Here is a 72089-nt window from a genome sequence, read left to right as displayed (position 1 = left end):
AACACATTCTTAATTGCGGAAGCCAGCGGACAGCTTGGGTCAACGCGCAGGTAAATAGGACTAGATGCACAGAGGAAGGTCGCTGAAAATGTTACACAATGTAAATAACATTGGAAAAAAAGAAGACGGCAGCGACCAAAAACGAGGCTGCCACCGAAATTTCGCAATCCATCAAAAAGGATGAGTACTTTTGAAAGCAGTTCCGGGCTCTGACCTGACCTGCGCGCCCTTTCACAAGCGCACTGGTCCACAAGCTCATCCCCGCCAACCGCCGGCAGCAGGCTGACGCCTCTACCTCCCTGATCCATTTCTGCCGAGTGTCATAGACGCAAGGCCAGGGATCAGGTTATGTTCACTAGGTCGTTGGGCGTATATGTGTTTATCGAGAACAGCCACGGATGACACGTCGCCACACTGACAATTGCGGCACGGCGGGCAACGTAAACTGTGGAACAAACGAAGAAGCGTCAAAAAGATAAGCGGCACAGAAGGCCGGCGATGGAACACGGCGTGGCACGCGGTCGTACAAATGACCTGAGCCATAAACTATTTCCGATTGGGCTTGTGCCATTGAGTACATTGGTCAGAATTGGCAAGTTGGCAATTGTGAGGCGCCCAACTTTTTCTGTCTTCGCATGGAATCAGCATCGTTCGATCGTCTCGTCAGCGCGTCACCATCCCCCGCGTTTCACGCCGTTGACGTCAGCGTGTGGTGGCTCCATGGTATGCATTGCGTCGTCAGCATGGCGCTGGTATTCAACAGTCTTCAGTACAACCTTTACATTAACCTATGCCAAAAGGTAAGCAAGAAGAATGCGCCGTGGATCCATTGAAATCGGCGAGGTAAACCTTCATTGTATGTGTGTTCACATTAATTTTTGGTTTGTCCTTTAAAATGTTTCCCCAGATGTCTCACAAGCCACATTGTCAGAGAACCCTATCGTCTGCAGAGCAAGATAGCAGCCAACACACTCTTAGTTCCAGAAGCCAGCGGAGAACTTGGGTTAACGCGCATGTCAATAGGACTAGATACACAGAGGAAGGTGGCTGAAAATGTCACACAATGCCAATAACATTGGAAAAAAATGAAGACGGCAGCGACCAAAAAAGAGGCTGACACCAAAATTTCGCAATCCGTCGAAAAGGATGAGTACCTTTCAAAGCAGTTCCGGACTCTGACCTGATCTGCGCGCCCTTTCACAAGCGCACCGGTACACAAGCTGGTCACCGCCAACTGCCTGCAGCAGGCTGACGCCTCTACCTCCCTGATCCATTCCTGCCGAGTGTCCTAGACACAAGGCCACGGATCAGGTGATGTTCACTAGGTCGTTGGGCGTATATGTGTTTATCGCGAACATCCACGCGTTACACGTCGCCACACTGACAATTGCGGCACGGCGGGCAACGTAAACTGTGGAACAAACGAAGAAACGTCAAAAAGATGAGCGGCACAGAAGGCCGGCAATCGAACACGGCGTGGCACGCGGTCGTACAAATGGGCTGAGCTATACAGCATTTCCGATTGGCCTTGTGCCATTGGGTACATTGGTCAGAATTGGCAAGTTGGCAATTGTGACGCGCCCAACTTTTTCGGTCTTCGCATGGAATCAGCATCGTTCGATCGTCTCGTCACAGCGTCACCATCACCCGCGTTTCACGCCGTTGACGTCAGCGTGTGGTGGCTCCCTGGTATTCATTGCGTCGTCAGCATGACGCTGGTATTTAACAATCTTCAGTACAACCTATGCATTAACCTAGGCCAAGCAAGAGCAATGCGCCGCGGATCCATTGAAATCGGCGAGGTAAACCTTCATTTATGTGTGTTCACATTAATTTTTGGTTTGTCCCTTAAAATGTTTCCCCAGATGTCTCACATGCCACATTCTCAGAGAACGCTATCGTCTGCAGAGCAAGATAGCAGCCAACACACTCTTAGTTCAAGAAGCCATCGGAAAACATGGGTCAACGCGCACGTGAAAGGGACTAGATGCAAAGAGTAAGGTGGCTGAAAATGTCACCCAATGCCAATAACATTGAAAAAAAAAGAAGACGGCAGCGACGAAAACGAGGCTGCCACCTAAATTTCGCAATCCGTCAAAAAGGGTGAGTACTTTTCAAAGCAGTTCCGGGCTCTGACGCAACCTGCGCGCCCTTTCACAAGCTCACCGGTACACAAGCTGGTTCCCGCCAACTGCCGGCAGCAGGCTCACGCCTCTACTTCCCTGATCCATTCCTGCCGAGTGTCCTAGACACAAGGCCACGGATCAGGTGAGGTTCACTAGGTCGTTGGGCGTATATGTGTTTATCGCGAAGAGCCACGCATGACACGTCGCCACACTGACAATTGCGGAACGGCGGGCAACGTAAACTGTGGAACAAACGAAGAAACGTCAAAAAGATAAGCGGCACAGAAGGCCGGCAATCGAACACATCGTGGCACGCGGTCGTACAAATGGCCTGAGCCATTAACCATTTCCGATTGGGCTTGTGCCATTGGGTACATTGGTCAGAATTGGTAAGTTGGCAATTGTGACGCGCCCAACTGTTTCGCTCTTCGCATTGAATCAGCATCGTTCCATCGTCTCGTCACAGCGTCACCATCACCCGCGTTTCACGCCGTTGACGTCAGCGTGTGGTGGCTCCATGGTATTCATTGCGTCGTCAGCATGACGCTCGTATTCAACAATCTTCAGTACAACCTATATACATTAACCTAGGCCAAAAGGTAAGCAAGAAGAATGCGCCGCGGATACATTGAAATCGGCGAGGTAAACCTTCATTGTATGTGTGTTCACAATAATTTTTGGTTTGTCCTTTAAAATGTTTCCCCAGATGTCTCACAAGCCACATTGTCAGAGAACCCTATCGTCTGCAGAGCAAGATAGCAGCCAACACACTCTTAGTTCCAGAAGCCAGCGGACAACTTGGGTTAACGCGCATGTCAATAGGACTAGATACACAGAGGAAGGTGGCTGAAAATGTCACACAATGCCAATAACATTGGAAAAAAAGAAGACGGCAGCGACCAAAAAAGAGGCTGACACCAAAATTTCGCAATCCGTCGAAAAGGATGAGTACCTTTCAAAGCAGTTCCGGACTCTGACCTGATCTGCGCGCCCTTTCACAAGCGCACCGGTACACATGCTGGTCCCCGCCAACTGCCTGCAGCAGGCTGACGCCTCTACCTCACTGATCCATTCCTGCCGAGTGTCCTAGACACAAGGCCACGGATCAGGTGATGTTCACTAGGTCGTTGGGCGTATATGTGTTTATCGCGAACATCCACGCGTTACACGTCGCCACACTGACAATTGCGGCAAGACGGGCAAGGTAAACTGTGGAACAAACGAAGAAACGTCAAAAAGATAAGCGGCACACGAGGCCGCCAATCGAACACGGCGTGGGACGCGGTCATACAAATGGCCTGAGCCATAAACCATTTCCGATTGGCCTTGTGCCATTGGGTACATTGGTCAGAATTGGCAAGGTGAATTGTGACGCGCCCAACTTCTTCGGTCTTCGCATGGAATCAGCATCGTTCGATCGTCTCGTCACAGCGTCACCATCACCCGCGTTTCACGCCGTTGACGTCAGCGTGTGGTGGCTCCATGGTATTCATTGCGTCGTCAGCATGACGCTGGTATTCAACAATCTTCAGTACAACCTATACATTAACCTAGGCCAAAGGGTAAGCAAGAGCAATGCGCCGCGGATCCATTGAAATCGGCGAGGTAAACCTTCATTTATGTGTGTTCACATTAATTTTTGGTTTGTCCCTTAAGATGTTTCCGCAGATGTCTAACATGCCACACTCTCAGAGAACGCTATCGTCTGCAGACCAAGATAGCAGCCAACACACTCTTAGTTCAAGAAGCCAGCGGAAAACATGGGTCAACGCGCACGTGAAAGGGATTAGATGCCAAGAGTAAGGTGTCTCAAAATGTCACACAATGCCACTAACATTGAAAAAAAAGGAGACGGCAGCGACGAAAACGAGACTGTCACCAAAATTTCGCAATCCGTCAAAAAGGGTGAGTACTTTTCAAAGCAGTTCCAAGCTCTGACGCAACCTGCGCGCCCTTTCACAAGCGCACCGGTACACACGCTGGTCCCCGCCAACTGCCGGCAGCAGGCTGACGCCTCTACTTCCCTGATCCATTCCTGCCGAGTGTCCTAGACACAAGGCCACGGATAAGGTGATGTTCACTAGGTCGTTGGGCGTATATGTGTTTATCGAGAACAGCAACGCATGACACGTCGCCACACTGACAATTGCGGCAAGACGGGCAAGGTAAACTGTGGAACAAACGAAGAAACGTCAAAAAGATAAGCGGCACACGAGGCCGCCAATCGAACACGGCGTGGGACGCGGTCATACAAATGGCCTGAGCCATAAACCATTTCCGATTGGCCTTGTGCCATTGGGTACATTGGTCAGAATTGGCAAGGTGAATTGTGACGCGCCCAACTTCTTCGGTCTTCGCATGGAATCAGCATCGTTCGATCGTCTCGTCACAGCGTCACCATCACCCGCGTTTAACGCCGTTGACGTCAGCGTGTGGTGGCTCCATGGTATTCATTGCGTCGTCAGCATTACGCTGGTATTCAACAGTCTTCAGTACAACCTATACATTAACCTAGGCCAAAACGTAAACAAGAAGAATGCGCCGTGGATCCATTGAAATCGGCGAGGTAAACGTTCATTGTAGGTGTGTTCACATTAATTGTGAGCTTGTCCCTTAGAATATTTCCCAAGATGTCTCACAAGCCACATTGTCAGAGAACCCTATCATCTAGAAGAGCAAGATAACAGCCAACACACACTTAGTTCCAGAAACCAGCGGACAACTTGGGTCAACGCGCACGTGAAAGGGACTAGATGCAACGAGTAAGGTGGCTGAAAATGTCACATAATGCCAATAACTTTGAAAGAAAAAGAAGATGGCAGCGACGAAAACGAGGCTGTCACCAAAATTTCGCAATCCGTCAAAAAGGATGAGTACTTTCAAAGCAGTTCCGGGCTCTGACCTGACCTGCGCGCCCTTTCACAAGCGCACCGGTACACAAGCTGGTCCCCGCCAACTGGCGGCAGCAGGCTGACGCCTCTACCTCCCTGATCCATTCCTGCCGAGTGTCCTAGACACGAGGGCACGGATCAGGTGATGTTCACTAGGTCGTTGGGCGTATATGTGTTTATCGCGAACAGCCACGCATGACACGTCGCCACACTGAAAATTGCGGCACGGCGGGCAACGTAAACTGTGGAACAAAGGAAGAAACGTCAAAAAGATAAGCGGCACAGAAGGCCGGCAATCGAACACGGCGTGGCACGCGGTCGTACAAATAGCCTGAGCCATAAAGCATTACCGATTGGCCTTGTGCCACTGGGTACATTGGTGAGAATTGGCAACTTGGGAATTGTGACGCGCCCAACTTCTTCGGTCTTCGCATGGAATCCGCATCGTTCGATCGTCTCGTCACAGCGTCACCATCACCCGCGCTTCACCCCGTTGACGTCAGCGTGTGGTGGCTCCATGGTATTCAATGCGTCGTCACCATGACGCTGGTATTCAACAGTCTTCAGTACAACCTATACATTAACCTAGGCCAAAACCTAAGCAAGAAGAATGCATCGCGGATCCATTGAAATCGGCGAGGTAAACCTTCATTGTAGGTGTGTCCACATTAATTGTGGCTTTGTCCCTTAAAGTGATTCCCAAGATGTCTCACAAGCCACATTCTCAGAGAACCCTATCGTCTGCAGAGCAAGATAGCAGCCAACACACACTTAGTTCCAGAAGACAGCGGACATCTTGGGTGAACGCGCATGCCAATGGGACTAGATACACAGAGGAAGGTGGTTGAAAATGTCACACAATGCCAATAACACTGAAAAAAAAGAAGACGGCAGCGACGAAAACGAGGCTGCCAGCAAAATTTCACAATCCGCCAAAAAGGGTGAGTACTTTTTAAAGCAGTTCTGGGCTCTGACCCGACCTGCGCGCCCTTTCACTAGCGCACCAGTACACAAGCTGGTCCCCGCCAACTGCCTGCAGCAGGCTGACGCCTCTACCTCCCTGATCCATTCCTGCCGAGTGTCCTAGACACAAGGCCACGGATCAGGTGATGTTCACTAGGTCGTTGGGCGTATATGTGTTTATCGCGAACATCCACGCGTTACACGCCGCCACACTGACAATTGCGGCACGGCGGGCAACGTAAACTGTGGAACAAACGAAGAAACGTCAAAAAGATAAGCGGCGCAGAAGGCCGGCAATCAAACACGGCGTGGCACGCGGTCGTACAAATGGCCTGAGCTATACACCATTTCCGATTGGCCTTGTGCCATTGGGTACATTGGTCAGAATTGGCAAGTTGGCAATTGTGACGCGCCCAACCTTTTCGGTCTTCGCATGGAATCAGCATCGTTCGATCGTCTCGTCACAGCGTCACCATCACCCGCGTTTCACGCCGTTGACGTCAGCGTGTGGTGGCTCCATGGTATTCATTGCGTCGTCAGCATGACGCTGGTATTCAACAATCTTCAGTACAACCTATACATTAACCTAGGCCAAAAGGTAAGCAAGAGCAATGCGCCGCGGATCCATTGAAATCGGCGAGGTAAACCTTCATTTATGTGTGTTCACATTAATTTTTGGTTTGTCCCTTAAAATGTTTCCCCAAATGTCTCACATGCCACATTCTCAGAGAACGCTATCGTCTGCAGAGCAAGATAGCAGCCAACACACTCTTAGTTCCAGAAGCCAGCGGAAAACATTGGTCAACGCGCACGTGAAAGGGACAAGATGCAAATAGTGAGGTGGCTGAAAATGTCACACAATGCCAATAACATTGAAAAAAAAAAAGAAAACGGCAGCGACGAAAACGAGGCTGCCACCTAAATTTCGCTATCCATCAAAAATGGTGAGTACTTTTGAAAGCAGTTCCGGGCTCTGACCTGACCTGCGCGCATTTTCACAAGCGCACTGGTCCACAAGCTGGTCTCCACCAACCGCGTCAGCAGGCTGACGCCTCTACCTCCCTCATCCGTTCCAGCCGAGTGTCCTGGACGGAAGGCCACGGATCAGGTGATGTTATCTAGGTCGTTGGGCGTATATGTGTTTATCGAGAACAGCCACGCATGACACGTCGTCACACTGACAATTGTGGCACGGCGGGTAACGTAAACTGTGGAACAAACGAAGAAACGTCAAAAAGATTAGCGGCACAGAAGGCCGGCAATCGAACACGGCGTGGCAAGCGGTCGTACAAATAGCCTGAGCCATAAACCATTTCTGATTGGCCTTGTGCCATAGGGTACATTGGTCAGAATGTGCAACTTGGAAATTGTGACGCGCCAAACTTCTTCGGTCTTCGCATGGAATTAGCATCGTTCGATCGTCTCGTCGCAGCGTCGCAGCGTCACCATCACCCGCGTTTCACGCCGTTGAGGTCAGCGTGTGGTGGCTCCATGGTATTCATTGCGTCGTCACCATGACGCCGGTATTCAGCAGTCTTCAGTGCAACCTATACATGAACCTAGGCCAAATTGTATGTAAGGAGAATGCGCCGTGGATCCATTGAAATCGGCGACGTAAGCCTTCATTGTAGGTGTGTTCACATTAATTGTGGGTTTGTCCCTTAAAATGTTTCCCAAGATGTCTCACAAGCCACATTCTCAGAGAACCCTATCGTCTGCAGAGCAAGATAGCAGCCAACACACACTTAGTTACAGAAGCAAGCGGACAACTTGGGTCAACGCGCAGGTGAATAGGACTAGATGCACAGAGGAAGGTCGCTGAAAATGTTACACAATGTAAATAACATTGGAAAAAAAGAAGACGGCAGCGACCAAAAACGAGGCTGCCACCGAAATTTCGCAATCCATCAAAAAGGATGAGTACTTTTGAAAGCAGTTCCGGGCTCTGACCTGACCTGCGCGCCCTTTCACAAGCGCACTGGTCCACAAGCTGGTCCCCGCCAACCGTCGGCAGCAGGCTGACGCCTCTACCTCCCTGATCCATTTCTGCCGAGTGTCTTAGACACAAGGCCAGGGATCAGGTGATGTTCACTAGGTCGTTGGGCGTATATGTGTTTATCGAGAACAGCCACGCATGACACGTCGCCACACGGACAATTGCGGCACGGCGGGCAACGTAAACTGTGGAACAAACGAAGAAACGTCAAAAAGATAAGCGGCACAGAAGGCCGGCAATGGAACACGGCGTGGCACGTGGTCGTACAAATGGCCTGAGCCATAAACCATTTCCGATTGGGCTTGTGCCATTGGGTACATTGGTCAGAATTGGCAAGTTGGGAATTGTGACGCGCCCAACTTTTTCTGTCTTCGCATGGAATCAGCATCGTTCGATCGTCTCGTCAGCGCGTCAGCATCAACCGCGTTTCACGCCGTTGAAGTCAGCGCGTGGTGGCTCCATGGTATGCATTGCGTCGTCAGCATGGCGCTGGTATTCAACAGTCTTCAGTACAACCTTTACATTAACCTATGCCAAAAGGTAAGCAAGAAGAATGCGCCGTGGATCCATTGAAATGGGCGAGGTAAACCTTCATTGTATGTGTGCTCACATTAATTTTTGGTTTGTCCCTTAAAATGTTTCCCCAGATGTCTCACATGCCAGATTCTCAGAGAACCCTCTCGTCTGCAGAGCAAGATAGCAGCCAACACACTCTTAGTTCCATAAGCCAACGGAAAAGATGGGTGAACGCGCACGTGAAAGGGACTAGATGCAAAGAGTAAGGTGGCTGAAAATGTCACCCAATACCAATACCATTGAAAAAAAAAGAAGACGGCAGCGACGAAAACGAGGCTGCCACCTAAATTTCGCAATCCGTCAAAAAGAGTGAGTACTTTTCAAAGCAGTTCCGGGCTCTGACGCAACCTGCGCGCCCTTTCACAAGCGCACCGGTACACAAGCTGGTTCCCGCCAACTGCCGGCAGCAGGCTCACGCCTCTACTTCCCTGATCCATTCCTGCCGAGTGTCCTAGACACAAGGCCACGGATCAGGTGATGTTCACTAGGTCGTTGGGCGTATATGTGTTTATCGCGAAGAGCCACGCATGACACGTCGCCACACTGACAATTGCGGAACGGCGGGCAACGTAAACTGTGGAACAAACGAAGAAACGTCAAAAAGATAAGCGGCACAGAAGGCCGGCAATCGAACACATCGTGGCACGCGGTCGTGCAAATGGCCTGAGCCATTAACCATTTCCGATTGGGCTTGTGCCATTGGGTACATTGGTCAGAATTGGCAAGTTGGCAATTGTGACGCGCCCAACTGTTTCGGTCTTCGCATGGAATCAGCATCGTTCGATCGTCTCGTCACAGCGTCACCATCACCCGCGTTTCACGCCGTTGACGTCAGCGTGTGGTGGCTCCATGGTATTCATTGCGTCGTCAGCATGACGCTGGTATTCAAAAATCTTCAGTACAACCTATAGATTAACCTAGGCCAAAAGGTAAGCAAGAATAATGCGCCGCGGATCCATTGAAATCGGCGAGGTAAACCTTCATTTATGTGTGTTCACATTAATTTTTGGTTTGTCCCTTAAAATGTTTCCCCAGATGTCTCACATGCCACATTCTCAGAGAACGCTATCATCTGCAGAGCAAGATAGCAGCCAACACACTCTTAGTTCCAGAAGCCAGCGGAAAACATTGGTCAACGCGCACGTGAAAGGGACTAGATGCAAATAGTGAGGTGGCTGAAAATGTCACACAATGCCAATAACATTGAAAAAAAAAGAAAACGGCAGCGACGAAAACGAGGCTTCCACCTAAATTTCGCTATCCATCAAAAATGGTGAGTACTTTTGAAAGCAGTTCCGGGCTCTGACCTGACCTGCGCGCATTTTCACAAGCGCACTGGTCCACAAGCTGGTCTCCGCCAACCGCGTCAGCAGGCTGACGCCTCTACCTCCCTCATCCGTTCCAGCCGAGTGTCCTAGACGGAAGGCCATGGATCAGGTGATGTTATCTAGGTCGTTGGGCGTATATGTGTTTATCGAGAACAGCCACGCATGTCACGTCGTCACACTGACAATTGTGGCACAGCGGGTAACGTAAACTGTGGAACAAACGAAGAAACGTCAAAAAGATGAGCGGCACAGAAGGCCGGCAATCGAACACGGCGTGGCAAGCGGTCGTACAAATAGCCTGAGCCATAAACCATTTCTGATTGGCCTTGTGCCATTGGGTACATTGGTCAGAATAGGCAACTAGGGAATTGTGACGCGCCCAACATTCTCGGTCTTCGCATGGAATTAGAATCGTTCGATCGTCTCGTCGCAGCGTCACCATCACCCGCGTTTCACGCCGTTGACGTCAGCGTGTGGTGGCTCCATGGTATTCATTGCGTCGTCACCATGACGCTGGTATTCAGCAGTCTTCAGCGCAAACTATACATGAACCTAGGCCAAATTGTATGTAAGAAGAATGCGCCGTGGATCCATTGAAATCGGCGACATAAGCCTTCATTGTAGGTGTGTTCACATTAATTGTGGGTTTGTCCCTTAAAATGTTTCCCAAGATGTCTCACAAGCCACATTCTCAGAGAACCCTATCGTCTGCAGAGCAAGATAGCAGCCAACACACTCTTAGTTCCATAAGCCAACGGAAAAGATGGGTGAACGCGCACGTGAAAGGGACTAGATGCAAAGAGTAAGGTGGCTGAAAATGTCACCCAATACCAATAACATTGAAAAAAAAAAGAAGACGGCAGCGACGAAAACGAGGCTGCCACCTAAATTTCGCAATCCGTCAAAAAGGGTGAGTACTTTTCAAAGCAGTTCCGGACTCTGACCTGATCTGCGCGCCCTTTCACAAGCTCACCGGTACACAAGCTGGTCCCCGCCAACTGGCGGCAGCAGGCTGACGCCTCTACCTCCCTGATCCATTCCTACCGAGTGTCCTAAACACGAGGGCACGGATCAGGTGATGCTCACTAGGTCGTTGGGCGTGTAAGTGTTTATCGCGAACAGCCACGCATGACACGTCGCCACACTGACAATTGCGGCACGGCGGGCAACGTAAACTGTGGAACAAAGGAAGAAACGTCAAAAAGATAAGCGGCACAGAAGGCCGGCAATCGAACACGGCGTGGCAAGCGGTCGTACAAATAGCCTGAGCAATAAAGCATTACCGATTGGCCTTGTGCCACTGGGTACATTGGTGAGAATTGGCAAATTGGGAATTGTGACGCGCCCAACTTCTTCGGTCTTCGCATGGAATCCGCATCGTTCGATCGTCTCGTCACAGCGTCACCATCACCCGCGTTTCACGCCGTTGACATCAACGTGTGGTGGCTCCATGGTATTCATTGCGTCGTCAGCATGACGCTGGTATTCAACAGTCTTCAGTACAGCCTATACATTAACTTAGGCCAAAACGTAAGCAAGAAGAATGCGCCGTGGATCCATTGAAATCGGCGACGTAAGCCTTCATTGTAGGTGTGTTCACATTAATTGTGGGTTTGTCCCTTAAAATGTTTCCCCAGATGTCTAACATGCCACACTCTCAGAGAACGCTATCGTCTGCAGAGCAAGATAGCCGCCAACACACTCTTAGTTCAAGAAGCCAGCGGAAAACATGGGTCAACGCGCACGTGAAAGGGATTAGATGCAAAGAGTAAGGTGTCTCAAGATGTCACACAATGCCACTAACATTGAACAAAAAGAAGACGGCAGCGACGAAAACGAGGCTGCCACCTAAATTTCGCAATCCGTCAAAAAGGGTGAGTACTTTTCAAAGCAGTTCCAAGCTCTGACGCAACCTGCGCGCCCTTTCACAAGCGCACCAATACACAAGCTGGTCCCCGCCAACTGCCGGCGCCAGGTTGACGCCTCTACTTCCCTGATCCATTCCTGCCGAGTGTCCTAGACACAAGGCCACGGATCAGGTGATGTTCACTAGGTCGTTGGGCGTATATGTGTTTATCGCGAAGAGCCACGCATGACACGTCGCCACACTGACAATTGCGGCACGGCGGGCAACGTAAACTGTGGAACAAACGAAGAAACGTCAAAAAGATAAGCGGCACAGAAGGCCAGCAATCGAACACGGCGTGGCACGCGGTCGTACAAATGGCCTGAGCCATAAACCATTTCCGATTGGGCTTGTGCCATTGGGTACATTGGTCAGAAATGGCAAGTTGGCAATTGTGACGCGCCCAACTTTTTCTGTCTTCGCATGGAATCAGCATCGTTCGATCGTCTCTTCACAGCGTCACCATCACCCGCGTTTCACGCCGTTGACATCAACGTGTGGTGGCTCCATGGTATTCATTGCGTCGTCAGCATGACGCTGGTATTCAACAGTCTTCAGTACAACCTATACATTAACTTAGGCCAAAACGTAAGCAAGAAGAATGCGCCGCGGATCCATTGAAATCGGCGAGGTAAGCCTTCCTTGTAGGTGTGTTCACATTAATTGTGAGCTTGTCCCTTAGAATGTTTCCCAAGATGTCTCACAAGCCACATTCTCAGAGAACCCTATCGTCTGCAGAGCAAGATAGCAGCCAACACACACTTAGTTCCAGAAGCAAGCGGACAACTTCGGTCAACGCGCATGTGAATAGGACTAGATGCACAGAGTAATGTGGCTGAAAATGCCACACAATGCCAATAAAATTGAAAAAAAGAAGACGGCAGCGACGAAAACGAGACTGTCACCAAAATTTCGCAATCCGTCAAAAAGGATGTGTACTTTTCAAAGCAGTTCAGGGGTCAGACCCGACCTGCGCGCCCTTTCACAAGCGCACCGGTACACGAGCTGGTCCCCGCCAACTGGCGGCAGCAGGCTGACGCCTCTACCTCCCTATCTATTCCTGCCGAGTGTCCTAGACACAAGGCCAGGGATCAGGTGATGTTCACTAGGTCGTTGGACGTATATGTGTTTATCGAGAACAGCCACGCATGACACGTCGCCACACTGACAATTGCGGCACGGCGGGCAACGTAAACTGTGGAACAAACGAAGAAACGTCAAAAAGATAAGCGGCACAGAAGGCAGGCAATGGAACACGGCGTGGCACGCGGTCGTACAAATGGCCTGAGCCATAAACCATTTCCGATTGGGCTTGTGCCATTGGGTACATTGGTCAGAAATGGCAAGTTGGCAATTGTGACGCGCCCAACTTTTTCTGTCTTCGCATGGAATCAGCATCGTTCGATCGTCTCGTCACAGCGTCACCATCACCCGCGTTTCACGCCGTTGACGTCAGCGTGTGGTGGATAAATGGTATTTCATTGCGTCGTCAGCATTACGCTGGTATTCAACAGTCTTCAGTACAACCTATACATTAACCTAGGCCAAAACGTAAACAAGAAGAATGCGCCGCGGATCCATTGAAATCGGCGAGGTAACCGTTCATTGTAGGTGTGTTCACATTATTGTGGGTTTGTCCCTTAAAATGTTTCCCCAGATGTCTAACAAGCCACATTGTCAGAGAACCCTATCATGTAGAAGAGCAAGATGACAGCCAACACACACTTAGTTCCAGAAACCAGCGGACAACTTGGGTCAACGCGCACGTGAAAGGGACTAGATGCAACGAGAAAGGTGGCTGAAAATGTGACACAATGCCAATAACATTGGAAAAAAAGAATACGGCAGCGAACAAAAACGAGGCTGCCACCAAAATTTCGCTATCCGTCAAAAAGAATGAGTACTTTTTAAAGCAGTCCAGGGCTCTGACCTGACCTGCGCGCCCTTTCACAAGCGCACCGGTACACAAGCTGGTCCCCGCCAACTGCCGGCAGCAGGCTGACGCCTCCACCTCCCTGATTCATTCCTGCCGAGTGTCCTAGACACAAGGCCACGGATCAGGTGATGTTCACTAGGTCGTTGGGCGTATATGTGTTTATCGAGAACAGCCACGCATGACACGTCGTCACACTGACAATTGCGGCACGGCGGGCAACGTAAACTGTGGAACAAACGAAGAAACGTCAAAAAGATGAGCGGACCAGAACGCCGGCAGTCGAACACGCGCGGTCGTACAAGTGGCCTGAGCCATAAACCATTTCCGATTGGGCTTGTGTCATTGGGTACATTGGTCAAAAGTGGCAATTGTGACGCGCTCAACTTTTTCGGTCTTCGCATGGAATCAGCATCGTTCGATCGTCTCGTCACAGCGTCACCATCACCCGCGTTTCACGCCGTTGACGTCAGCGTGTGGTGGCTCCATGGTATTCACTGCGTCGTCAGCATGACGCTGGTATAAATCAGTCTTCAGTAGAACCTATACATTAACCTAGGCCAAAACGTAAGCAAGAAGAATGCCCTGCGGATCCATTGAAATCGGCGACGTAAGCCTTCATTGTAGGTGTGTTCACATTGTTTGTGGGTTTGTCCCTTAAAATGTTTCCCAAGATGTCTCACAAGCCACATTCTCATAGAACCCTATCGTCTGCAGAGCAAGATAGCAGCCAACACACACTTAGTTACAGATGCAAGCGGACAACTTGGGTCAACGCGCAGGTGAATAGGACTAGATGCACAGAGGAAGGTCGCTGAAAATGTTACACAATGTAAATAACATTGGAAAAAAAGAAGACGGCAGCGACCAAAAACGAGGCTGCCACCGAAATTTCGCAATCCATCAAAAAGGATGAGTACTTTTGAAAGCAGTTCCGGGCTCTGACCTGACCTGCGCGCCCTTTCACAAGCGCACTGGTCCACAAGCTGGTCCCCGCCAACCGCCGGCAGCAGGCTGACGCCTCTACCTCCCTGATCCATTTCTGCCGAGTGTCATAGACACAAGGCCAGGGATCAGGTGATGTTCACTAGGTCGTTGGGCGTATATGTGTTTATCGAGAACAGCCACGCATGACACGTCGCCACACTGACAATTGCGGCACGGCGGGCAACGTAAACTGTGGAACAAACGAAGAAACGTCAAAAAGATGAGCGGCACAGAAGGCCGGCAATCGAACACGGCCTGGCAAGCGGTCGTACAAATAGCCTGAGCCATAAACCATTTCTTATTGGCCTTGTGCCATTGGGTACTTTGGTCAGAATAGGCAACTTGGAAATTGTGACGCGCCAAACTTCCTCGGTCTTCGCATGGAATCAGCATCGTTCGATCGTCTCGTCGCAGCGTCACCATCACCCGCGTTTCACGCCGTTGACGTCAGCGTGTGGTGGCTCCATGGTATTCATTGCGTCGTCACCATGACGCTGGTATTCAGCAGTCTTCAGTGCAACCTATACATGAACCTAGGCCAAATTGTATGTAAGAAGAATGCGCCGTGGATCCATTGAAATCGGCGACGTAAGCCTTCATTGTAGGTGTGTTCACATTAATTGTGGGTTTGTCCCTTAAAATGTTTCCCAAGATGTCTCACAAGCCACATTCTCAGAGAACCCTATCGTCTGCAGAGCAAGATAGCAGCAACACACACTTAGTTACAGAAGCAAGCGGACAACTTGGGTCAACGCGCAGGTGAATAGGACTAGATGCACAGAGGAAGGTCGCTGAAAATGTTACACAATGTAAATAGCATTGGAAAAAAAGAAGACGGCAGCGACCAAAAACGAGGCTGCCACCGAAATTTCGCAATCCATCAAAAAGGATGAGTACTTTTGAAAGCAGTTCCGGGCTCTGACCTGACCTGCGCGCACTTTCACAAGCGCACTGGTCCACAAGCTGGTCCCCGCCAACCGCCGGCAGCAGGCTGACGCCTCTACCTCCCTGATTCATTCCTGCCGAGTGTCCTAGACACAAGGCCACGGATCAGGTGATGTTCACTAGGTCGTTGGGCGTATATGTGTTTATCGCGAACAGCCACGCATGACACGTCGCCACACTGATAATTGCGGCACGGCGGGCAACGTAAACTGTGGAACAAACGAAGAAACGTCAAAAAGATAAGCGGCACAGAAAGCCGGCAATGGAACACGGCGTGGCACGCGGTCGTGCAAATGGCCTGAGCCATAAACCATTTCCGATTGGCCTTGCGCTATTGGGTACATTGGTCAGAATTGGCAAGTTGGCAATTGTGACGCGCCCAACTTTTTCTGTCTTCGCATGGAATCAGCATCGTTCGACCGTCTCGTCAGCGCGTCAGCATCCCCCGCGTTTCACGCCGTTGAAGTCAGCGCGTGGTGGCTCCATGGTATGCATTGCGTCGTCAGCATGGCGCTGGTATTCAACAGTCTTCAGTACAACCTTTACATTAACCTATGCCAAAAGGTAAGCAAGAAGAATGCGCCGTGGATCCATTGAAATGGGCGAGGTAAACCTTCATTGTATGTGTGCTCACATTAATTTTTGGTTTGTCCCTTAAAATGTTTCCCCAGATGTCTCACATGCCACATTCTCAGAGAACCCTCTCGTCTGCAGAGCAAGATAGCAGCCAACACACTCTTAGTTCCATAAGCCAACGGAAAAGATGGGTGAACGCGCACGTGAAAGGGACTAGATGCAAAGAGTAAGGTGGCTGAAAATGTCACCCAATACCAATAACATTGAAAAAAAAAAGAAGACGGCAGCGACGAAAACGAGGCTGCCACCTAAATTTCGCAATCCGTCAAAAAGGGTGAGTACTTTTCAAAGCAGTTCCGGGCTCTGACGCAACCTGCGCGCCCTTTCACAAGTTCACCGGTACACAAGCTGGTTCCCGCCAACTGCCGGCAGCAGGCTCACGCCTCTACTTCCCTGATCCATTCCTGCCGAGTGTCCTAGACACAAGGCCACGGATCAGGTGATGTTCACTAGGTCGTTGGGCGTATATGTGTTTATCGCGAAGAGCCACGCATGACACGTCGCCACACTGACAATTGCGGAACGGCGGGCAACGTAAACTGTGGAACAAACGAAGAAACGTCGAAAAAGATAAGCGGCACAGAAGGCCGGCAATCGAACACATCGTGGCACGCGGTCGTGCAAATGGCCTGAGCCATTAACCATTTCCGATTGGGCTTGTGCCATTGGGTACATTGGTCAGAACTGGCAAGTTGGCAATTGTGACGCGCCCAACTGTTTCCGTCTTCGCATGGAATCAGCATCGTTCGATCGTCTCGTCACAGCGTCACCATCACCCGCGTTTCACGCCGTTGACGTCAGCGTGTGGTGGCTCCATGGTATTCATTGCGTCGTCAGCATGACGCTGGTATTCAACAATCTTCCGTACAACCTATGCATTAACCTAGGCCAAAAGGTAAGCAAGAAGAATGCGCCGCGGATACATTGAAATCGGCGAGGTAAACCTTCATTGTATGTGTGTTCACATTAATTTTTGGTTTGTCCTTTAAAATGTTTCCCCAGATGTCTCACAAGCCACATTGTCAGAGAACCTTATCGTCTGCAGAGCAAGATAGCAGCCAACACACTCTTAGTTCCAGAAGCCAGCGGAAAACATTGGTCAACGCGCACGTGAAAGGGACTAGATGCAAATAGTGAGGTGGCTGAAAATGTCACACAATGCCAATAACATTGAAAAAAAAAAGAAAACGGCAGCGACGAAAACGAGGCTGCCACCTAAATTTCGCTATCCATCAAAAATGGTGAGTACTTTTGAAAGCAGTTCCGGGCTCTGACCTGACCTGCGCGCATTTTCACAAGAGCACTGGTCCACAAGCTGGTCTCCACCAACCGCGTCAGCAGGCTGACGCCTCTACCTCCCTCATCCGTTCCAGCCGAGTGTCCTAGACGGAAGGCCACGGATCAGGTGATGTTAGCTAGGTCCTTGGGCGTATATGTGTTTATCGAGAACAGCCACGCATGACACGTCGTTACACTGACAATTGTGGCACGGCGGGTAACGTAAACTGTGGAACAAACGAAGAAACGTCAAAAAGATGAGCGGCACAGAAGGCCGGCAATCGAACACGGCGTGGCAAGCGGTCGTACAAATAGCCTGAGCCATAAACCATTTCTGATTGGCCTTGTGCCATTGGGTACATTGGTCAGAATAGGCAACTTAGAAATTGTGACGCGCCAAACTTCTTCGGTCTTCGCATGGAATGAGCATCGTTCGATGGTCTCGTCGCAGCGTCACCATCACCCGCGTTTCACGCCGTTGACGTCAGCGTGTGGTGGCTCCATGGTATTAATTGCGTCGTCACCATGACGCTGGTATTCAGCAGTCTTCAGTGCAACCTATACATGAACCTAGGCCAAATTGTATCTAAGAAGAATGCGCCGTGGATCCATTGAAATCGGCGACGTAAGCCTTCATTGTAGGTGTGTTCACATTAATTGTGGGTTTGTCCCTTAAAATGTTTCCCAAGATGTCTCACAAGCCACATTCTCAGAGAACCCTATCGTCTGCAGAGCAAGATAGCAGCCAACACACACTTAGTTACAGAAGCAAGCGGACAACTTGGGTCAACGCGCAGGTGAATAGGACTAGATGCACAGAGGAAGGTCGCTGAAGATGTTACACAATGTAAATAACATTGGAAAAAAAGAAGACGGCAGCGACCAAAAACGAGGCTACCACCGAAATTTCGCAATCCATCAAAAAGGATGAGTACTTTTGAAAGCAGTTCCGGGCTCTGACCTGACCTGCGCGCCCTTTTACAAGCGCACTGGTCCACAAGCTGGTCCCCGCCAACCGCCGGCAGCAGGCTGACGCCTCTACCTCCCTGATCCATTTCTGCCGAGTGTCATAGACACAAGGCCAGGGATCAGGTGATGTTCACTAGGTCGTTGGGCGTATATGTGTTTATCGAGAACAGCCACGCATGACACGTCACCACACTGACAATTGCGGCACGGCGGGCAACGTAAACTGTGGAACAAACGAAGAAACGTCAAAAAGATAAGCGGCACAGAAGGCCGGCAATGGAACACGGCGTGGCACGTGGTAGTACAAATGGCCTGAGCCATAAACCATTTCCGATTGGGCTTGTGCCATTGGGTACATTGGTCAGAATTGGCAAGTTGGCAATTGTGACGCGCCCAACTTTTTCGGTCTTCGCATGGAATCAGCATCGTTCGATCGTCTCGTCACAGCGTCACCATCACCCGCGTTTCACGCCGTTGACGTCAGCGTGTGGTGGCTCCATGGTATTCATTGCGTCGTCAGCATGACGCTGGTATTCAACAATCTTCAGTACAACCTATACATTAACCTAGGCCAAAAGGTAAGCAAGAGCAATGCGCCGCGGATCCATTGAAATCGGCGAGGTAAACCTTCATTTATGTGTGTTCACATTAATTTTTGGTTTGTCCCTTAAGATGTTTCCGCAGATGTCTAACATGCCACACTCTCAGAGAACGCTATCGTCTGCAGAGCAAGATAGCAGCCAACACACTCTTAGTTCAAGAAGCCAGCGGCAAACATGGGTCAACGCGCACGTGAAAGGGATTAGATGCAAAGAGTAAGGTGTCTCAAAATGTCACACAATGCCACTAACATTGAAAAAAAAGAAGACGGCAGCGACGAAAACGAGGCTGCCACCTAAATTTCGCAATCCGTCAAAAAGGGTGAGTACTTTTCAAAGCAGTTCCAAGCTCTGACGCAACCTGCGCGCCCTTTCACAAGCGCACCGGTACACAAGCTGGTCCCCGCCAACTGCCGGCAGCAGGCTGACGCCTCTACTTCCCTGATCCATTCCTGCCGAGTGTCCTAGACACAAGGCCACGGATCAGGTGATGTTCACTAGGTCGTTGGGCGTATATGTGTTTATCGCGAAGAGCCACGAATGACACGTCGCCACACTGACAATTGCTGAACGGCGGGCAACGTAAACTGTGGAACAAACGAAGAAACGTCAAAAAGATAAGCGGCACACGAGGCCGCCAATCGAACACGGCGTGGGACGCGGTCGTACAAACGGCCTGAGCCATAAACCATTTCCGATTGGGCTTGTGCCATTGGGTACATTGGTCAGAATTGGCAACATGGCAATTGTGACGCGCCCAACTTTTTCGGTCTTCGCATGGAATCAGCATCGTTCGGTCATCTCGTCACAGCGTCACCATCACCCGCGCTTCACCCCGTTGACGTCAGCGTGTGGTGGCTCCATGGTATTCATTGCGTCGTCACCATGACGCTGGTATTCAACAGTCTTCAGTACAACCTATACATTAACTTAGGCCAAAACGTAAGCAAGAAGAATGCGCCGCGGATCCATTGAAATCGGCGAGGTAAGCCTTCATTGTAGGTGTGTTCACATTAATTGTGAGCTTGTCCCTTAGAATATTTCCCAAGATGTCTCACAAGCCACATTCTCAGAGAACCCTATCGTCTGCAGAGCAAGATAGCAGCCAACACACACTTAGTTCCAGAAGCAAGCGGACAACTTCGGTCAACGCGCATGTGAATAGGACTAGATGCACAGAGTAATGTGGCTGAAAATGCCACACAATGCCAATAAAATTGAAAAAAAGAAGACGGCAGCGACGAAAACGAGACTGTCACCAAAATTTCGCAATCCGTCAAAAAGGATGTGTACTTTTCAAAGCAGTTCAGGGCTCAGACCCGACCTGCGCGCCCTTTCACAAGCGCACCGGTACACGAGCTGGTCCCCGCCAACTAGCGGCAGCAGGCTGACGCCTCTACCTCCCTGATCTATTCCTGCCGAGTGTCCTAGACACAAGGCCACGGATCAGGTGATGTTCACTTGGTCGTTGGGCGTATATGTGTTTATCGAGAACAGCAACGCATGACACGTCGCCACACTGACAATTGCGGCAAGACGGGCAAGGTAAACTGTGGAACAAACGAAGAAACGTCAAAAAGATAAGCGGCACACGAGGCCGCCAATCGAACACGGCGTGGGACGCGGTCATACAAATGGCCTGAGCCATAAACCATTTCCGATTGGCCTTGTGCCATTGGGTACATTGGTCAGAATTGGCAACTTGTGAATTGTGACGCGCCCAACTTCTTCGGTCTTCGCATGGAATCAGCATCGTTCGATTGTCTCGTCACAGCGTCACCATCGCCCGCGTTTAACGCCGTTGACGTCAGCGTGTGGTGGATAAATGGTATTCATTGCGTCGTCAGCATTACGCTGGTATTCAACAGTCTTCAGTACAACCTAAACATTAACCTAGGCCAAAACGTAAACAAGAAGAATGCGCCGAGGATCCATTGAAATCGGCGAGGTAAACGTTCATTGTAGGTGTGTTCACATTATTGTGGGTTTGTCCCTTAAAATGTTTCCCCAGATGTCTCACAAGCCACATTGTCAGAGAACCCTATCATCTAGAAGAGCAAGATAACAGCCAACACACACTTAGTTCCAGAAACCAGCGGACAACTTGGGTCAACGCGCACGTGAAAGGGACTAGATGCAACGAGTAAGGTGGCTGAAAATGTCACATAATGCCAATAGCTTTGAAAGAAAAAGAAGATGGCAGCGACGAAAACGAGGCTGTCACCAAAATTTCGCAATCCGTCAAAAAGGATGAGTACTTTCAAAGCAGTTCCGGGCTCTGACCTGACCTGCGCGCCCTTTCACAAGCGCACCAGTACACAAGCTGCTTCCCGCCAACCGCCGGCAGCAGGCTGCCGCCTCTACCTGCCTGATCCATTCCTGCCGAGTGTCCTAGACGCAAGACCACGGATCAGGTGGTGTTCACTAGGTCGTTGGGCGCATGTGTGTTTATCGAGAACAGCCACGCATGACACGTCGTCACACTGCCAATTGCGGCACGGCGGGCGACGTAAACTGTGGAACAAACGAAGAAACGTCAAAAAGATGCGCGGCACAGAAGGCCGGCAATCGAACACGGCGTGTAACGCGGTCGTACAAATAGCCTGAGCAAAAACCATTTCCCATTCGCCTTGTGCCAGCAGGTACATTGGTCAGAATAGGCAACTTGGGAATTGTGACGCGCCCAACTTCTTCGGTCTTCGCATTTAATCAGCATCGTTCGATCGTCTCGTCACAGCGTCACCATCACCCGCGCTTCACCCCGTTGACGTCAGCGTGTGGTGGCTCCATGGTATTCATTGCGTCGTCACCATGACGCTGGTATTCAACAGTCTTCAGTACAACCTATACATTAACATAGGCCAAAACCTAAGCAACGAGGATGCGCCGCGGATCCATTGAAATCGACGAGGTAAGCCTTCATTGTAGGTGTGTTCACAATAATTGTCAGCTTGTCCCTTAGAATGTTTCCCAAGATGTCTCACAAGCCACATTCTCAGAGAACCCTATCGTCTGCAGAGCAAGATAGCAGCCAACACACTCTTAGTTCCAGAAGCCAGCGGACAATTTGGGTCAGCGCGCATGTCAATGGGACTAGATGCACAAAGGAAGGTGGCTGAAAATGTGACACAATGCCAATAACATTGAAAAAAAAAAAGAATACGGCAGCGACGAAAAACGAGGCTGCCACCAAAATTTCGCAATCCGTCAAAAAGGATGAGTACTCTTCAAAGCAGTTCCCGGCTCTGACCCGTCCTGCGCGCCCTTTCGCAAGCGCACCGGTACACGAGCTGGTCCCCGCCAACTGGCGGCAGCAGGCTGACGCCTCTACCTCCCTGATCTATTCCTGCCGAGTGTCCTAGACACAAGGCCACGGATCAGGTGATGTTCACTAGGTCGTTGGGCGTATATGTGTTTATCGCGAAGAGCCACGCACGACACGTCGCCACACTGACAATTGCGGAACGGCGGGCAACGTAAACTGTGGAACAAACGAAGAAACGTCAAAAAGATAAGCGGCACAGAAGGCCGGCAATCGAACACATCGTGGCACGCGGTCGTACAAATGGCCTGAGCCATTAACCATTTCCGATTGGGCTTGTGCCATTGGGTACAATGGTCAGAATTGGCAAGTTGGCAATTGTGACGCGCCCAACTGTTTCGGTCTTCGCATGGAATCAGCATCGTTCTATCGTCTCGTCACAGCGTCACCATCACCCGCGTTTCACGCCGTTGACGTCAGCGTGTGGTGGCTCCATGGTATTCATTGCGTCGTCAGCATGACGCTCGTATTCAACAATCTTCCGTACAACCTATACATTAACCTAGGCCAAAGGGTAAGCAAGAAGAATGCGCCGCGGATACATTGAAATCGGCGAGGTAAACCTTCATTGTATGTGTGTTCACATTAATTTTTGGTTTGTCCTTTAAAATGTTTCCCCAGATGTCTCACAAGCCAGATTGTCAGAGAACCCTATCGTCTGCAGAGCAAGATAGCAGCCAACACACTCTTAGTTCCAGAAGCCAGCGGACAACTTGGATTAACGCGCATGTCAATGGGACTAGATACACAGAGGAAGGTGGCTGAAAATGTCACACAATGCCAATAACATTGGAAAAAAAGAAGACGGCAGCGACCAAAAAAGAGGCTGACACCAAAATTTCGCAATCCGTCGAAAAGGATGAGTACCTTTCAAAGCAGTTCCGGACTCTGACCTGATCTGCGCGCCCTTTCACAAGCGCACCGGTACACAAGCTGGTCCCCGCCAACTGCCTGCAGCAGGCTGACGCCTCTACCTCCCTGATCCATTCCTGCCGAGTGTCCTAGACACAAGGCGACGGATCAGGTGATGTTCACTAGGTCGTTGGGCGTATATGTGTTTATCGCGAACATCCACGCGTTACACGTCGCCACACTGACAATTGCGGCACGGCGGGCAACGTAAACAGTGGAACAAACGAAGAAACGTCAAAAAGATAAGCGGCGCAGAAGGCCGGCAATCAAACACGGCGTGGCACGCGGTCGTACAAATGGCCTGAGGTATACACCATTTCCGATTGGCCTTGTGCCATTGGGTACATTGGTCAGAATGGGCAAGTTGGCATTTGTGACGCGCCCAACTTTTTCGGTCTTCGCATGGAATCAGCATCGTTCGATCGTCTCTTTACAGCGTCACCATCACCCGCGTTTCACGCCGCTGACGTCAGCGTGTGGTGGCTCCATGGTATTCATTGCGTCGTCAGCAGGACGCTGGTATTCAACAATCTTCAGTACAACCTATACATTAACCTAGGCCAAAAGGTAAGCAAGAAGAATGCGCCGCGGATCCATTGAAATCGGCGAGGTAAACCTTCATTGTATGTGTGTTCACATTAATTTTTGGTTTGTCCCTTAAAATGTTTCCCCAGATGTCTCACATGCCACATTCTCAGAGAACGCTATCGTCTGCAGAGCAAGATAGCAGCGAACACACTCCTAGTTCCAGAAGCCAGCGGAAACATGGGTCAACGCGCACATGAAAGGGACTAGATGCAAATAGTGAGGTGGCTGAAAATGTCACACAATGCCAATAACATTGAAAAAAAAGAAGACGGCAGCGACGAAAACGAGGCTGCCACCTAAATTTCGCAATCCGTCAAAAATGGTGAGTACTTTTCAAAGCAGTTCCGGGCTCTGACGCAACCTGCGCGCCCTTTCACAAGCGCACCGGTACACAAGCTGGTTACCGCCAACTGCCGGCAGCAGGCTGACGCCTCTACTTCCCTGAACCATTCCTGCCGAGTGTCCTAGACACAAGGCCACGGATCAGGTGATGTTCACTAGGTCGTTGGGCGTATATGTGTTTATCGCGAACATCCACGCGTTACACGTCGCCACACTGACAATTGCGGCACGGCGGGCAACGTAAACAGTGGAACAAACGAAGAAACGTCAAAAAGATAAGCGGCGCAGAAGGCCGGCAATCAAACACGGCGTGGCACGCAGTCGTACAAATGGCCTGAGCTATACACCATTTCCGATTGGCCTTGTGCCATTGGGTACATTGGTCAGAATGGGCAAGTTGGCAATTGTGACGCACCCAACTTTTTCGGTCTTCGCATGGAATCAGCATCGTTCGATCGTCTCGTCACAGCGTCACCATCACCCGAGTTTCACGCCGTTGACGTCAGCGTGTGGTGGCTCCATGGTATTCATTGCGTCGTCAGCATGACGCTGGTATTCAACAATCTTCAGTACAACCTATGCATTAACCTAGGCCAAAAGGTAAGCAAGAGCAATGCGCCGCGGATCCATTGAAATCGGCGAGGTAAACCTTCATTTATGTGTGTTCACATTAATTTTTGGTTTGTCCCTTAAAATGTTTCCCCAGATGTCTAACATGCCACACTCTCAGAGAACGCTATCGTCTGCAGAGCAAAATAGCAGCCAACACACTCTTAGTTCAAGAAGCCAGCGGAAAACGTGGGTCAACGCGCACGTGAAAGGGATTAGATGCAAAGAGTAAGGTGTCTCAAAATGTCACACAATGCCACTAACATTGAAAAAAAAGAAGACGGCAGCGACGAAAACGAGGCTGCCACCTAAATTTCGCAATCCGTCAAAAAGGGTGAGTACTTTTCAAAGCAGTTCCAAGCTCTGACGCAACCTGCGCGCACTTTCACAAGCGCACCGGTACACAAGCTGGTCCCCGCCAACTGCCGGCAGCAGGCTGACGCCTCTACTTCCCTGATCCATTCCTGCCGAGTGTCCTAGACACAAGGCCACGGATCAGGTGATGTTCACTAGGTCGTTGGGCGTATATGTGTTTATCGCGAAGAGCCACGCATGACACGTCGCCACACTGACAATTGCGGCACGGCGGGCAACGTAAACTGTGGAACAAACGAAGAAACGTCAAAAAGATAAGCGGCACAGAAGGCCAGCAATCGAACACGGCGTGGCACGCGGTCGTACAAATGGCCTGAACCTTTAACCATTTCCGATTGGGCTTGTGCCATTGGGTACATTGGTCAGAATTGGCAACTTGGCAATTGTGACGCGCCCAACTTTTTCGGTCTTCGCATGGAATCAGCATCGTTCGATCGTCTCTTTACAGCGTCACCATCACCCGCGTTTCACGCCGCTGACGTCAGCGTGTGGTGGCTCCATGGTATTCATTGCGTCGTCAGCAGGACGCTGGTATTCAACAATCTTCAGTACAACCTATACATTAACCTAGGCCAAAAGGTAAGCAAGAAGAATGCGCCGCGGATCTATTGAAATCGGCGAGGTAAACCTTCATTGTATGTGTGTTCACATTAATTTTTGGTTTGTCCCTTAAAATGTTTCCCCAGATGTCTCACATGCCACATTCTCAGAGAACGCTATCGTCTGCAGAGCAAGATAGCAGCCAACACACTCCTAGTTCCAGAAGCCAGCGGAAAACATGGGTCAACGCGCACGTGAAAGGGACTAGATGCAAATAGTGAGGTGGCTGAAAATGTCACACAATGCCAATAACATTGAAAAAAAAAGAAGACGGCAGCGACGAAAACGAGGCTGCCACCTAAATTTCGCAATCCGTCAAAAATGGTGAGTACTTTTCAAAGCAGTTCCGGGCTCTGACGCAACCTGCGCGCCCTTTCACAAGCGCACCGGTACTCAAGCTGGTTACCGCCAACTGCCGGCAGCAGGCTGACGCCTCTACTTCCCTGAACCATTCCTGCCGAGTGTCCTAGACACAAGGCCACGGATCAGGTGATGTTCACTAGGTCGTTGGGCGTATATGTGTTTATCGCGAAGAGCCACGAATGACACGTCGCCACACTGACAATTGCGGAACGGCGGGCAACGTAAACTGTGGAACAAACGAAGAAACGTCAAAAAGATAAGCGCCACACGAGGCCGCCAATCGAACACGGCGTGGGACGCGGTCGTACAAACGGCCTGAGCCATAAACCATTTCCGATTGGGCTTGTGCCATTGGGTACATTGGTCAGAATTGGCAACTTGGCAATTGTGACGCGCCCAACTTTTTCGGTCTTCGCATGGAATCAGCATCGTTCGATCGTCTCGTCACAGCGTCACCATCACCCGCGTTTCACGCCGTTGACATCAACGTGTGGTGGCTCCATGGTATTCATTGCGTCGTCAGCATGACGCTGGTATTCAATAGTCTTCAGTACAACCTATACATTAACTTAGGCCAAAACGTAAGCAAGAAGAATGCGCCGCGGATCCATTGAAATCGGCGAGGTGAGCCTTCATTGTAGGTGTGTTCAAATTAATTGTGAGCTTGTCCCTTAGAATGTTTCCCAAGATGTCTCACAAGCCACATTCTCAGAGAACCCTATCGTCTGCAGAGCAAGATAGCAGCCAACACACACTTAGTTCCAGAAGCAAGCGGACAACTTCGGTCAACGCCCATGTGAATGGGACTAGATGCACAGAGGAAGGTCGCTGAAAATGTCACAGAATGCCAATAACATTGAAAAAAGGAAGACGGCAGCGACGAAAACGAGGCTGCCACCAAAGTTTCGCAATCCGTCGAAAAGGCTGAGTACTTTTCAAAGCATTTCTGGGCTCTGACCCGACCTGCGCGCCCTTTCACAAACGCACCGGTACACAGGCTAGTCCCCGCCAACCGCCGGCAGCGGGCTGACGCCTCTACCCCCCTGATCCATTCCTGCCGAGTGTCCTAGACGCAAGGTCACGGATCAGGTGATGTTTACTAGGTCGTTGGGCGTATATGTGTTTATCGAGAACAGCCACGCATGACACGTCGTCACACTGACAATTGCGGCACGGCGGGCAACGTAAACTGTGGAACAAAGGAAGAAACGTCAAAAAGATAAGCGACACAGAAGGCCGGCAATCGAACACGGCGTGGCACGCGGTCGTACAAATAGCCTGAGCCATAAAGCATTACCGATTGGCCTTGTGCCACTGGGTACATTGGTGAGAATTGGCAACTTGGGAATTGTGACGCGCCCAACTTCTTCGGTGTTCACATGGAATCAGCATCGTTCGATCCTCTCGTCACAGCGTCACCATCTCCCGCGTTTCACGCCGTTGACGTCAGCGTGTGGTGGCTCCATGGTATTCATTGCGTCGTCACCATGACGCTGGAATTCAACAGTCTTCAGTAGAACCTACACAATAACATAAGCTAAAACGTAAGCAAGAAGAATGCCCTGCGGATCCATCGAAATCGGCGACGTAAGCCTTCATTGTAGGTGTGTTCACATTAATTGTGGATTTGTCCCTTAAAATGATTCCCAAGATGTCTCACATGCCACATTCTCAATGAACCCTATCGACTGCAGAGCAAGATAGCAGCCAACACACACTTAGTTCCAGAAGCACGCTGACCTCTTGGGTCAACGCGCATGTGAATGGGACTAGATGCACAGAGGAAGGTCGCTGAAAATGTCACAGAATGCCAATAACATTGAAAAAAGGAAGACGGCAGCGACGAAAACGAGGCTGCCACCAAAGTTTCGCAATCCGTCGAAAAGGCTGAGTACTTTTCAAAGCATTTCTGGGCTCTGACCCGACCTGCGCGCCCTTTCACAAACGCACCGGTACACAGGCTAGTCCCCGCCAACCGCCGGCAGCGGGCTGACGCCTCTACCCCCCTGATCCATTCCTGCCGAGTGTCCTAGACGCAAGGTCACGGATCAGGTGATGTTTACTAGGTCGTTGGGCGTAAATGTGTTTGTCGAAAACAGCCACGCATGACTAGTCGTCACACTGACAACTGCGGCACGGCGGGCAACGTAAACTGTGGAACAAACGAAGAAACGTCAAAAAGATGAGCGGCACAGAAGGCCGGCAATCGAACACGGCGTGGCACGCGGTCGTACAAATAGCCTGAGCTAGAAACCACTTCCGATAGACCTTGTGCCATTGGGTACATTGGCGAGAATTGGCAACTTGGGAATTGTGACGCGCCCAACTTCTTTGGTCTTCGCATGGAATCAGCATCGTTCGATCGTCTCGTCACAGCGTCCCCAGTACGCGCGTTTCACGCCGTTGACGTCAGCGTGTGGTGGCTCCATGGTATTCATCGCGTCGTCACCATGACGCTGGTATTCAACAGTCTTCAGTACAACCTATACATTAACATAAGCCAAAACCTAAGCAACGAGGATGCGCCGCGGATCCATTGAAATCGGCGAGGTAAGCCTTCATTGTAGGTGTGTTCACTGTAATTGTGGGTTTGTCCCTTAAAATGTCTCCCCAGATGTCTCACAAGCCACATTGTCAGAGAACCCTATCGTCTGCAGAGCAAGATAGCAGCCAACACACACTTAGTTCCAGAAGCACGCGGACAACTTGGGTCAACGCGCAGGTCAATGAGACTAGATACACAGAGGAAGGTCGCTGAAAATGTCGCACAATGCCAATAACATTGAAAAAAGGAAGACGGCAGCTACGAAAACGAGGCTGCCACCAAAGTTTCGCAATCCGTCAAAAAGGGTAATTTTTAAAGCAGTTCCGGGCTCTGACCCGACCTGCGCGCCCTTTCACAAGCGCACCGGTACACAAGCTGGTCCCCGCCATCCGCCGGCAGCAGGCTGACGCCTCTACCTCCCTGATCCATTCCTGCCGAATGTCCTAGACGCAAGGCCACGGATCAGGTGATGTTCACTAGGTCGTTGGGCGTATATGTGTTTATAGAGAACAGCCACGCATGACACGTCGTCACACTGACAATTGCGGCACGGCGGGCAACGTAAACTGTGGAACAAACGAAGAAACCTCAAAAAGATGAGCTGCACAGAAGGCCGGCAATCGAACACGGCGTGGCACGCGGTCGTACAAATAGCCTGAGCCATAAACCACTTCCGATTGGCCTTGTGTCATTGGGTACATTGGTCAGAATAGGCAACTTGGAAATTGTGACGCGCCCAACTTCTTCGGTGTTCGCATGGAATCAGCATCGTTCAAACCTCTCGTCACAGCGTCACCATCACCCGCGTTTCACGCCGTTGACGTCAGCGTGTGGTGGCTCCATGGTATTCATCGCGTCGTCACCATGACGTTGGTATTCAACAGTCTTCAGTACAACCGATACATTAACCTAGGCCAAAACGTAAGCAAAAAGAATGCCCTGCGGATATATTGAAATCGGCGAGGTAAGCCTTCATTGTAGGTGTGTTCACATTAATTGTGGGTTCGTCCCTTAAAATGTTTCCCCAGATGTCTCACATGCCACATTCTCAGAGAACGCTATCGTCTGCAGAGCAATATAGCAGACAACACACACTTAGTTACAGATGCAAGCGGACAACTTGGGTCAACGCGCAGGTGAATAGGACTAGATGCACAGAGGAAGGTCGCTGAAAATGTTACACAATGTAAATAACATTGGAAAAAAAGAAGACGGCAGCGACCAAAAACGAGGCTGCCACCGAAATTTCGCAATCCATCAAAAAGGATGAGTACTTTTGAAAGCAGTTCCGGGCTCTGACCTGACCTGCGCGCCCTTTCACAAGCGCACTGGTCCACACGCTGGTCCCCGCCAACCGCCGGCAGCAGGCTGACGCCTCTACCTCCCTGATCCATTTCTGCCGAGTGTCATAGACACAAGGCCAGGGATCAGGTGATGTTCACTAGGTCGTTGGGCGTATATGTGTTTATCGAGAACACCCACGCATGACACGTCGTCACACTGACAATTGCGGCACGGCGGGCAACGTAAACTGTGGAACAAACGCAGAAACGTCAAAAAGATGAGCGGACCAGAACGCCGGCAGTCGAACACGCGCGGTCGTACAAGTGGCCTGAGCCATAAACCATTTCCGATTGGGCTTGTGTCATTGGGTACATTGGTCAAAGTGGCAATTGTGACGCGCTCAACTTTTTCGGTCTTCGCATGGAATCAGCATCGTTCGATCGTCTCGTCACAGCGTCACCATCACCCGCGTTTCACGCCGTTGACGTCAGCGTGTGGTGGCTCCATGGTATTCATTGCGTCGTCAGCATGGCGCTGGTATTCAAGAATCTTCAGTACAATCTATGCATTAACCTAGGCCAAAAGGTAAGCAAGAAGAATGCGCTGCGGATCCATTGAAATCGGCGAGGTAAACCTTCATTGTATGTGTGTTCACATTAATTTTGGGTTTGTCCCTTAAGATGTTTCCCCAGATGTCTCACAAGCCACATTGTCAGAGAACCCTATCGTCTGCAGAGCAAGATAGCAGCCAACGCATTCTTAATTGCAGAAGCCAGCGGACAGCTTGGGTCAACGCGCATGTCAATGGGACTAGATGCAAAGAGTAAGGTGGCTGGAAATGTTACACAATGTAAATAACATTGGAAAAAAAGAAGACGGCAGCGACCAAAAACGAGGCTGCCACCGAAATTTCGCTATCCATCAAAAAGGATGAGTACTTTTGAAAGCAGTTCCGGGCTCTGACCTGACCTGCGCGCATTTTCACAAGCGCACTGGTCCACAAGCTGGTCTCCGCCAACCGCGTCAGCAGGCTGACGCCTCTACCTCCCTCATCCGTTCCAGCCGAGTGTCCTAGACGGAAGGCCACGGATCAGGTGATGTTATCTAGGTCGTTGGGCGTATATGTGTTTATCGAGAACAGCGACGCATGACACGTCATCACACTGACAATTGCGGCACGGCGGGTAACGTAAACTGTGGAACAAACGAAGAAACGTCAAAAAGATGAGCGGCACAGAAGGCCGGCAATCGAACACGGCGTGGCAAGCGGTCGTACAAATAGCCTGAGCCATAAACCATTTCTGATTGGCCTTGTGCCATTGGGTACATTGGTCAGAATAGGCAACTTGGAAATTGTGACGCGCCAAACTTCTTCGGTCTTCGCATGGAATCAGCATCGTTCGATCGTCTCGTCGCATCGTCACCATCACCCGCGTTTCACGCCTTTGACGTCAGCGTGTGGTGGCTCCATGGTATTCATTGCGTCGTCACCATGACGCTGGTATTCAGCAGTCTTCAGTGCAACCTATACATGAACCTAGGCCAAATTGTATGTAAGAAGAATGCGCCGTGGATCCATTGAAATCGGCGACGTGAGCCTTCATTGTAGGTGCGTTCACATTAATTGTGGGTTTGTCCCTTAAAATGTTTCCCAAGACGTCTCACAAGCCACATTCTCATAGAACCCTATCGTCTGCAGAGCAAGATAGCAGCCAACACACACTTAGTTACAGATGCAAGCGGACAACTTGGGTCAACGCGCAGGTGAATAGGACTAGATGCACAGAGGAAGGTCGCTGAAAATGTTACACAATGTAAATAACATTGGAAAAAAAGAAGACGGCAGCGACCAAAAACGAGGCTGCCACCGAAATTTCGCAATCCATCAAAAAGGATGAGTACTTTTGAAAGCAGTTCCGGGCTCTGACCTGACCTGCGCGCCCTTTCACAAGCGCACTGGTCCACAAGCTGGTCCCCGCCAACCGCCGGCAGCAGGCTGACGCCTCTACCTCCCTGATCCATTTCTGCCGAGTGTCATAGACACAAGGCCAGGGATCAGGTGATGTTCACTAGGTCGTTGGGCGTATATGTGTTTATCGAGAACAGCCACGCATGACACGTCGTCACACTGACAATTGCGGCACGGCGGGCAACGTAAACTGTGGAACAAACGAAGAAACGTCAAAAAGATGAGCGGACCAGAACGCCGGCAGTCGAACACGCGCGGTCGTACAAGTGGCCTGAGCCATAAACCATTTCCGATTGGGCTTGTGCCATTGGGTACATTGGTCAAAAGTGGCAATTGTGACGCGCTCAACTTTTTCGGTCTTCGCATGGAATCAGCATCGTTCGATCGTCTCGTCACAGCGTCACCATCACCCGCGTTTCACGCCGTTGACGTCAGCGTGTGGTGGCTCCATGGTATTCATTGCGTCGTCAGCATGGCGCTGGTATTCAAGAATCTTCAGTACAATCTATGCATTAACCTAGGCCAAAAGGTAAGCAAGAAGAATGCGCTGCGGATCCATTGAAATCGGCGAGGTAAACCTTCATTGTATTTGTGTTCACATTAATTTTGGGTTTGTCCCTTAAAATGTTTCCCCAGATGTCTCACAAGCCACATTGTCAGAGAACCCTATCGTCTGCAGAGCAAGATAGCAGCCAACACATTCTTAATTGCAGAAGCCAGCGGACAGCTTGGGTCAACGCGCATGTCAATGGGACTAGATGCAAAGAGTAAGGTGGCTGGAAATGTTACACAATGTAAATAACATTGGAAAAAAAGAAGGCGGCAGCGACCAAAAACGAGGCTGCCACCGAAATTTCGCTATCCATCAAAAAGGATGAGTACTTTTGAAAGCAGTTCCGGGCTCTGACCTGACCTGCGCGCATTTTCAGAAGCGCACTGGTCCACAAGCTGGTCTCCGCCAACCGCGTCAGCAGGCTGACGCCTCTACCTCCCTCATCCGTTCCAGCCGAGTGTCCTAGACGGAAGGCCACGGATCAGGTGATGTTATCTAGGTCGTTGGGCGTATATGTGTTTATCGAGAACAGCGACGCATGACACGTCATCACACTGACAATTGCGGCACGGCGGGTAACGTAAACTGTGGAACAAACGAAGAAACGTCAAAAAGATGAGCGGCACAGAAGGCCGGCAATCGAACACGGCGTGGCAAGCGGTCGTACAAATAGCCTGAGCCATAAACCATTTCTGATTGGCCTTGTGCCATTGGGTACATTGGTCACAATAGGCAACTTGGAAATTGTGACGCGCCAAACTTCTTCCGTCTTCGCATGGAATCAGCATCGTTCGATCGTCTCGTCGCATCGTCACCATCACCCGCGTTTCACGCCGTTGACGTCAGCGTGTGGTGGCTCCATGGTATTCATTGCGTCGTCACCATGACGCTGGTATTCAGCAGTCTTCAGTGCAACCTATACATGAACCTAGGCCAAATTGTATGTAAGAAGAATGCGCCGTGGATCCATTGAAATCGACGACGTGAGCCTTCATTGTAGGTGTGTTCACATTAATTGTGGGTTTGTCCCTTAAAATGTTTCCCAAGATGTCTCACAAGCCACATTCTCAGAGAACCCTATCGTCTGCAGAGCAAGATAGCAGCCAACACACACTTAGTTACAGAAGCAAGCGGACAACTTGGGTCAACGCGCAGGTGAATAGGACTAGATGCACAGAGGAAGGTCGCTGAAAATGTTACACAATGTAAATAACATTGGAAAAAAAGAAGACGGCAGCGACCAAAAACGAGGCTGCCACCGAAATTTCGCAATCCATCAAAAAGGATGAGTACTTTTGAAAGCATTTCCGGGCTCTGACCTGACCTGCGCGCCCTTTCACAAGCGCACTGGTCCACAAGCTGGTCCCCGCCAACCGCCGGCAGCAGGCTGACGCCTCTACCTCCCTGATCCATTTCTGCCGAGTGTCATAGACACAAGGCCAGGGATCAGGTGATGTTCACTAGGTCGTTGTGCGTATATGTGTTTATCGAGAACAGCCACGCATGACACGTCGCCACACTGACAATTGCGGCACGGCGGGCAACGTAAACTGTGGAACAAACGAAGAAACGTCAAAAAGATAAGCGGCACAGAAGGCCGGCAATGGAACACGGCGTGGCACGTGGTCGTACAAATGGCCTGAGCCATAAACCATTTCCGATTGGGCTTGTGCCATTGGGTACATTGGTCAGAATTGGCAAGTTGGCAATTGTGACGCGCCCAAATTTTCTGTCTTCGCATGGAATCAGCATCGTTCGATCGTCTCGTCAGCGCGTCACCATCCCCCGCGTTTCACGCCGTTGACGTCAGCGCGTGGTGGCTCCATGGTATGCATTGCGTCGTAAGCATGGCGCTGGTATTCAACAGTCTTCAGTACAACCTTTACATTAACCTATGCCAAAAGGTAAGCAAGAAGAATGCGCCGTGGATCCATTGAAATCGGCGAGGTAAACCTTCATTGTATGTGTGCTCACATTAATTTTTGGTTTGTCCCATAAAATGTTTCCCCAGATGTCTCACATGCCACATTCTCAGAGAACCCTCTCGTCTGCAGAGCAAGATAGCAGCCAACACACTCTTAGTTCCATAAGCCAACGGAAAACATGGGTGAACGCGCACGTGAAAGGGACTAGATGCAAAGAGTAAGGTGGCTGAAAATGTCACCCAATACCAATAACATCGAAAAAAAAAGAAGACGGCAGCGACGAAAACGAGGCTGCCACCTAAATTTCGCAATCCGTCAAAAAGGGAGAGTACTTTTCAAAGCAGTTCCGGGCTCTGACGCAACCTGCGCGCCCTTTCACACGCGCACCGGTACACAAGCTGGTTCCCGCCAACTGCCGGCACCAGGCTCACGCCTCTACTTCCCTGATCCATTCCTGCCGAGTGTCCTAGACACAAGGCCATGGATCAGGTGATGTTCACTAGGTCGTTGGGCGTATATGTGTTTATCGCGAACAGCCACGCATGACACGTCGCCACACTGACAATTGCGGCACGGCGGGCAACGTAAACTGTGGAACAAAGGAAGAAACGTCAAAAAGATAAGCGGCACAGAAGGCCGGCAATCGAACACGGCGTGGCACGCGGTCGTACAAATAGCCTGAGCCATAAAGCATTACCGATTGGCTTTGTGCCACTGGGTACATTGGTGAGAATTGGCAACTTGGGAATTGTGACGCGCCCAACTTCTTCGGTCTTCGCATGGAATCCGCATCGTTCGATCGTCTCGTCACAGCGTCACCATCACCCGCGCTTCACCCCGTTGACGTCAGCGTGTGGTGGCTCCATGGTATTCATTGCGTCGTCACAATGACGCTGGTATTCAACAGTCTTCAGTACAACCTATACATTAACCTAGGCCAAAAGCTAAGCAAGAAGAATTCATCGCGGATCCATTGAAATCGGCGAGGTAAACCTTCATTGTAGGTGTGTTCACATTAATTGTGGCTTTGTCCCTTAAAATGATTCCCAAGATGTCTCACAAGCCACATTCTCAGAGAACCCTATCGTCTGCAGAGCAAGATAGCAGCCAACACACACTTAGTTCCAGAAGACAGCGGACATCTTGGGTGAACGCGCATGCCAATGGGACTACATACACAGAGGAAGGTGGTTGAAAATGTCACACAATGCCAATAACACTGAAAAAAAAGACGGCAGCGACGAAAACGAGGCTGCCACCAAAATTTCACAATCCGTCGAAAAGGGTGAGTACTTTTTCAAGCAGTTCTCGGCTCTGACCCGACCTGCGCGCCCTTTCACAAGCGCACCAGTACACAAGCTGCTTCCCGCCAACCGCCGGCAGCAGGCTGACGCCTCTACCTGCCTCATTCATTCCTGCAGGGTGTCCTAGACGCAAGACCACGGATCAGGTGGTGTTCACTAGGTCGTTGGGCGCATGTGTGTTTATCGAGAACAGCCACGCATGACACGTCGTCACACTGCCAATTGCGGCACGGCGGGCGACGTAAACTGTGGAACAAACGAAGAAACGTCAAAAAGATGTGAAGAGAATGTGAAGACTGCTGAATACCAGCGTCATGCTGACGACGCAATGAATACCATGGAGCCACCACACGCTGACGTCAACGGCGTGAAACGCGGGTAATGGTGACGCTGTGACGAGACGATCGAACGATGCTGATTCGATGCGAAGACCGAAAGAGTTGGGCGCGTCACAATTGCCAACTTGCCAATTCTGACCAATGTACCCAATGGCACAAGCCCAATCGGAAATGGTTAATGGCTCAGGCCATTTGTACGACCGCGTGCCACGATGTGTTCGATTGCCGGCCTTCTGTGCCGCTTATCTTTTTGACGTTTCTTCGTTTGTTCCACAGTTTACGTTGCCCGCCGTCCCGCAATTGTCAGTGTGGCGACGTGTCACGCGTAGCTCTTCGCGATAAACACATATACGCCCAACGACCTAGTGAACATCACCTGATCCGTGGCCTTGTGTCTAGGACACTCGGCAGGAATGGATCAGGGAAGTAGAGGCGTGAGCCTGCTGCCGGCAGTTGGCGGGAACCAGCTTGTGTACCGGTGCGCTTGTGAAAGGGCGCGCAGATCAGGTCAGAGTCCGGAACTGCTTTGAAAGGTACTCATCCTTTTCGACGGATTGCGAAATTTTGGTGTCAGCCTGTTTTTGGTCACTGCCGTCTTCTTTTTTTCCAATGTTATTGGCATTGTGTGACATTTTCAGCCACCTTCCTCTGTGTATCTAGTCCCATTGACATGCGCGTTAACCCAAGTTGTCCGCTGGCTTCTGGAACTAAGAGTGTGTTGGCTGCTATCTTGCTCTGCAGACGATAGGGTTCTCTGACAATATGGCTTGTGAGACATCTGGGGAGACATTTTAAGGGACAAACCCACAATTAATCTGAACACACCTACAATGAAGGCTTTCCTCGCCGATTTCAATGGATCCGCGGCGCATCCTCGTTGCTTAGGTTTTGGCATATGTTAATGTATAGCTTGTACTGAAGACTGTTGAATACCAGCGTCATGGTGACGACGCAATGAATACCATGGAGCCACCACACGCTGACGTCAACGGCGTGAAACGCGGGTGATGGTGACGCTGCGACGAGACGATCGAACGATGCTGATTCCATGCGAAGACCGAGAAAGTTGGGCGCGTCACAATTCCCTAGTTGCCAATTCTGACCAATGTACCCAATAGCGCAAGGCCAATCGGAAATGGTTTATGGCTCAGGCCATTTGCACGACCGCGTGCCACGCCGTGTTCGATTGCCGGCCTTCTGTGCCGCTTATCTTTTTGACGTTTCTTCGCTTGTTCCACAGTTTACGTTGCCCGCCGTGCCGCAATTATCAGTGTGGCGACGTGTCATGCGTGGCTGTTCGCGATAAACACATATACGCCCAACGACCTAGTGAACATCACCTGATCCGTGGCCTTGTGTCTAGGACACTCGGCAGGAATGAATCAGGGAGGTAGAGGCGTCAGCCTGCTGCCGGCGGTTGGCGGGGACCAGCTTGCGTACCGGTGCGCTTGTGAAAGGGCGTGCAGGTCAGGTCAGAGCCCGGAACCGCTTTGAAAAGTACTCATCCTTTTTGACGGATTGCTAAATTTTGGTGGCAGCTTCGTTTTTGGCCGCTGCCGTCTCGCTTTTTTCAATGTTATTGCCATTGTGTGACATTTTCAGCCACCTTCCTCTGTGTATCTAGTCCCATTGACATGCGCGTTGACCCAGGTTGTCCGCTGGCTTCTGGAACTCATAGTGTGTTGGCTGCTATCTTGCTCTGCAGACGATAGGGTTCTCTGAGAATGTGGCATGTGAGACATCTTGGGAAAAATTTATGGGACAAACCCACAAACACTGTGAACACACCTACGATGAAGGCTTACGTCGTTCATTTCAATGGATCCGCGGCGCTTCCTTCTTGCTTATGTTTTGGCCTAGGTTAATGTATAGGTTGTACTGAAGACTGTTAAATACCAGCGTCATGCTGACGACGCAATGAATACCATGGAACCACCACACGCTGACGCCAACAGCGTAAAACGCGGGTGATGGTCACGCTGTGACGAGACGATCGAACGATGCTGATTCCATGCGAAGACCAAAAAAGTTGGGCGCGTCACAATTGCCAAGTTGCCAATTCTGACCAATGTACCCAATGGCACAAGCCCATCGGAAATGGTTAATGGTTCAGGCCATTTGTGCGACCGCGTGCCACGATGTGTTCGATTGCCGGACTTCTGTGCCGCTTATCTTTTTGACGTTTCTTCGTTTGTTCCACAGTTTACGTTGCCCGCCGTTCCGCAATTGTCAGTGTGGCGACGTGTCATGCGTGGCTCTTCGCGATAAACACATATACGCCCAACGACCTAGTGAACATCACCTGATCCGTGGCCTTGTGTCTAGGAAACTCGGCAGGAATGGATCAGGGTGGTAGAGGCGTCAGCCTGCTGCCGGCAGTTGGCGGGAACCAGCTTGCGTACCGGTGCGCTTGTGAAAGGGCGCGCAGGTTGCGTCAGAGCCCGGAACTGCTTTGAAAAGTACTCACCCTTTTTGACGGATTGCTAAATTTAGGTGGCAGCCTTGTTTTTGTCGCTGCCGTCTTCTTTTTTTTCAATGTTATTGGCATTGGGTGATATTTTCAGCCACCTTACTCTTTGCATCTAGTCCCTTTCACGTGCGCGTTGACCCATGTTTTCCGTTGGCTTATGGAACTAAGAGTGCGTTGGCTGCTATCTTGCTCTGCAGACGAGATGGTTCTCTGATAATGTGGCATGTGAGACATCTGGGGAAACATTTTAAGGGACAAACCAAAAATTAATGTGAGCACACATACAATGAAGGTTTACCTCGCCGATTTCAATGGATCCACGGCGCATTCTTCTTGCTTACCTTTTGGCATAGGTTAATGTAAAGGTTGTACTGAAGACTGTTGAATACCAGCGCCATGCTGACGACGCAATGCATACCATGGAGCCACCACACGCTGACGTCAACGGCGTGAAACGCGGGGGATGGTGACGCGCTGACGAGACGATCGAACGATGCTGATTCCATGCGAAGACAGAAAAAGTTGGGCGCGTCACAATTGCCAACTTGCCAATTCTGACCAATGTACCCGATGGCACAAGCCCAATCGGAAATGGTTTATGGCTCAGGCCATTTGTACGACCGCGTGCCACGCCGTGTTCCATTGCCGGCCTTCTGTGCCGCTTATCTTTTTCACGTTTCTTCGTTTGTTCCACAGTTTACGTTGCCCGCCGTGCCGCAATTGTCAGTGTGGCGACGTGTCATGCGTGGCTGTTCTCGATAAACACATATACGCCCAACGACCTAGTGAACATCACCTGATCCCTGGCCTTGTGTCTATGACACTCGGCAGAAATGGATCAGGGAGGTAGACGCGTCAGCCTGCTGCCGGCGGTTGGCGGGGACCAGCTTGTGGACCAGTGCGCTTGTGAAAGGGCGCGCAGGTCAGGTCAGAGCCCGGAACTGCTTTCAAAAGTACTCATCCTTTTTGATGGATTGCGAAATTTCGGTGGTAGCCTCGTTTTTGGTCGCTGCCGTTCTTCTTTTTTTCCAATGTTATTTACCTTGTGTAACATTTTCAGCGACCTTCCTCTGTGCATCTAGTCCTATTCACCAGCGCGTTGACCCAAGTTGTCCGCTTGCTTCTGTAACTAAGTGTGTGTTGGCTGCTATCTTGCTCTGCAGACGATAGGGTTGTCTGAGAATGTGGCTTGTGAGACAACTTGGGAAACATTTTAAGGGACAAACCCACAATTAATGTGAACACACCTACAATGAAGGCTTACGTCGCCGATTTCAATGGATCCACGGCGCCTTCTTCTTACATACAATTTGGCCTAGGTTCATGTATACGTTGCACTGAAGACTGCTGAATACCAGCGTCATGGTGACGACGCAATGAATACCATGGAGCCACCACACGCTGACGTCAACGGCGTGAAACGCGGGTGATGGTGACGCTGCGACGAGACGATCGAACGATGCTGATTCCATGCGAAGACCGAGAAAGTTGGGCGCGTCACAATTCCCTAGTTGCCAATTCTGACCAATGTACCCAATAGCGCAAGGCCAATCGGAAATGGTTTATGGCTCAGGCCATTTGCACGACCGCGTGCCACGCCGTGTTCGATTGCCGGCCTTCTGTGCCGCTTATCTTTTTGACGTTTCTTCGCTTGTTCCACAGTTTACGTTGCCCGCCGTGCCGCAATTATCAGTGTGGCGACGTGTCATGCGTGGCTGTTCGCGATAAACACATATACGCCCAACGACCTAGTGAACATCACCTGATCCGTGGCCTTGTGTCTAGGACACTCGGCAGGAATGAATCAGGGAGGTAGAGGCGTCAGCCTGCTGCCGGCGGTTGGCCGGGACCAGCTTGCGTACCGGTGCGCTTGTGAAAGGGCGTGCAGGTCAGGTCAGAGCCCGGAACCGCTTTGAAAAGTACTCATCCTTTTTGACGGATTGCTAAATTTTGGTGGCAGCTTCGTTTTTGGCCGCTGCCGTCTCGCTTTTTTCAATGTTATTGCCATTGTGTGACATTTTCAGCCACCTTCCTCTGTGTATCTAGTCCCATTGACATGCGCGTTGACCCAGGTTGTCCGCTGGCTTCTGGAACTCATAGTGTGTTGGCTGCTATCTTGCTCTGCAGACGATAGGGTTCTCTGAGAATGTGGCATGTGAGACATCTTGGGAAAAATTTATGGGACAAACCCACAAACACTGTGAACACACCTACGATGAAGGCTTACGTCGCTCATTTCAATGGATCCGCGGCGCTTCCTTCTTGCTTATGTTTTGGCCTAGGTTAATGTATAGGTTGTACTGAAGACTGTTAAATACCAGCGTCATGCTGACGACGCAATGAATACCATGGAACCACCACACGCTGACGCCAACAGCGTAAAACGCGGGTGATGGTCACGCTGTGACGAGACGATCGAACGATGCTGATTCCATGCGAAGACCGAAAAAGTTGGGCGCGTCACAATTGCCAAGTTGCCTAATCTGACCAATGTACCCCATGGCACAAGGCCAATCAGAAATGGTTTATGGCTGAGGCTATTTGTACGACCGCGTGCCACGCCGTGTTCGATTGCCGGCCTTCTGTGCCGCTCATCTTTTGACGTTTCTTCGTTTGTTCCACAGTTTACGTTGCCCGCCGTGCCGCAATGGTCAGTGCGGCGACGTGTCATGCGTGGCTGTTCTCGATAAACACATATACGCCCAACGACCTAGTGAACATCACCTGATCCGTGGCCTTGTTTCTAGGACACTCGGCAGGAATGGATCAGGGAGGTACAGGCGTCAGCCTACAGCCGGCGGTTGCCGGGGACCAGCCTGTGTACCGGTGCGCTTGTGAAAGGGCGCGCAGGTCGGGTCAGAGCCCGCAGCTGCTTTGACAAGTACTCATCCTTTTTGACGGATTGCGAAATTTTGGTGGCAGCCTCGTTCTTCGTCGCTGCCGTATTCTTTTTTTTTCAATGTTATTGGCATTGTGTCACATTTTCAGCCACCTTCCTTTGTGCATCTAGTCCCATTGACATGCGCGCTGACCCAAATTGTCCGCTGGCTTCCGGAACTAAGAATGTGTTGGCTGCTATCTTGCTCTGCAGTCGATAGGTTTCATTGAGAATGTGGCATGTGAGACATCTTGGGAATCATTTTAAGGGACAAATCCACAATTAATGTGAACACACCTACAATGAAGGCTTACGTCGCCGATTTCGATGGATCCGCAGGGCATTCTTCTTGCTTACGTTTTGGCCTAGGTTAATGTATAGGTTGTACTGAAGACTGTTGAATACCAGCGTCATGGTGACGACGCGATGAATACCATGGAGCCACCACACGCTGACGTCAACGGCGTGAAACGCGGGTGATGGTGACGCTGTGACGAGAGGATCGAACGATGCTGATTCCATGCGAACACCGAAGTTGGGCGCGTCACAATTCCCAAGTTGCCAATTCTGACCAATGTACCCAATGGCACAAGGCCAATCGGAAGTGGTTTATGGCTCAGGCTATTTGTACGACCGCGTGCCACGCCGTGTTCGATTGCCGGCCTTCTGTGCAGCTCATCTTTTTGAGGTTTCTTCGTTTGTTCCACAGTTTACGTTGCCCGCCGTGCCGCAATTGTCAGTGTGACGACGTGTCATGCGTGGCTGTTCTCTATAAACACATATACGCCCAACGACCTAGTGAACATCACCTGATCCGTGGCCTTGCGTCTAGGACATTCGGCAGGAGTGGATCAGGGAGATAGAGGCGTCAGCCTGCTGCCGGCGGTTGGCGGGGACCAGCTTGTGTACCGGTGCGCTTGTGAAAGGGCGCGCAGGTCGGGTCAGAGCCCGGAACTGCTTTAAAAATTACCCTTTTTGACGGATTGCGAAACTTTGGTGGCAGCCTCGTTTTCGTAGCTGCCGTCTTCCTTTTTTCAATGTTATTGGCATTGTGCGACATTTTCAGCGACCTTCCTCTGTGCATCTAGTCTCATTGACCTGCGCGTTGACCCAAGTTGTCCGCGTGCTTCTGGAACTAAGTGTGTGTTGGCTGCTATCTTGCTCTGCAGACGATAGGGTTCTCTGACAATGTGGCTTGTGAGACATCTGGGGAGACATTTTAAGGGACAAAGCCACAATTACAGTGAACACACCTACAATGAAGGCTTACCTCGCCGATTTCAATGGATCCGCGGCGCATCCTCGTTGCTTAGGTTTTGGCTTATGTTAATGTATAGGTTGTACTGAAGACTGTTGAATACGAGCGTCATGGTGACGACGCGATGAATACCATGGGGCCACCACACGCTGACGTCAACGGCGTGAAACGCGCGTGATGGGGACGCTGTGACGAGACGATCGAACGATGCTGATTCCATGCGAAGACCAAAGAAGTTGGGCGCGTCACAATTCCCAAGTTGCCAATTCTCGCCAATGTACCCAATGGCACAAGGTCTATCGGAAGTGGTTTCTAGCTCAGGTTATTTGTACGACCGCGTGCCACGCCGTGTTCGATTGCCGGCCTTCTGTGCCGCGCATCTTTTTGACGTTTCTTCGTTTGTTCCACAGTTTACGTCGCCCGCCGTGCCGCAATTGGCAGTGTGACGACGTGTCATGCGTGACTGTTCTCGATAAACACACATGCGCCCAACGACCTAGTGAACACCACCTGATCCGCGGTCTTGCGTCTAGGACACCCTGCAGGAATGGATGAGGCAGGTAGAGGCGTCAGCCTGCTGCCGGCGGTTGGCGGGAAGCAGCTTGTGTACTGGTGCGCTTGTGAAAGGGCGCGCAGGTCGGGTCAGAGCCGAGAACTGCTTTAAAAAGTACTCACCCTTTTCGACGGATTGTGAAATTTTGGTGGCAGCCTCGTTTTCGTCGCTGCCGTCTTCTTTTTTTTCAGTGTTATTGGCATTGTGTGACATTTTCAACCACCTTCCTCTGTGTATCTAGTCCCATTGGCATGCGCGTTCACCCAAGATGTCCGCTGTCTTCTGGAACTAAGTGTGTGTTGGCTGCTATCTTGCTCTGCAGACGATAGGGTTCTCTGAGAATGTGGCTTGAGAGACATCTTGGGAATCATTTTAAGGGACAAAGCCACAATTAATGTGAACACACCTACAATGAAGGTTTACCTCGCCGATTTCAATGGATCCGCGATGCATTCTTCTTGCTTAGGTTTTGGCCTAGGTTAATGTATAGGTTGTACTGAAGACTGTTGAATACCAGCGTCATTGTGACGACGCAATGAATAGCATGGAGCCACCACACGCTGACGTCAACGGGGTGAAGCGCGGGTGATGGTGACGCTGTGACGAGACGATCGAACGATGCGGATTCCATGCGAAGACCGAAGAAGTTGGGCGCGTCACAATTCCCAAGTTGCCAATTCTCACCAATGTACCCAGTGGCACAAAGCCAATCGGTAATGCTTTATGGCTCAGGCTATTTGTACGACCGCGTGCCACGCCGCGTTCGATTGCCGGCCTTCTGTGCCGCTTATCTTTTTGACGTTTCTTCCTTTGTTCCACAGTTTACGTTGCGCGCCGTGCCGCAATTGTCAGTGTAACGACGTGTCATGCGTGGCTGTTCTCTATAAACACATATACGCCCAACGACCTAGTGAACATCACCTGATCCGTGGCCTTGCGTCTAGGACATTCGGCAGGAATGGATCAGGGAGGTAGAGGCGTCAGCCTGCTGCCGGCGGTTGGCGGGGACCAGCTTGTGTACCGGTGCGCTTGTGAAAGGGCGCACAGGTCGGGTCAGAGCCCAGAAATGCTTTGAAAAGTACTCAGCCTTTTCGACGGATTGCGAAACTTTGGTGGCAGCCTCGTTTTCGTCGCTGCCGTCTTCCTTTTTTCAATGTTATTGGCATTGTGTGACATTTTCAGCGACCTTCCTCTGTGCATCTAGTCCCATTCACATGCGCGTTGACCCAAGTTGTCAGCGTGCTTCTGGAACTAAGTGTGTGTTGGCTGCTATCTTGCTCTGCAGTCGATAGGGTTCTCTGACAATATAGCTTGTGAGACATCTGGGGAGACATTTTAAGGGACGAACCCACAATTAATGTGAACACACCTACAATGAAGGCTTACGTCGCCGATTTCGATGGATCCGCAGGGCATTCTTCTTGCTTACGTTTTGGCCTAGGTTAATGTATAGGTTGTACTGAAGACTGTTGAATACCAGCGTCATGGTGACGACGCGATGAATACCATGGAGCCACCACACGCTGACGTCAACGGCGTGAAACGCGGGTGATGGTGACGCTGTGACGAGAGGATCGAACGATGCTGATTCCATGCGAACACCGAAGAAGTTGGGCGCGTCACAATTCCCAAGTTGCCAATTCTGACCAATGTACCCAATGGCACAAGGCCAATCGGAAGTGGTTTATGGCTCAGGCTATTTGTACGACCGCGTGCCACGCCGTGTTCGATTGCCGGCCTTCTGTGCAGCTCATCTTTTTGAGGTTTCTTCGTTTGTTCCACAGTTTACGTTGCCCGCCGTGCCGCAATTGTCAGTGTGACGACGTGTCATGCGTGGCTGTTCTCTATAAACACATATACGCCCAACGACCTAGTGAACATCACCTGATCCGTGGCCTTGCGTCTAGGACATTCGGCAGGATCAGGGAGATAGAGGCGTCAGCCTGCTGCCGGCGGTTGGCGGGGACCAGCTTGTGTACCGGTGCGCTTGTGAAAGGGCGCGCAGGTCGGGTCAGAGCCCGGAACTGCTTTAAAAATTACCCTTTTTGACGGATTGCGAAACTTTGGTGGCAGCCTCGTTTTCGTAGCTGCCGTCTTCCTTTTTTCAATGTTATTGGCATTGTGCGACATTTTCAGCGACCTTCCTCTGTGCATCTAGTCTCATTGACCTGCGCGTTGACCCAAGTTGTCCGCGTGCTTCTGGAACTAAGTGTGTGTTGGCTGCTATCTTGCTCTGCAGACGATAGGGTTCTCTGACAATGTGGCTTGTGAGACATCTGGGGAGACATTTTAAGGGACAAAGCCACAATTACAGTGAACACACCTACAATGAAGGCTTACCTCGCCGATTTCAATGGATCCGCGGCGCATCCTCGTTGCTTAGGTTTTGGCTTATGTTAATGTATAGGTTGTACTGAAGACTGTTGAATACCAGCGTCATGGTGACGACGCGATGAATACCATGGGGCCACCACACGCTGACGTCAACGGCGTGAAACGCGCGTGATGGGGACGCTGTGACGAGACGATCGAACGATGCTGATTCCATGCGAAGACCAAAGAAGTTGGGCGCGTCACAATTCCCAAGTTGCCAATTCTCGCCAATGTACCCAATGGCACAAGGTCTATCGGAAGTGGTTTCTAGCTCAGGTTATTTGTACGACCGCGTGCCACGCCGTGTTCGATTGCCGGCCTTCTGTGCCGCGCATCTTTTTGACGTTTCTTCGTTTGTTCCACAGTTTACGTCGCCCGCCGTGCCGCAATTGGCAGTGTGACGACGTGTCATGCGTGACTGTTCTCGATAAACACACATGCGCCCAACGACCTAGTGAACACCACCTGATCCGCGGTCTTGCGTCTAGGACACCCTGCAGGAATGGATGAGGCAGGTAGAGGCGTCAGCCTGCTGCCGGCGGTTGGCGGGAAGCAGCTTGTGTACTGGTGCGCTTGTGAAAGGGCGCGCAGGTCGGGTCAGAGCCGAGAACTGCTTTAAAAAGTACTCACCCTTTTCGACGGATTGTGAAATTTTGGTGGCAGCCTCGTTTTCGTCGCTGCCGTCTTCTTTTTTTTCAGTGTTATTGGCATTGTGTGACATTTTCAACCACCTTCCTCTGTGTATCTAGTCCCATTGGCATGCGCGTTCACCCAAGATGTCCGCTGTCTTCTGGAACTAAGTGTGTGTTGGCTGCTATCTTGCTCTGCAGACGATAGGGTTCTCTGAGAATGTGGCTTGAGAGACATCTTGGGAATCATTTTAAGGGACAAAGCCACAATTAATGTGAACACACCTACAATGAAGGTTTACCTCGCCGATTTCAATGGATCCGCGATGCATTCTTCTTGCTTAGGTTTTGGCCTAGGTTAATGTATAGGTTGTACTGAAGACTGTTGAATACCAGCGTCATTGTGACGACGCAATGAATAGCATGGAGCCACCACACGCTGACGTCAACGGGGTGAAGCGCGGGTGATGGTGACGCTGTGACGAGACGATCGAACGATGCGGATTCCATGCGAAGACCGAAGAAGTTGGGCGCGTCACAATTCCCAAGTTGCCAATTCTCACCAATGTACCCAGTGGCACAAAGCCAATCGGTAATGCTTTATGGCTCAGGCTATTTGTACGACCGCGTGCCACGCCGCGTTCGATTGCCGGCCTTCTGTGCCGCTTATCTTTTTGACGTTTCTTCCTTTGTTCCACAGTTTACGTTGCGCGCCGTGCCGCAATTGTCAGTGTAACGACGTGTCATGCGTGGCTGTTCTCTATAAACACATATACGCCCAACGACCTAGTGAACATCACCTGATCCGTGGCCTTGCGTCTAGGACATTCGGCAGGAATGGATCAGGGAGGTAGAGGCGTCAGCCTGCTGCCGGCGGTTGGCGGGGACCAGCTTGTGTACCGGTGCGCTTGTGAAAGGGCGCACAGGTCGGGTCAGAGCCCAGAAATGCTTTGAAAAGTACTCAGCCTTTTCGACGGATTGCGAAACTTTGGTGGCAGCCTCGTTTTCGTCGCTGCCGTCTTCCTTTTTTCAATGTTATTGGCATTGTGTGACATTTTCAGCGACCTTCCTCTGTGCATCTAGTCCCATTCACATGCGCGTTGACCCAAGTTGTCAGCGTGCTTCTGGAACTAAGTGTGTGTTGGCTGCTATCTTGCTCTGCAGTCGATAGGGTTCTCTGACAATATAGCTTGTGAGACATCTGGGGAGACATTTTAAGGGACGAACCCACAATTAATGTGAACACACCTACAATGAAGGCTTACCTCGCCGATTTCAATATATCCGCAGGGCATTCTTCTTGCTTACGTTTTGGCCTAGGTTAATGTATAGGTTGTACTGAAGACTGTTGAATACCAGCGTCATGGTGACGACGCGATGAATACCATGGAGCCACCACACGCTGACGTCAACGGCGTGAAACGCGGGTGATGGTGACGCTGTGACGACAGGATCGAACGATGCTGATTCCATGCGAACACCGAAGAAGTTGGGCGCGTCACAATTTCCAAGTTGCCTATTCTGACCAATGTACCCAATGACACAAGGCCAATCGGAAGTGGTTTATGGCTCAGGCTATTTGTACGACCGCGTGCCACGCCGTGTTCGATTGCCGGCCTTCTGTGCAGCTCATCTTTTTGAGGTTTCTTCGTTTGTTCCACAGTTTACGTTGCCCGCCGTGCCGCAATTGTCAGTGTGACGACGTGTCATGCGTGCCTGTTCTCTATAAACACATATACGCCCAACGACCTAGTGAACATCACCTGATCCGTGGCCTTCCATCTAGGACATTCGGCAGGAATGGATCAGGGAGGTAGAGGCGTCAGCCTGCTGCCGGCGGTTGGCGGGGACCAGCTTGTGTACCGGTGCGCTTGTGAAAGGGCGCACAGGTCGGGTCAGAGCCCAGAAATGCTTTGAAAAGTACTCAGCCTTTTCGACGGATTGCGAAACTTTGGTGGCAGCCTCGTTTTCGTCGCTGCCGTCTTCCTTTTTTCAATGTTATTGGCATTGTGTGACATTTTCAGCGACCTTCCTCTGTGCATCTAGTCCCATTCACATTCACATTACACGTCGCCACACTGACAATTGCGGCACGGTGGGCAACGTAAACTGTGGAACAAACGAAGAAACGTCATAAAGATAAGCGGCGCAGAAGGCCGGCAATCAAACACGGCGTGGCACGCGGTCGTACAAATGGCCTGAGCTATACACCATTTCCGATTGGCCTTGTGCCATTGGGTACATTGGTCAGAATAGGCAAGTTGGCAATTGTGACGCGCCCAACCTTTTCGGTCTTCGCATGGAATCAGCATCGTTCGATCGTCTCGTCACAGCGTCACCATCACCCGCGTTTCACGCCGTTGACGTCAGCGTGTGGTGGCTCCATGGTATTCATTGCGTCGTCAGCATGGCGCTGGTATTCAACAGTCTTCAGTACAACCTTTACATTAACCTATGCCAAAAGGTAAGCAAGAATAATGCGCCGTGGATCCATTCAAATCGGCGAGGTAAACCTTCATTGTATGTGTGCTCACATTAATTTTTGGTTTGTCCCTTAAAATGTTTCCCCAGATGTCTCACATGCCACATTCTCAGCGAACCCTCTCGTCTGCAGAGCAATATAGCAGCCAACACACTCTTAGTTCCATAAGCCAACGGAAAACATGGGTGAACGCGCACGTGAAAGGGACTAGATGCAAAGAGTAAGGTGGCTGAAAATGTCACCCAATACCAATAACATTGAAAAAAAAAGAAGACGGCAGCGACGAAAACGAGGCTGCCACCTAAATTTCGCAATCCGTCAAAAAGGGTGAGTACTTTTCAAAGCAGTTCCGGGCTCCGACGCAACCTGCGCGCCCTTTCACAAGCGCACCGGTACACAAGCTGGTTCCCGCCAACTGCCGGCAGCAGGCTCACGCCTCTACTTCCCTGATCCATTCCTGCCGAGTGTCCTAGACACAAGGCCACGGATCAGGTGATGTTCACTAGGTCGTTGGGCGTATATGTGTTTATCGCGAAGAGCCACGCATGACACGTCGCCACACTGACAATTGCGGAACGGCGGGCAACGTAAACTGTGGAACAAACGAAGAAACGTCAAAAAGATAAGCGGCACAGAAGGCCGGCAATCGAACACATCGTGGCACGCGGTCGTGCAAATGGCCTGAGCCATTAACCATTTCCGATTGGGCTTGTGCCATTGGGTACATTGGTCAGAATTGGCAAGTTGGCAATTGTGACGCGCCCAACTGTTTCGGTCTTCGCATGGAATCAGCATCGTTCGATCGTCTCGTCACAGCGTCACCATCACCCGCGTTTCACGCCGTTGACGTCAGCGTGTGGTGGCTCCATGGTATTCATTGCGTCGTCAGCATGACGCTGGTATTCAAAAATCTTCAGTAAAACCTATACATTAACCTAGGCCAAAAGGTAAGCAAGAGCAATGCGCCGCGGATACATTGAAATCGGCGAGGTAAACCTTCATTAATGTGTGTTCACATTAATTTTTGGTTTGTCCGTTAAAATGTTTCCCCAGATGTCTCACATGCCACATTCTCAGAGAACGCTATCGTCTGCAGAGCAAGATAGCAGCCAACACACTCTTAGTTCCAGAAGCCAGCGGAAAACATTGGTCAACGCGCACGTGAAAGGGACTAGATGCAAATAGTGAGGTGGCTGAAAATGTCACACAATGCCAATAACATTGAAAAAAAAAGAAAACGGCAGCGACGAAAACGAGGCTTCCACCTAAATTTCGCTATCCATCAAAAATGGTGAGTACTTTTGAAAGCAGTTCCAGGCTCTGACCTGACCTGCGCGCATTTTCACAAGCGCACTGGTCCACAAGCTGGTCTCCGCGAACCGCGTCAGCAGGCTGACGCCTCTACCTCCCTCATCCGTTCCAGCCGAGTGTCCTAGACGGAAGGCCACGGATCAGGTGATGTTATCTAGGTCGTTGGGCGTATATGTGTTTATCGAGAACAGCCACGCATGTCACGTCGTCACACTGACAATTGTGGCACGGCGGGTAACGTAAACTGTGGAACAAACGAAGAAACGTCAAAAAGATGAGCGGCACAGAAGGCCAGCAATCGAACACGGCGTGGCAAGCGGTCGTACAAATAGCCTGAGCCATAAACCATTTCTGATTGGCCTTGTGCCATTGGGTACATTGGTCAGAATAGGCAACTTGGAAATTGTGACGCGCCAAACTTTTTCGGTCTTCGCATGGAATTAGCATCGTTCGATCGTCTCGTCGCAGCGTCACCATCACCCGCGTTTCACGCCGTTGACGTCAGCGTCTGGTGGCTCCATGGTATTCGTTGCGTCGTCACCATGACGCTGGTATTCAGCAGTCTTCAGTGCAACCTATACATGAACCTAGGCCAAATTGTATGTAAGAAGAATGCGCCGTGGATCCATTGAAATCGGCGACATAAGCCTTCATTGTAGGTGTGTTCACATTAATTGTGGGTTTGTCCCTTAAAATGTTTCCCAAGATGTCTCACAAGCCACATTCTCAGAGAACCCTATCGTCTGCAGAGCAAGATAGCAGCCAACACACACTTAGTTACAGAAGCAAGCGGACAACTTGGGTCAACGCGCAGGTGAATATGAGTAGATGCACAGAGGAAGGTCGCTGAAAATGTTACACAATGTAAATAACATTGGAAAAAAAGAAGACGGCAGCGACCAAAAACGAGGCTGCCACCGAAATTTCGCAATCCATCAAAAAGGATGAGTACTTTTGAAAGCAGTTCCGGGCTCTGACCTGACCTGCGCGCCCTTTCACAAGCGCACTGGTCCACAAGCTGGTCCCCGCCAACCGCCGGCAGCAGGCTGACGCCTCTACCTCCCTGATCCATTTCTGCCGAGTGTCATAGACACAAGGCCAGGGATCAGGTGATGTTCACTAGGTCATTGGGCGTATATGTGTTTATCGAGAACAGCCACGCATGACACGTCGCCACACTGACAATTGCGGCACGGCGGGCAACGTAAACTGTGGAACAAACGAAGAAACGTCAAAAAGATAAGCGGCACAGAAGGCCGGCAATGGAACACGGCGTGGCACGTGGTCGTACAAATGGCCTGAGCCATAAACCATTTCCGATTGGGCTTGTGCCATTGGGTACATTGGTCAGAATTGGCAAGTTGGCAATTGTGACGCGCCCAACTTTTTCTGTCTTCGCATGGAATCAGCATCGTTCGATCGTCTCGTCAGCGCGTCACCATCCCCCGCGTTTCACTCCGTTGAAGTCAGCGCGTGGTGGCTCCATGGTATGCATTGCGTCGTCAGCATGGCGCTGGTATTCAACAGTCTTCAGTACAACCTTTACATTAACCTATGCCAAAAGGTAAGCAAGAAGAATGCGCCGTGGATCCATTGAAATGGGCTAGGTAAACCTTCATTGTATGTGTGCTCACAATAATTTTTGGTTTGTCCCTTAAAATGTTTCCCCAGATGTCTCACATGCCACATTCTCAGAGAACCCTCTCGTCTGCAGAGCAAGATAGCAGCCAACACACTCTTAGTTCCGTAAGCCAACGGAAAAGATGGGTGAACGCGCACGTGAAATAGACTAGATGCAAAGAGTAAGGTGGCTGAAAATGTCACCCAATACCAATAACATTGAAAAAAAAAGAAGACGGCAGCGACGAAAACGAGGCTGCCACCTAAATTTCGCAATCCGTCAAAAAGGGTGAGTACTTTTCAAAGCAGTTCCGGGCTCTGACGCAACCTGCGCGCCCTTTCACAAGCGCACCGGTACACAAGCTGGTTCCCGCCAACTGCCGGCAGCAGGCTCACGCCTCTACTTCCCTGATCCATTCCTGCCGAGTGTCCTAGACACAAGGCCACGGATCAGGTGATGTTCACTAGGTCGTTGGGCGTATATGTGTTTATCGCGAAGAGCCACGCATGACACGTCGCCACACTGACAATTGCGGAACGGCGGGCAACGTAAACTGTGGAACAAACGAAGAAACGTCAAAAAGATAAGCGGCACAGAAGGCCGGCAATCGAACACATCGTGGCACGCGGTCGTGCAAATGGCCTGAGCCATTAACCATTTCCGATTGGGCTTGTGCCATTGGGTACATTGGTCAGAATTGGCAAGTTGGCAATTGTGACGCGCCCAACTGTTTCGGTCTTCGCATGGAATCAGCATCGTTCGATCGTCTCGTCACAGCGTCACCATCACCCGCGTTTCACGCCGTTGACGTCAGCGTGTGGTGGCTCCATGGTATTCATTGCGTCGTCAGCATGACGCTCGTATTCAACAATCTTCCGTACAACCTATGCATTAACCTAGGCCAAAAGGTAAGCAAGAAGAATGCGCCGCGGATACATTGAAATCGGCGAGGTAATCCTTCATTGTATGAGTGTTCACATTAATTTTTGGTTTGTCCTTTAAAATGTTTCCCCAGATGTCTCACAAGCCACATTGTCAGAGAACCCTATCGTCTGCAGAGCAAGATAGCAGCCAACACACTCTTAGTTCCAGAAGGCAGCGGACAACTTGGATTAACGCGCATGTCAATGGGACTAGATACACAGAGGAAGGTGGCTGAAAATGTCACACAATGCCAATAACATTGGAAAAAAAGAAGACGGCAGCGACCAAAAAAGAGGCTGACACCAAAATTTCGCAATCCGTCGAAAAGGATGAGTACCTTTCAAAGCAGTTCCGGACTCTGACCTGATCTGCGCGCCCTTTCACAAGCGCACCGGTACACAAGCTGGTCCCCGCCAACTGCCTGCAGTAGGCTGACGCCTCTACCTCCCTGATCCATTCCTGCCGAGTGTCCTAGACACAAGGCCACGGATCAGGTGATGTTCACTAGGTCGTTGGGCGTATGTGTTTATCGCGAACATCCACGCGTTACACGTCGCCACACTGACAATTGCGGCACGGCGGGCAACGTAAACTGTGGAACAAACGAAGAAACGTCATAAAGATAAGCGGCGCAGAAGGCCGGCAATCAAACACGGCGTGGCACGCGGTCGTACAAATGGCCTGAGCTATACACCATTTCCGATTGGCCTTGTGCCATTGGGTACATTGGTCAGAATTGGCAAGTTGGCAATTGTGACGCGCCCAACCTTTTCGGTCTTCGCATGGAATCAGCATCGTTCGATCGTCTCGTCACAGCGTCACCATCACCCGCGTTTCACGCCGTTGACGTCAGCGTGTGGTGGCTCCATGGTATTCATTGCGTCGTCAGCATGACGCTGGTATTCAGCAGTCTTCAGTGCAACCTATACATGAACCTAGGCCAAATTGCATGTAAGAAGAATGCGCCGTGGATCCATTGAAATCGGCGACATAAGCCTTCATTGTAGGTGTGTTCACATTAATTGTGGGTTTGTCCCTTAAAATGTTTCCCAAGATGTCTCACAAGCCACATTCTCAGAGAACCCTATCGTCTGCAGAGCAAGATAGCAGCCAACACACACTTAGTTACAGAAGCAAGCGGACAACTTGGGTCAACGCGCAGGTGAATATGAGTAGATGCACAGAGGAAGGTCGCTGAAAATGTTACACAATGTAAATAACATTGGAAAAAAAGAAGACGGCAGCGACCAAAAACGAGGCTGCCACCGAAATTTCGCAATCCATCAAAAAGGATGAGTACTTTTGAAAGCAGTTCCGGGCTCTGACCTGACCTGCGCGCCCTTTCACAAGCGCACTGGTCCACAAGCTGGTCCCCGCCAACCGCCGGCAGCAGGCTGACGCCTCTACCTCCCTGATCCATTTCTGCCGAGTGTCATAGACACAAGGCCAGGGATCAGGTGATGTTCACTAGGTCGTTGGGCGTATATGTGTTTATCGAGAACAGCCACGCATGACACGTCGTCACACTGACAATTGCGGCACGGCGGGCAACGTAAACTGTGGAACAAACGAAGAAACGTCAAAAAGATAAGCGGCACAGAAGGCCGGCAATGGAACACGGCGTGGCACGTGGTCGTACAAATGGCCTGAGCCATAAACCATTTCCGATTGGGCTTGTGCCATTGGGTACATTGGTCAGAATTGGCAAGTTGGCAATTGTGACGCGCCCAACTTTTTCTGTCTTCGCATGGAATCAGCATCGTTCGATCGTCTCGTCTGCGCGTCACCATCCCCCGCGTTTCACGCCGTTGAAGTCAGCGCGTGGTGGCTCCATGGTATGCATTGCGTCGTCAGCATGGCGCTGGTATTCAACACTCTTCAGTACAACCTTTACATTAACCTATGCCAAAAGGTAAGCAAGAAGAATGCGCCGTGGATCCATTGAAATGGGCTAGGTAAACCTTCATTGTATGTGTGCTCACAATAATTTTTGGTTTGTCCCTTAAAATGTTTCCCCAGATGTCTCACATGCCACATTCTCAGAGAACCCTCTCGTCTGCAGAGCAAGATAGCAGCCAACACACTCTTAGTTCCGTAAGCCAACGGAAAAGATGGGTGAACGCGCACGTGAAATAGACTAGATGCAAAGAGTAAGGTGGCTGAAAATGTCACCCAATACCAATAACATTGAAAAAAAAAGAAGACGGCAGCGACGAAAACGAGGCTGCCACCTAAATTTCGCAATCCGTCAAAAAGGGTGAGTACTTTTTAAAGCAGTTCCGGGCTCTGACGCAACCTGCGCGCCCTTTCACAAGCGCACCGGTACACAAGCTGGTTCCCGCCAACTGCCGGCAGCAGTCTCACGCCTCTACTTCCCTGATCCATTCCTGCCGAGTGTCCTAGACACAAGGCCACGGATCAGGTGATGTTCACTAGGTCGTTGGGCGTATATGTGTTTATCGCGAAGAGCCACGCATGACACGTCGCCACACTGACAATTGCGGAACGGCGGGCAACGTAAACTGTGGAACAAACGAAGAAACGTCAAAAAGATAAGCGGCACAGAAGGCCGGCAATCGAACACATCGTGGCACGCGGTCGTGCAAATGGCCTGAGCCATTAACCATTTCCGATTGGGCTTGTGCCATTGGGTACATTGGTCAGAATTGGCAAGTTGGCAATTGTGACGCGCCCAACTGTTTCGGTCTTCGCATGGAATCAGCATCGTTCGATCGTCTCGTCACAGCGTCACCATCACCCGCGTTTCACGCCGTTGACGTCAGCGTGTGGTGGCTCCATGGTATTCATTGCGTCGTCAGCATGACGCTCGTATTCAACAATCTTCCGTACAACCTATGCATTAACCTAGGCCAAAAGGTAAGCAAGAAGAATGCGCCGCGGATACATTGAAATCGGCGAGGTAATCCTTCATTGTATGTGTGTTCACATTAATTTTTGGTTTGTCCTTTAAAATGTTTCCCCAGATGTCTCACAAGCCAGATTGTCAGAGAACCCTATCGTCTGCAGAGCAAGATAGCAGCCAACACACTCTTAGTTCCAGAAGGCAGCGGACAACTTGGATTAACGCGCATGTCAATGGGACTAGATACACAGAGGAAGGTGGCTGAAAATGTCACACAATGCCAATAACATTGGAAAAAAAGAAGACGGCAGCGACCAAAAAAGAGGCTGGCACCAAAATTTCGCAATCCGTCGAAAAGGATGAGTACCTTTCAAAGCAGTTCCGGACTCTGACCTGATCTGCGCGCCCTTTCACAAGCGCACCGGTACACAAGCTGGTCCCCGCCAACTGCCTGCAGTAGGCTGACGCCTCTACCTCCCTGATCCATTCCTGCCGAGTGTCCTAGACACAAGGCCACGGATCAGGTGATGTTCACTAGGTCGTTGGGCGTATGTGTTTATCGCGAACATCCACGCGTTACACGTCGCCACACTGACAATTGCGGCACGGCGGGCAACGTAAACTGTGGAACAAACGAAGAAACGTCATAAAGATAAGCGGCGCAGAAGGCCGGCAATCAAACACGGCGTGGCACGCGGTCGTACAAATGGCCTGAGCTATACACCATTTCCGATTGGCCTTGTGCCATTGGGTACATTGGTCAGAATTGGCAAGTTGGCAATTGTGACGCGCCCAACCTTTTCGGTCTTCGCATGGAATCAGCATCGTTCGATCGTCTCGTCACAGCGTCACCATCACCCGCGTTTCACGCCGTTGACGTCAGCGTGTGGTGGCTCCATGGTATTCATTGCGTCGTCAGCATGACGCTGGTATTCAGCAGTCTTCAGTGCAACCTATACATGAACCTAGGCCAAATTGCATGTAAGAAGAATGCGCCGTGGATCCATTGAAATCGGCGACATAAGCCTTCATTGTAGGTGTGTTCACATTAATTGTGGGTTTGTCCCTTAAAATGTTTCCCAAGATGTCTCACAAGCCACATTCTCAGAGAACCCTATCGTCTGCAGAGCAAGATAGCAGCCAACACACACTTAGTTACAGAAGCAAGCGGACAACTTGGGTCAACGCGCAGGTGAATATGAGTAGATGCACAGAGGAAGGTCGCTGAAAATGTTACACAATGTAAATAACATTGGAAAAAAAGAAGACGGCAGCGACCAAAAACGAGGCTGCCACCGAAATTTCGCAATCCATCAAAAAGGATGAGTACTTTTGAAAGCAGTTCCGGGCTCTGACCTGACCTGCGCGCCCTTTCACAAGCGCACTGGTCCACAAGCTGGTCCCCGCCAACCGCCGGCAGCAGGCTGACGCCTCTACCTCCCTGATCCATTTCTGCCGAGTGTCATAGACACAAGGCCAGGGATCAGGTGATGTTCACTAGGTCGTTGGGCGTATATGTGTTTATCGAGAACAGCCACGCATGACACGTCGTCACACTGACAATTGCGGCACGGCGGGCAACGTAAACTGTGGAACAAACGAAGAAACGTCAAAAAGATAAGCGGCACAGAAGGCCGGCAATGGAACACGGCGTGGCACGTGGTCGTACAAATGGCCTGAGCCATAAACCATTTCCGATTGGGCTTGTGCCATTGGGTACATTGGTCAGAATTGGCAAGTTGGCAATTGTGACGCGCCCAACTTTTTCTGTCTTCGCATGGAATCAGCATCGTTCGATCGTCTCGTCTGCGCGTCACCATCCCCCGCGTTTCACGCCGTTGAAGTCAGCGCGTGGTGGCTCCATGGTATGCATTGCGTCGTCAGCATGGCGCTGGTATTCAACAGTCTTCAGTACAACCTTTACATTAACCTATGCCAAAAGGTAAGCAAGAAGAATGCGCCGTGGATCCATTGAAATGGGCTAGGTAAACCTTCATTGTATGTGTGCTCACAATAATTTTTGGTTTGTCCCTTAAAATGTTTCCCCAGATGTCTCACATGCCACATTCTCAGAGAACCCTCTCGTCTGCAGAGCAAGATAGCAGCCAACACACTCTTAGTTCCGTAAGCCAACGGAAAAGATGGGTGAACGCGCACGTGAAATAGACTAGATGCAAAGAGTAAGGTGGCTGAAAATGTCACCCAATACCAATAACATTGAAAAAAAAAGAAGACGGCAGCGACGAAAACGAGGCTGCCACCTAAATTTCGCAATCCGTCAAAAAGGGTGAGTACTTTTTAAAGCAGTTCCGGGCTCTGACGCAACCTGCGCGCCCTTTCACAAGCGCACCGGTACACAAGCTGGTTCCCGCCAACTGCCGGCAGCAGTCTCACGCCTCTACTTCCCTGATCCATTCCTGCCGAGTGTCCTAGACACAAGGCCACGGATCAGGTGATGTTCACTAGGTCGTTGGGCGTATATGTGTTTATCGCGAAGAGCCACGCATGACACGTCGCCACACTGACAATTGCGGAACGGCGGGCAACGTAAACTGTGGAACAAACGAAGAAACGTCAAAAAGATAAGCGGCACAGAAGGCCGGCAATCGAACACATCGTGGCACGCGGTCGTGCAAATGGCCTGAGCCATTAACCATTTCCGATTGGGCTTGTGCCATTGGGTACATTGGTCAGAATTGGCAAGTTGGCAATTGTGACGCGCCCAACTGTTTCGCTCTTCGCATGGAATCAGCATCGTTCGATCGTCTCGTCACAGCGTCACCATCACCCGCGTTTCACGCCGTTGACGTCAGCGTGTGGTGGCTCCATGGTATTCATTGCGTCGTCAGCATGACGCTCGTATTCAACAATCTTCCGTACAACCTATGCATTAACCTAGGCCAAAAGGTAAGCAAGAAGAATGCGCCGCGGATACATTGAAATCGGCGAGGTAATCCTTCATTGTATGTGTGTTCACATTAATTTTTGGTTTGTCCTTTAAAATGTTTCCCCAGATGTCTCACAAGCCAGATTGTCAGAGAACCCTATCGTCTGCAGAGCAAGATAGCAGCCAACACACTCTTAGTTCCAGAAGGCAGCGGACAACTTGGATTAACGCGCATGTCAATGGGACTAGATACACAGAGGAAGGTGGCTGAAAATGTCACACAATGCCAATAACATTGGAAAAAAAGAAGACGGCAGCGACCAAAAAAGAGGCTGACACCAAAATTTCGCAATCCGTCGAAAAGGATGAGTACCTTTCAACGCAGTTCCGGACTCTGACCTGATCTGCGCGCCCTTTCACAAGCGCACCGGTACACAAGCTGGTCCCCGCCAACTGCCTGCAGTAGGCTGACGCCTCTACCTCCCTGATCCATTCCTGCCGAGTGTCCTAGACACAAGGCCACGGATCAGGTGATGTTCACTAGGTCGTTGGGCGTATGTGTTTATCGCGAACATCCACGCGTTACACGTCGCCACACTGACAATTGCGGCACGGCGGGCAACGTAAACTGTGGAACAAACGAAGAAACGTCATAAAGATAAGCGGCGCAGAAGGCCGGCAATCAAACACGGCGTGGCACGCGGTCGTACAAATGGCCTGAGCTATACACCATTTCCGATTGGCCTTGTGCCATTGGGTACATTGGTCAGAATAGGCAAGTTGGCAATTGTGACGCGCCCAACCTTTTCGGTCTTCGCATGGAATCAGCATCGTTCGATCGTCTCGTCACAGCGTCACCATCACCCTCGTTTCACGCCGTTGACGTCAGCGTGTGGTGGCCCCAAATGTTTCCCCAGATGTCTCACATGCCACATTCTCAGAGAACCCTCTCGTCTATCTAGTATTATACGTCGTGTGTTGGCTGCTATCTTGCTCTGCAGACGATAGCGTTCTCTGAGAATGAGGCATGTGAGACATCTGGGGAAACATATTAAGGGACAAACCAAAAATTAATGTGAACACACATACAATGAAGGTTTACCTCGCCGATTTCAATGGATCCGCGGCGCATTCTTCTTGCTTACCTTTTGGGCTAGGTTAATGTATAGGTTGTACTGAAGATTGTTGAATACCAGCGTCCGGCTGACGACGCAATGAATACCATGGAGCCACCACACGCTGACGTCAGCGGCGTGAAACGCGGATGATGGTGACGCTGTGCATCGAACGATGCTGATTCCATGCGAAGACAGAAAAAGTTGGGCGCGTCACAATTGCCAACTTGCCAATTCTGACCAATGTACCCAATGGCACAAGCCCAATCGGAAATGGTTTATGGCTCAGGCCATTTGTACGACCACGTGCCACGCCGTGTTCCATTGCCGGCCTTCTGTGCCGCTTATCTTTTTGACGTTTCTTCGTTTGTTCCACAGTTTACGTTGCCCGCCGTGCCGCAATTGTCAGTGTGACGACGTGTCATGCGTGGCTGTTCTCGATAAACACATATACGCCCAACGACCTAGTGAACATCACCTGATCCCTGGCCTTGTGTCTATGACACTCGGCAGAAATGGATCAGGGAGGTAGAGGCGTCAGCCTGCTGCCGGCGGTTGGCGGGGACCAGCTTGTGGACCAGTGCGCTTGTGAAAGGGCGCGCAGGTCAGGTCAGAGCCCGGAACTGCTTTCAAAAGTACTCATCCTTTTTGATGGATTGCGAAATTTCGGTGGCAGCCTCGTTTTTGGTCGCTGCCGTCTTCTTTTTTTCCAATGTTATTTACATTGTGTAACATTTTCAGCGACCTTCCTCTGTGCATCTACTCATATTCACCTGCGCGTTGACCCAAGTTGTCCGCTTGCTTCTGTAACTAAGTGTGTGTTGGCTGCTATCTTGCTCTGCAGACGATAGGGTTCTCTGAGAATGTGGCTTGTGAGACATCTTGGGAAACATTTTAAGGGACAAACCCACAATTAATGTGAACACACCTACAATGAAGGCTTATGTCGCCGATTTCAATGGATCCACGGCGCATTCTTCTTACATGCAATTTGGCCTAGGTTCATGTATAGGTTGCACTGAAGACTGCTGAATACCAGCGTCATGCTGACGACGCAATGAATACCATGGAGCCACCACACGCTGACGTCAACGGCGTGAAACGCGGGTGATGGTGACGCTGTGACGAGACGATCGAACGATGCTGATTCCATGCGAAGACCGAAAAGGTTGGGCGCGTCACAATTGCCAACTTGCCAATTCTGACCAATGTACCCAATGGCACAAGGCCAATCGGAAATGGTGTATAGCTCAGGCCATTTGTACGACCGCGTGCCACGCCGTGTTTGATTGCCGGCCTTCTGCGCCGCTTATCTTTTTGACGTTTCTTCGTTTGTTCCACAGTTTACGTTGCCCGCCGTGCCGCAATTGTCAGTGTGGCGGCGTGTAACGCGTGGATGTTCGCGATAAACACATATACGCCCAACGACCTAGTGAATATCACCTGATCCGTGGCCTTGTGTCTAGGACACTCGGCAGGAATGGATCAGGGAGGTAGAGGCGTCAGCCTGCTGCAGGCAGTTGGCGGGGACCAGCTTGTGTACCGGTGCGCTTGTGAAAGGGCGCGCAGATCAGGTCAGAGTCCGGAACTGCTTTGAAAGGTACTCATCCTTTTCGACGGATTGCGAAATTTTGGTGTCAGCCTGTTTTTGGTCACTGCCGTCTTCTTTTTTTCCAATGTTATTGGCATTGTGTGACATTTTCAGCCACCTTCCTCTGTGTATCTAGTCCCATTGACATGCGCGTTAACCCAAGTTGTCCGCTGGCTTCTGGAACTAAGAGTGTGTTGGCTGCTATCTTGCTCTGCAGACGATAGGGTTCTCTGACAATATGGCTTGTGAGACATCTGGGGAGACATTTTAAGGGACAAACCCACAATTAATCTGAACACACCTACAATGAAGGCTTTCCTCGCCGATTTCAATGGATCCGCGGCGCATCCTCGTTGCTTAGGTTTTGGCATATGTTAATGTATAGCTTGTACTGAAGACTGTTGAATACCAGCGTCATGATGACGACGCAATGAATACCATGGAGCCACCACACGCTGACGTCAACGGGGTGAAGCGCGGGTGATGGTGACGCTGTGACGAGACGATCGAACGATGCTGATTCCATGCGAAGACCGAAGAAGTTGGGCGCGTCACAATTCCCAAGTTGCCTATTCTGACCAATGTACCTGCTGGCACAAGGCGAATGGGAAATGGTTTATGGCTCAGGCTATTTGTACGACCGCGTTACACGCCGTGTTCGATTGCCGGCCTTCTGTGCCGCGCATCTTTTTGACGTTTCTTTGTTTGTTCCACAGTTTACGTCGCCCGCCGTGCCGCAATTGGCAGTGTGACGACGTGTCATGCGTGGCTGTTCTCGATAAACACACATGCGCCCAACGACCTATTGAACACCACCTGATCCGTGGTCTTGCGTCTAGGACACTCGGCAGGAATGGATCAGGCAGGTAGAGGCGTCAGCCTGCTGCCGGCGGTTGGCGGGAAGCAGCTTGTGTACTGGTGCGCTAGTGAAAGGGCGCGCAGGTCGGGTCAGAGCCCAGAACTGCTTTAAAAAGTACTCACCCTTTTTGGCGGATTGTGAAATTTTGGTGGCAGCCTCGTTTTCGTCGCTGCCGTCTTCTTTTTTTTCAGTGTTATTGGCATTGTGTGACATTTTCAACCACCTTCCTCTGTGTATCTAGTCCCATTGGCATGCGCGTTCACCCAAGATGTCCGCTGTCTTCTGGAACTAAGTGTGTGTTGGCTGCTATCTTGCTCTGCAGACGATAGGGTTCTCTGAGAATGTGGCTTGTGAGACATCTTGGGAATCACTTTAAGGGATGTTACGTTTCGCCTACGACGCGCGGTATAGCCGGCACGGATGCAACGGACGCCGGGGCTTCGTTCCAAGCAGCGGACATTTTGGCCCGTTCAGCGCCGCCGATACGCCTCCCCGCCAAGCGCGTCCAGGCGTGTTTCAGTGCCACGTGTCTTCGTGTGTGCGTGTGTGTGTGTGTGCCACGCTTGTCAAAGCGCAGCAGCCGGGGAGAGGAGCTCCCCAAGTGTGAAGCGAGGAGGTCTGACAGGCGCCGGCCAGGCGATGCGTCACTACACTCGTCTCAACTTGTCTCTCAGCTCGTCCGAGCTCCGCCGTCACGTGGTCTCATCCCGTGACCTTCCTTCTTGCCCGCGACGCCGAGAGTATAAGAGCAGCTGCCCCCGGACGCCAGGAGAGAGGCTCCGATTTCTTCTGTCGAGTTACGTGCTCTCCCGTCTCTCACTTCGGTCGACCTGACCGCCCGCTCTTTTGCGATGTTAGAATAAACCAGTTGTTCTGTTACCAGTCGACTCATGCTTTGCCGGGACCTTCGGATGCTTCCAGTGCCCCAGGCCGCCGCTACCCTTGGGGCTTGCGACCCATTTGCAACAACGGGTGTCAGCGCTGAGTTTGCAACAACTCGTGCCAGTGGTGCGATACCCAACAGCTGGTTGCCAGCGGTGAGATCGCGACAACGGAGGCCAGCAGCGAAGATATGCGGTTGACTGTATGCTGAGCAGCACAACGACCATCCGGGAGCAGTGCAACGAGCCCTGTGTGATGACTGGTTGCCTGCAGCGGAACGACTGCGCTGAATTCTTGGCTGCGAGGTTTGGTGAGTGCGGGACTTTCTTCTACTGAGTTTTGCCAGGGTTTTGTTAGTGTCAGAAACAGAGCTGGTAATTGTGGTTGTCGTTGCTGCCGGGTTAGTTTGCGGCAAGACAATAGTAGGCAGTAGAGAAAGCAGCATTCAGAGCAGCCATGGATTTGAAGTCGTTGCGCAAACCGAAATTGCTGGAGCTTGCAAGAGAGTTGGGTCTGGATGTCTCAGACAAACTCAGAAAACCAGAACTGCTAAGGGCTATTCTTGAGTTAGAAGCTGAGGATGACGAGCTGTCGGAATGCCTTGAGACCATTGAGGAGAGGGAGACGGCAAAAAGACAGGAGCGCGAACTTAAAGAACAGAAAGAGAGACAGGAGCGTGAACTTAAAGAACAGAAAGAGAAAGATGAGCGTGAACGAAAAGAACAGAAAGAAAAAGAAGAGCGCGAACACGCTTTGGAAATGAAGCGTCTCGAGGTAGAGATGGAACGCGCTCGTAATGGAAGTCAGGCACACGGTGCAGGAGAACGAGTATCGTTCAAAATGACTGACCTGATGCGGCCGTTTAAGCTTGGAGAGGACATTGGTTTGTTCCTGGTTAACTTTGAGCGAACGTGCGAGAAGCAGGGGTTCTCTCGGGAAACGTGGCCACAGCGCTTGCTCACTTTGTTACCCGGCGAGGCGGCCGACGTAGTCGCTCGCTTGAATAGAGAGGAGGCAGAGGATTTCGACAAAGTGAAATCGAGTCTGCTAAAAAAGTACAGGCTGTCAGCGGAGGCTTTCCGTCGGAAGTTTCGGGAAAACGAGAAAGGCAGAAGTGAGTCATATACAGAGTTTGCGTACAGGCTTATGTCAAACATGGAGGAGTGGCTCAAAGAAGAGAAAGCGTTTGGTGACCACGAGAAAGTTCTGCAGTGTTTCGGGCTAGAACAGTTTTATAGTCGGTTACCTGAGAACGTGCGGTATTGGGTCTTGGATAGGCCAGACGTTAGTACGGTGGCTAGAGCCGCCGAGCTAGCCGAGGAGTTTGTGACGCGTCGGGCTCGCGGAGCTAAGGACGGTCAAAAGGGTGAATTTGGCTCCAAGTTTGAGAGGCCGAAGTTCACGCCCATGAGAGCAAAGGGGGAAACACGTAGTTCGGATGCAAGTGAAAGCAGTCCGACCGAACGTAAGGAGACGGCGGCAGCCGAAGCCGAACGCAGAAAGCGGTTCGAGACGAGGCAAGCGCGCGTTTGTTATACGTGCCAGAAGCCGGGTCACTTTTCGGCGCAGTGTCCAGAAACAAAAACAAAAGTCGTGTTTTTGTCCTTATGCAGCACTGACGAGAACATGAAGCTTCTCGAGCCTTACATGCGAGACCTCCTCGTGAACGGGAAAGAGTGCCGAGTGCTTCGCGATTCCGCAGCTACGATGGATGTAGTTCACCCCTCCTACGTAGAACCCGATATGTTCACGGGCGAGTGCGCATGGATCAAGCAAGCCGTGGAAGCTCACAGCGTGTGTCTGCCCGTAGCAAAAGTGCTTATTGAAGGACCTTTCGGAGCGCTTGAGACGGAGGCCGCAGTGTCATCTATGCTGCCCCCCCAGTACCCGTACCTATTTTCGAACAGGTCCGATCACCTCCTGCGCGAGAAGGGGCTTTTGTTTGGTGAGGCTAGCGTTCAGGCCTTAACCAGATCGAAGGTTCGGGAGCTCGCTGCAAAGGCGGTAGTTGCGGGACCGACGTTGTCGAACAATGAAAAAGGGTCAGAGGCGCAGCAAGCCGATATTCAGAGCACGCCCGAACTGAATAAAATTGAGCCTGTAGCGTTAAAGGCGCCAGATACTGGAGAGGAAATTCCCGATGCGGGAAAGTTAGAAGAGCTATCTGCAGATTTGCTCATCGCGCCTACGTCAGACGGACTTAATAGGTTGCTAAAAGTCAGCCGGTCGGCTTTGATAGCCGAGCAAAAGAAGGATGGCAGCCTAGAAAACATACGCTGCATTGTCAAGGAAGGTATCGCCAAGAAAAATGCTCGCTTTGTGGAAAGAGGTGGGGTCCTGTACCGGAAGTATCTAGACCGCAGAGGAGTGGAGTTCGATCAGCTGATCGTGCCTCAATGCTATCGTCAGGATCTGTTGCGCTTGTCGCATGGGGGTTCGTGGTCCGAACACCTAGGAGTTAAGAAAACGAAGGACCGTCTCTTGCAAGAGTACTATTGGCCAGGGTGTTTTCGGGACGCAGACCACTTTGTGAAGACATGTGACACCTGTCAGCGGGTGGGCAAACCAGGGGACAAATCGAGGGCGCCGTTGAAGTTGGTACCTATCATTACGGAGCCTTTAAGACGGCTCGTTATTGATACAGTGGGACCTCTGCCGGTAACAGCCACGGGGTACAGACACATTTTGACTGTGATCTGCCCAGCGACAAAGTTCCCTGAAGCAGTGCCGCTTAAAGAACTCAGCTCAGTTAAGATAGTCAATGCACTACTGTCCATATTTGCGCGAGTTGGTTTTCCTGCGGAAATCCAATCAGATCAGGGCACAGTGTTTACTAGCGCTTTGACGACAGCCTTTCTCGAAAGGTGCGGGGTAAAGCTGTTACACAGCTCAGTGCACCACCCACAGTCGAATTCCGTTGAGAAGCTCCACTCCGTCATGAAGCGCGTGTTTAGAGCATTGTGTTTTGTACACGAAACTGACTGGGAGCTGTGTCTGCCTGGGGTGATGTTTGCATTGAGGACCGCGCCGCATGCGGCTACGGGGTTTTCGCCAGCTGAGCTAGTGTACGGTCGCTCGCTGCGATCTCCGCTTCGCATGCTTCGAGACGGATCACTGCCCTCTCCAATGGCTGCAGACTATCTCTTCCACAAATGGCCGCCTCCTGCGCTGGAGCCTCGCTTTGCAACAATATTCCTTTGAGGTGCGTTACAAAAAGGGGAGTCTCAACGGTAACGCCGATGGCTTAAGTCGAAGCCCCTAACGTGGGAATCAGCCTCAAAATTGTTTGTTACTGATGTTTTTCTTCCTGAGGCAGGATTTTTAGCATTGCTTTTGTGTAGTGTTTCAAAGTGATGATGTGCTTTCTCGTGCAATTTTCCAATTTGTGGACGTGTTCTGAGTGCTGCTAAACTACTGTAAGGAACTAGGCAGTAGTATAAAAGGGGAAAGAGCCTGGCAGGGCTTAGTGAGGGTTGTTTCGTGCTTGCTGACTGAGCGGTTGAGTTTCGGCGTAGTTCTAACGCTTGCCGGGAACGAGAACAAAAATGTCAACTCTCCCTAAGTCACTTTGCAGTGTCCTGTATGAACCTGAACGAGAGAACGAGGCCTTCTCTGTGCGCTGCGCTCAAGAAACGCCGAAGGACGACCGTCTTCGGTTATGAGCATCATCAAGCGACATCCCTCCGGACAGCGGATGCAGTCCCCTGACCATCGGGATCTCCTTCCCCCGGCGGGGCGGTCTGTTACGTTTCGCCTACGACGCGCGGTATAGCCGGCGCGGATGCAACGGACGCCGGGGCTTCGTTCCAAGCAGCGGACATTTTGGCCCGTTCAGCGCCGCCGATACGCCTCTCCGCCAAGCGCGTCCAGGCGTGTTTCAGTGCCACGTGTCTTCGTGTGTGCGTGTGTGTGTGTGTGTGTGTGCCACGCTTGTCAAAGCGCAGCAGCCGGGGAGAGGAGCTCCCCAAGTGTGAAGCGAGGAGGTCTGACAGGCGCCGGCCAGGCGATGCGTCACTACACTCGTCTCAACTTGTCTCTCAGCTCGTCCGAGCTCCGCCGTCACGTGGTCTCATCCCGTGACCTTCCTTCTTGCCCGCGACGCCGAGAGTATAAGAGCAGCTGCCCCCGGACGCCAGGAGAGAGGCTCCGATTTCTTCTGTCGAGTTACGTGCTCTCCCGTCTCTCACTTCGGTCGACCTGACCGCCCGCTCTTTTGCGATGTTAGAATAAACCAGTTGTTCTGTTACCAGTCGACTCATGCTTTGCCGGGACCTTCGGATGCTTCCAGTGCCCCAGGCCGCCAGGCCAACGCTACCCTTGGGGCTTGCGACCCATTTGCAACAACGGGCGTCAGCACTGAGGTTCCAACAACTCGTGCCAGCGGTGCGATTCCAACAGGGACAAAGCCACAATTAATGTGAACACACCTACAATGAAGGTTTACCTCGCCGATTTCAATGGATCCGCGATGCATTCTTCTTGCTTAGGTTTTGGCCTAGGTTAATGTATAGGTTGTACTGAAGACTGTTGAATACCAGCGTCAGGGTGACGACGCATTGAATACCATGGAGCCACCACACGCTGACGTCAACGGGGTGAAGCGCGGGTGATGGTGACGCTGTGACGAGACGATCGAACGATGAGGATTCCATGCGAAGACCGAAAAAGTTGGGCGCGTCACAATTCCCAAGTTGCCAATTCTCACCAATGTACCCAGTGGCACAAAGCCAATCGGTAATGCTTTATGGCTTAGGCTATTTGTACGACCGCGTGCCACGCCGTGTTCGATTGCCGGCCTTCTGTGCCGCTTATCTTTTTGACGTTTCTTCCTTTGTTCCACAGTTTACGTTGCCCGCCGTGCCGCAATTGTCAGTGTGGCGACGTGTCATGCGTGGCTGTTCGCGAAAAACACATATACGCCCAACGACCTAGTGAACATCACCTGATCCGTGCCCTCGTGTCTAGGACACTCGGCAGGAATGGATCAGGGAGGTAGAGGCGTCAGCCTGCTGCCGCCAGTTGGCGGGGACCAGCTTGTGTACCGGTGCGCTTGTGAAAGGGCGCGCAGGTCAGGTCAGAGCCCGGAACTGCTTTGAAAGTACTCATCCTTTTTGACGGATTGCGAAATTTTGGTGACAGCCTCGTTTTCGTCGCTGCCATCTTCTTTTTCTTTCAAAGTTATTGGCATTATGTGACATTTTCAGCCACCTTACTCGTTGCATCTAGTCCCTTTCACGTGCGCGTTGACCCAAGTTGTCCGCTGGTTTCTGGAACTAAGTGTGTGTTGGCTGTTATCTTGCTCTTCTAGATGATAGGGTTCTCTGACAATGTGGCTTGTGAGACATCTTGGGAAATATTCTAAGGGACAAGCTCACAATTAATGTGAACACACCTACAATGAACGTTTACCTCGCCGATTTCAATGGATCCACGGCGCATTCTTCTTGTTTACGTTTTGGCCTAGGTTAATGTATAGGTTGTACTGAAGACTGTTGAATACCAGCGTAATGCAGACGACGCAATGAATACCATTTATCCACCACACGCTGACGTCAACGGCGTTAAACGCGGGTGATGGTGACGCTGTGACGAGACGATCGAACGATGCTGATTCCATGCGAAGACCGAAGAAGTTGGGCGCGTCACAATTCACCTTGCCAATTCTGACCAATGTACCCAATGGCACAAGCCCAATCGGAAATGGTTTATGGCTCAGGCCATTTGTACGACCGCGTGCCACGCCGTGTTCCATTGCCGGCCTTCTGTGCCGTTTATCTTTTTGACGTTTCTTCGTTTGTTCCACTGTTTACGTTGCCCGCCGTGCCGCAATTGTCAGTGTGGCGACGTGTCATGCGTGGCTATTCTCGATAAACACATATACGCCCAACGACCTAGTGAACATCACCTGATCCCTGGCCTTGTGTCTAGGACACTCGGCAGGAATAGATCAGGGAGGTAGAGGCGTCAGCCTGCTGCCGCCAGTTGGCGGGGACCAGCTCGTGTACCGGTGCGCTTGTGAAAGGGCGCGCAGGTCGGGTCTGAGCCCTGAACTGCTTTGAAAAGTACACATCCTTTTTGACGGATTGCGAAATTTTGGTGACAGTCTCGTTTTCGTCGCTGCCGTCTTCTTTTTTTCAATTTTATTGGCATTGTGTGGCATTTTCAGCCACATTACTCTGTGCATCTAGTCCTATTCACATGCGCGTTGACCGAAGTTGTCCGCTTGCTTCTGGAACTAAGTGTGTGTTGGCTGCTATCTTGCTCTGCAGACGATAGGGTTCTCTGAGAATGTGGCTTGTGAGACATCTTGGGAAACATTCTAAGGGACAAGCTCACAATTAATGTGAACACACCTACAATGAAGGCTTACCTCGCCGATTTCAATGGATCCGCGGCGCATTCTTCTTGCTTACGTTTTGGCCTAAGTTAATGTATAGGTTGTACTGAAGACTGTTGAATACCAGCGTCATGCTGACGACGCAATGAATACCATGGAGCCACCACACGTTGATGTCAACGGCGTGAAACGCGGGTGATGGTGACGCTGTGACGAGACGATCGAACGATGCTGATTCCATGCGAAGACCGAAAATTTGGGCGCGTCACAACTGCCAAGTTGCCAATTCTGACCAATGTACCCAATGGCACAAGCCCAATCGGAAATGGTTTATGGCTCAGGCCGTTTGTACGACCGCGTCCCACGCCGTGTTCGATTGGCGGCCTCGTGTGCCGCTTATCTTTTTGACGTTTCTTCGTTTGTTCCACAGTTTACGTTGCCCGCCGTTCCGCAATTGTCAGTGTGGCGACGTGACATTCGTGGCTCTTCGCGATAAACACATATACGCCCAACGACCTAGTGAACATCACCTGATCCGTGGCCTTGTGTCTAGGACACTCGGCAGGAATGGTTCAGGGAAGTAGAGGCGTCAGCCTGCTGCCGGCAGTTGGCGGTAACCAGCTTGTGTACCGGTGCGCTTGTCAAAGGGCGCGCAGGTTGCGTCAGAGCCCGGAACTGCTTTGAAAAGTACTCACCATTTTTGACGGATTGCGAAATTTAGGTGGCAGCCTCGTTTTCGTCGCTGCCGTCTTCTTTTTTTTTTCAATGTTATTGGCATATTGTGACATTTTCAGCCACCTCACTATTTGCATCTAGTCCCTTTCACGTGCGCGTTGACCCATGTTTTCCGCTGGCTTCTGGAACTAAGAGTGTGTTGGCTGCTATCTTGCTCTGTAGACGATAGCGTTCTCTGAGAATGTGGCATGTGAGACATCTGGGGAAACATTTTAAGGGACAAACCAAAAATTAATGTGAACACACATACAATGAAGGTTTACCTCGCCGATTTCAATGCATCCGCGGCGCATTCTTCTTGCTTACCTTTTGGCCTAGGTTAATGTATAGGTTGTACAGAAGATTGTTGAAATACCAGCGTCCTGCTGACGACGCAATGAATACCATGGAGCCACCACACGCTGACGTCAGCGGCGTGAAACGCGGGTGATGGTGACGCTGTAAAGAGACGATCGAACGATGCTCATTCCATGCGAAGACCGAAAAAGTTAAGCGCGTCACAATTGCCAAGTTGCCAATTCTGACCAATGTACCCAATGGCACAAGCCCAATCGGAAATGGTTAATGGTTCAGGCCATTTGTACGACCGCGTGCCACGCCGTGTTCGATTGCCGGCCTTCTGTGCCGCTTATCTTTTTGACGTTTCTTCGTTTGTTCCACAGTTTACGTTGCCCGCCGTGCCGCAATTGTCAGTGTGGCGACGTGTCATGCGTGGCTCTTCGCGATAAACACATATACGCCCAACGACCTAGTGAACATCACCTGATCCGTGGCCTTGTGTCTAGGACACTCGGCAGGAATGGATCAGGGAAGTAGAGGCGTCAGCCTGCTGCCGGCAGTTGGCGGGGACCAGCTTGTGTACCGGGGCGCTTGTGAAAGGGTGCGCAGATCAGGTCAGAGTCCGGAACTGCTTTGAAAGGTACTCATCCTTTTCGACGGATTGCGAAATTTAGGTGGCAGCCTCGTTTTCCTCGCTGCCGTCTTCTTTTTTTTTTCAATGTTATTGGTATTGGGTGACATTTTCAGCCACCTTACTCTTTGCATCTAGTCCCTTTCACGTGCGCGTTCACCCATGTTTTCCGTTGGCTTATGGAACTAAGAGTGTGTTGGCTGCTATATTGCTCTGCAGACGAGAGGGTTCGCTGAGAATGTGGCATGTGAGACATCTGGGGAAACATTTTAAGGGACAAACCAAAAATTAATGTGAGCACACATACAATGAAGGTTTACCTCGCCGATTTCAATGGATCCACGGCGCATTATTCTTGCTTACCTTTTGGCATAGGTTAATGTAAAGGTTGTACTGAAGACTGTTGAATACCAGCGCCATGCTGACGACGCAATGAATACCATGGAGCCACCACACGCTGACGTCAACGGCGTGAAACGCGGGTGATGGTGACGCTGTGACGAGACGATCGAACGATGCTGATTCCATGCGAAGACCGAAAAGGTTGGGCGCGTCACAATTGGCAACTTGCCAATTCTGACCAATGTACCCAATGGCACAAGGCCAATCGGAAATGGTGTATAGCTCAGGCCATTTGTACGACCGCGTGCCACGCCGTGTTTGATTGCCGGCCTTCTGCGCCGCTTATCTTTATGACGTTTCTTCGTTTGTTCCACAGTTTACGTTGCCCGCCGTGCCGCAATTGTCAGTGTGGCGACGTGTCATGCGTGGCTGTTCTCGATAAACACATATACGCCCAACGACCTAGTGAACATCACCTGATCCCTGGCCTTGTGTCTATGACACTCGGCAGCAACGGATCAGGGAGGTAGAGGCGTCAGCCTGCTGCCGGCGGTTGGCGGGGACCAGCTTGTGGACCAGTGCGCTTGTGAAAGGGCGCGCAGGTCAGGTCAGAGCCCGGAACTGCTTTCAAAAGTACTCATCCTTTTTGATGGATTGCGAAATTTCGGTGGCAGCCTCGTTTTTGGTCGCTGCCGTCTTCTTTTTTTCCAATGTTATTTACATTGTGTAACATTTTCAGCGACCTTCCTCTGTGCATCTACTCATATTCACCTGCGCGTTGACCCAAGTTGTCCGCTTGCTTCTGTAACTAAGTGTGTGTTGGCTGCTATCTTGCTCTGCAGACGATAGGGTTCTCTGAGAATGTGGCTTGTGAGACATCTTGGGAAACATTTTAAGGGACAAACCC

The sequence above is a fragment of the Dermacentor andersoni genome, chromosome 2 (genome assembly GCF_023375885.2).
Source record: "Dermacentor andersoni chromosome 2, qqDerAnde1_hic_scaffold, whole genome shotgun sequence".
Classification (NCBI taxonomy): domain Eukaryota; kingdom Metazoa; phylum Arthropoda; class Arachnida; order Ixodida; family Ixodidae; genus Dermacentor; species Dermacentor andersoni.
This window is presented reverse-complemented; position numbering follows the sequence as displayed.